The 72089-nt window shown below is 40.3% G+C and overlaps 1 protein-coding gene across 3 annotated transcripts; it reads right to left on the reverse strand.

Moving 5' to 3' along the window:
- Positions 1-4640: 4640 nt before the first annotated feature.
- Positions 4641-43386, reverse strand: MLYCD (malonyl-CoA decarboxylase). Of its 3 annotated transcripts, none has more exons than XM_073308068.2 (6): positions 42907-43386; positions 25085-25197; positions 22619-22775; positions 21752-21901; positions 12658-12765; positions 4641-5439 (listed from the first exon to the last, which is right to left on the reverse strand). In XM_073308068.2, exons 1-6 carry the CDS (start codon positions 43279-43281, stop codon positions 4906-4908), a joined length of 1437 nt encoding a protein of 478 aa, XP_073164169.1. In that variant the 5' UTR covers positions 43282-43386; the 3' UTR covers positions 4641-4905. The 3 variants fall into 3 exon arrangements, with proteins under 3 accessions (XP_073164169.1, XP_073164167.1, XP_073164168.1); XM_073308066.2 differs by having other exon boundaries at positions 42703-43386; XM_073308067.1 differs by lacking the exon at positions 12658-12765 and having other exon boundaries at positions 42703-43385.
- Between the last annotated feature and the right edge of the window lie 28703 nt (positions 43387-72089).

Consider the following 72089-nt stretch of genomic DNA (forward strand, 5'->3'; position numbering starts at 1 on the left):
TCCATTTTCAGCATTGTTCATTTTAAAGCAACCTTTAAGGGCATGCTGGACAGTCTAAGAAATGATGGTCATTTCAAGGCCAACAACCAATGAAAGAAAACAAGTGGGAATAAAAAGCTAGTGGTAGTAATGAGCAAAGACTTCACCCTCAACAATCCTTTCACAAAAGTTCTTTTAAAATTGAACTAAATTTCTGATGCACAATTAAATGATAGAATATTTAGCCTAATTTGTTAGGTTACTGGTGTAACAGATGAAGTGAACCAAAAAGCGAGCATGAAGTGAAATACTTTTGCAGGTGCGTGAGGGCTCATGGAGAACAGATGTCATATAGAAAATACATCCATACAATGCATCTCCAATGTGATGCTAAAAATCTTTTCTTATAATCTCCCAACAAACACACCATGGAGGCATTTCAACTCTGTCTAGGTGTGAGAATCCACAGTTTATGAGCCTGGTTTAGATTAGCCTGTTGCATCACTCAAAATCTCTGTTGTCTTTAATAGAAGTCTCTTATTTGAATTCCTCAAACCGGAGGCATTTTAGAGAACAAATATAGGGTTTTTCCTTCACAAACAGCTGTATTTATTCATATATAAAACTGAATTTCATCTTAAAACCAGGAGTATACAGATTAAATTGTACTTTCTAAACCTTGGAGAAGGGAAAAATAAATACACCTGGCTTCTGATCTCTGTTGAAAACAAAAGTGTCATGTCCTGCAGTAATGTGTTCGCTAAAAATGAGATTTTCCTAAGTGACTGACTGTCTGGCTGTCAGGGTATCAGACTAAGCACTCTTTTGACAGCAGCCATTGAAAGTTCAGCACCCACACAACAGTTATCTACACATGTTCCCCCTCAGGGCTCCATGTAAAGATAATATTTAATGATGTTACAGACAAAACAGGCTGCAGAGTTCTAGAAATAATAGGGAAAGCACAGAAATGGGAAGGTACTCTTTGCTCATCTTTTCCTTGCTCTGGTCACAATTTTATGCTACAACTTTAGGCCTGATATTTAGATCCTGGCGGGCAACCGTGAGCTTGCAAGTACTTTCAAGGGCACTTTCCTACCACTATTGGCCATGTGGGCAGGTATTATAGATATTAATGCCTGTACCTGCAACGGTATTTTATCATATCAGTTGCAACTGCAGGTGCATGGGTTAGGAAAGCACAGGGTGGGTTAAAACCCCATTTAAAATCAGATCCTTATTTTAAAACGGGTCTTTTTCTTCATGTTGTTATAGAGAAACAGAAAATGACAGGTTTTTGTTTGTTTTGTCTTTAATTTTAAAAGGCACCAGTCTACACATAGCATTGGAGCAGGGGGTCATACCAGGTCAGATCATTCATCCATCTAGTCTGGTATCAAACTATTGTCGAATCAAGGGGACCTTTCATAAAACTTCTACAGCACACCTACTCAGAAAGGGAGATTTTTTCCTCATCCCAGTAAGTGATCATCTTTTTCCCTAACACTATCCTTTATAACCACTCATAATTCTTATCTTAGCCAGTGTAACTTCAGATGAGTAAGTGCCTCTTGGGAATACATGCTTGAAAAATTTCAGGTTCTTAAATTTAAGCTGTTTTTCCTTAGAGAAAATATTTAAACCCCCATTTTTTGCTCTAAGTCCAAAAATTAGGTTTTTTTGAAATAAAAAAAAAGAAGAACTTGCACACCAAGTTTCAGAAGGATGAAAGTTCAAAACGGTCCTGCTAGAACCCCTAGAAAACTGGGGTATTTACACAGAAGGAGCAACTGACTATTCACTATGGCAACACTAATGGGTACCACTCCAGTGCAAGGTCTGGCTGACTTCATTTAGCAGGTTTTTAAACTCTTAAGTCCTTGAGAGTCTTTAAACATGGATAATATCCTCCCTTTAGGCAAAACTGACATTTTATATATAGCAAATGCTGAAATTTACTCCAAGAGCCATCGACAGGCAATTTTGAACAAGCTGAAGCGATGACTGACTGGAAAGGACGGGGTACACTCTGCACTGGGAAAATGCATCAAGAAGTACACGTGTTGTCATTCATACCTGATATTAATGGTCTCCATAGGGACGACGTTTATCCTGTGAAGTCCCAACCCTACACCTTTGGCATCCATGAAAGGTTTGTCATGGCCTTCAATAGCAACAGGATTAAGCCACTGTTTATAATGCCTATCGGTGTGTGGTGCGGAAGCCTCTCAACTCCCACTGATTTCAGTGGGGGGAGGGGAGGATCAAATTTTCAAAAGAGCTCAGTCCCCAACTGCTTTTTTTTAGCCATATAAATAACTAGGTTTTTCAGACATGCTGAGCACCCAGCAGCTCCCACTGATCTTAATGGGTGCTGAGCAGGTCTGAAAACCCTAGGGAACAGCAGGTTACTCCTAACAGTAACTCTGGTTTCAGATGCTTTTTCCATATGGATCCCTCTCATGGTATGTACATGCCTCATTTATGCGTGTTTGGAACCTTTTAGCTGGCAGTGTCCATTGGGGCCACGACATGTTCCCTGCATGCCTGTGATCCCTCGCCTGAGGGCATAAAGGCAAGTACAGTCCCAAACACCACAAATGGCTTGTCCACATGGGGAGTTATTCCAGAATAGCTCTTCCTGATCAACTGTGTGTGTGGACCCTCTTAATCCAGAAGAAGAGCATCTTATTCCAAATTAGTTTAAAGTAGATTAAGCTAATTTGGAATAAGGCACTGTTATTATGGAATAAAAGTTTCCATATATGGAGTAAAGCAGGGATAGGTAATCCACTTTAAATTCACACCCAACCTTATTCCACATTAAACCTTCATGTGTACACAAGCCCACCATTTACTCTCACTAGTTGAGTTGGTACACAGTGGGGTCAGTCTACTCTCAGGTATTATCAGGAAAAAAACACAGCACCCCAGTCCTCACCCCATCAGTGAAACGCTAGTTTTAAAATTAAAATAACTGTTTCCTTGTCCTGTTAGCAGTTACCTTTACTCTAGGCCACTGACTGATTGATTAGACTGAGCTGCTTTCCCACCACTGACTAAACACCGGACAGTGTCCAGTGGACACTACTCACACCAGAAGATTCCAGAAGTTTGAGTACTTAATTCCATAAGTGGGAAATGCAGAGGCAAACTGAAGAATTTCCTGATTCTTCTCAAAAACTTTACAGTGTTTTTCTGGCTCATGTGCAACGAATCAGGTTAGTCAGAGCCAGTGAAAAAGCTATATTTTGGCAAGTACTGTATTGCTCTCTGGCATTTTCACAAAAACTACAATTCAAATTGAGCAAAGAGTTGCTTAATTTTCCTTAAAAATTTTGGCAATACAATATTGCTCCCCCGCAAGAAACTGGTAGTCATTTTTTTTAACTGGTATCTGATCAAAATCCATGGGTTTGCCTTAATTTGTTGACATAAGAGATACCTGCTGACTAGATGTGATGGCTTTTGGAACCATTCTTAAAAACATAATGAAAGCAGCATGGCATAGGCTAGTTGCCATTGCTAATGTGAAGACCAGCTGCTATGTAAAAATGACTTTGTTCTGAAGGGAACAGTGTGTAGTGAATCCAGCCTCTCTGCATCATCACACTCAGAAATCTGCCATCAGCTGAAGCCAGGGAACTATTGAAGCCATTTAATCTCTTTAGCAGATATTTAAAACAGGCCACTCAGTAGGTGGGAAGTTTTTTGTTTAGTGAATACAAATAATTCATTTGATTGCCCTTTCTCCTGGAATGAAATGGTACATCTGGACACTTAGGGATCCCTTCACCTTTACTTGCATAGGGAAATAGAAATGTTTGTGTAATTCTCTCAGGAATCTGGTCAGGATTTCACCATACATTGAAGAAGTCAAGAATTCTGCACTCCAAATCTGCTGATATCTGATCCATAGAAGGCAGTTATCTTATTTCACTGGAGACACTAACATCAAGTGTGACTGTAACCTGAATATGGTACATTTTAAGAGAGATATCATGTAACGTTTATAGGGCAAGATTTATTTTATTTTAATTTATTGCTTTACAGACCAAACCTGGCTGTTTACTATTAAAAAAGCTTCTTACCAATTTCTAAAATGCCCAATATAATTTATGGAGATTTAATATATATCCAAAAGCTTCATAATTAAGTCCTATAAGCAACAGACTCTCTTCTCTTATTCAGAACCACTGATTTTACTTATTAAACTGTAAATTTGAGCTATAGCAATCTGCAGATACACTGTTACACATACCTACAGCCTTGAGAAAAAGCCACGGAAATACAAGGTATCTTGTTGCTCGATCAGAGCAATGATTCAGTGTTGGCACTTTGTACTGTACTTTGAAAGAGCAAAAGAATGGCCAAATCAAGAGGTTTTACCAAAAAATGTCAGGAATAAAGATGAAGACGACCTTAGTGAAGAAATGCTGCAGATTGCTCTTCTGCTTATACAAATTTGAACAAAAAGTTGTCTTCGCCCATTGCTTTTATCTAGTTATTTGGATATTAATCTATTTAATATATTAGCATACTGAGGAGTTCCTCTGTGCTTTTAAAGATGTACCTTAAAACAACTATACTGATCCTGAGAACGACAACAGGGGCAGAGAACAGTCCACACAAGTTACCACTGGCTTGTAACCTTACTGAGATGAGTTTACACAGCCTTTAATACACACTTCCAGCTCATCTGAACATAAAGTATGGCAATAATTCAACCAGGCTTTGAGTATCTGGCAATGCAAGTAAAGAAAGTTATAGTGATTTTGGCAGACTATGTAATTTTTCATCCTGCTGTGACTAACAACAGAGCTCACTTTTTTATTACAAACATTCCCTTTTCAATAAGGACACCCCAAAATATCATACCCCTTCATTCAAATGAGAAATGTTTGCTCTTAAAATCTTGCTGTATATTTAAAGTTTGCTATTTTGTTGAAATTGAGACACCAAGGAAAGAACCTGTTCTGAAGCTTTGATGTGCTTTGTCCCAAGGTATCCTGCACTGATACTGGCTGTGTCCTCTAAGAAATACCGATAGTTTACCATCATGCCACATGAAGCAGTGATCCCACGGGGGCTTGTGTCTGCCATCCAGTTTATCCGCCACAGCACAGCACCATTCTGAAGATGAAAGTTTGCTACTGGATTAAGGGCATATCCACGGTGTTTCTCTCCATACAGGTACCAAGCACAGAGCCTCATAAATGGTGAATGCAATGCTTTGACCAATTTTTCTGATCTCACCCATTCGTTGTTAGTTAAGAGCCTCTTTAGCTTTTCAGCAGCAGGGTCACCTGTGATCTCAGAGATTTCTTTGCATTCTGCATCTGTAAATAGTTCATTTCTCCCCTGTTCCTTTGTTTGTGAGGACAGAAGTCCAATGAGCCACTTGGTGAATCCTGGGATAGGTGACAGACTAGAAAACACTTTGATCTGAGGAAATTCCCCCTGTAGACCAAAAGAAAAAAAAATAAAAAAATCAAGCACAATAATTGCTTTTTTAAATAAATGAGAACTCTGACTCAATAAGAACTCTCACCAACAACTGTTCAGGACAATTTACTGTCAGTAGGGACAAATGGTTTTGAGAAAAGATTATTTTCTTTAGCCAAAAGTATGATTTACTACACTAGCTACTGGTGTGTGCAAATACCATATAAAATCACCTCTGTCAATAACAGATTAGTTTCAGGTAAGTGTTTGCCATTCTGTTAATATTTTTCCTTTACAACTGATAATTATAATCTACACAGTAAACCTCATCTAGGTCTATAGGTATGTGTGTTGTGCCCATCAACATAGTACTGTGCCCATTAACAATCCTACCCAGAGGAGTAAGGTGAAAGGATTTGGCCATTTTATGACTTTCCTGCATTTTTATTATAATTTTCCCCTCTTTTGATGTGAAGAAATGTATGGGTAATTAGGGAGGGAGGGAGGGAATGAGGCTTAGGCTAAATTTCTATAATAAACTCAGGAGGCTTCTTCCGATTAGATACAAAAGGCAGTGTGTCTTGTTTAGGTTTTTAGTCTTGACGTCAGTAGCCCTTTTAGATGAACTAGTGCCACTTACGCAAGGATTTTTCTGAATCCAGCGTTTACTGAAGTCTGAGAAGAGATTATGTACCATTGGAAGCTACTTTTCGTACTATCCATGTGAACTGCAAACTCTAAGATAAAATTTTATGTTGAGAATAACACAGTTGATCCCATCAATCAACATTTATAGAATCAGCTGAAGTATCTCTTAGGTACTAACAGACACATGAACAGAAACCATTCCCTTTGGTAATTATGTCAAAAATGAATGCTGGTATTGAGGTGCACTGATATCAGCACTAGCTGGAACCACCAAATTCACAGTCATTTGGATTTAACACATCAGGAATTAACTTGGATATCAAACCTGATGGGTGAAGGAGGGAGGAAGAAGCCAAAGTACAACAACGCAGAGTGCTTTTTAAAATTACTTTTCACACTGAGGGGGAGGAGGTTTCAGACATTTATAGACTTTACAATAACATCTTAACGTCAACATAAAATTGCCTTCACAATACATTTTTCTATTTTGAGTATTTTCTAGATCATCATTAAAAAATCATCTTCATTCAGATGCTATCTTAAACTGACAAATGCTAACGGCAATCATGCTGCTAAGACACTGCACAGCAAATTTATCCTGTAAATTCTAAAATACAACAGTGCCCTATCAAGTGTCAGACACAAACATTGGAAGAAGAACCCTTTTAAACTCCTGGATTTCCAAATGTAGGACTCAATCCTCTGTGGATGCCCAAAGAAGTGAAAAAGGCTCTGATGGGATCCAGCCATATAAAACAGCTTTCAGGACTAGAGTCTAAGAAACCTGAAATATGAAACACACACACAAACCCCCAAAATGTATGTCTACACAATTTAATATTCTTAAAAACAATACAAATTCTGCAAGAATAAAGGAATCTAGTGTTTGGTTAAAATATTATGCTGGTCAGCAAGAGATCAAGATCAAAATACAGTTCTATATCCACTAGTCCTGTTAAAAAACCATACTTGATACCCAATATAATATGGAGTCTGATTTTCAAAAATTACCCACACCTAATCCGTTTGTCAATTACTTTAAATACATACAATAGTCAGCATTTGTGCAAAGAGCTTTCAAGTCAAATGTGTAAGTGGCTATTTGTGCAAGCCAATACCAAATATGCATGCAAAATGACATGACAGCACCCCCTCAGGGAGCTTGGTCTGGCAGGGCAGTCAGTCAGCTGCTCCTGCCCGAGTCCTTATCGTAGCCCCATTCTTGGGCTATAAAGTATGTTAGTCTCAGTCCTATTGGGGTGTTCGGATTTCCCATTACACCTGCAGGGGTTAGCTAGTCCTGGTTGTCAGGGTGTCTAGAAACCCCTTGGGGTCTTAAGACTCTGAGGGATGGAGAGGGAAACCCAGGTGTACCCATGCCACTGGGTTGCAGCTCAGGGCCCTTAAACTAGAGAGGCGATATCAAGACTCAACAACTCATTTTGCTGTGCCTTGAGTTCTTTCCTACCTCCCTTGGTTCCATAGACTTCCCCAGCCTGTAGATCTGGTTATCCCTTTGCTGGGGTTGTCTCTAGGTGGCTTCCCACCAGCTTGCTGGCAGTACCTTCCTTCTCCAGTTTTCTTTCTCCGGGGAAACTGTCCTGCCCCCTCTGCTTCTCAGCTCTTATTCTCCCAGCTGCTGTGAAGTTGCTAATTGGCACTGACAGGTGGTTACTGCATTAACTCCTTTGTCACCAGGCCACCATGGGGTCCACAAACCTCATCACATATACGCATCTGTACATACTACAAACTGAATTTGAATGTAACTCAAAATAGATTCCCCCGCACCAAACATTTAGAAGCTTGTCTCCTGCTAAAAAAAAGTCTTAAACAAAACAAAACTCACACTTCGGCCTAATGCGACAGATATCCTCTGCCAAACATTGCAATCCAGCAACTGAGGTAGTATATTTATTAGTCAGCGGGAAACATAAAGCATGCTATTCATAATGTTAGAATGTCCTGACCAGTCATTATTTAATACTATCTGTTAGAGAAAGAGCCTATTAGTGAGAAACACAAATGTTCACTCTGCAAAAGTTTGAGAAAAACGCCAAATATTTGTTAGCCAACAGAAGTAATTATTTGCCTCCTACTTTTTTAATGGTATTGCAGCAGTGCCACCAAACCAATGCCTCAAAAAAGTCACCGTACTGGCAGCTCTACAATGAAAAATAAATCAGGGATACCAATACCATCCCTGTAATTCTAATTCAGCTTTCCACTAAAAGCACTGCAGGACTGCTTAATGCTGCAGATAAAGAGTTAGTGTATTCTAGAAATTTAGCCAAGTTACAGAAATATAGAAAACAATTGAAAACCTGTATACATCTGAACACTGAACAACACTTCTTCTTGTAGCTATAGCAACAAGTTTAAAAACATTGGTGAAAAATATAATTCTACGGTACAATTTACTAAAATACATGACTTACATTGTTTACTAATTATATTGTTTACTAATTGCTACAGTAAAGATTCATACCATAAACTGATCTCCCATGACTGACACTCCTAGAATCATCTCTCTCTTCCTATCAAATCCCACACAATTCAATTTAAAGCAAGAATGAGATTGCCAAAGAACTCAAGTCACATAGACAATACAATACAGCACTGGTAGAATGAAGGCTGTGGAGCACTGAGCAGCATCACTATGTACACACAATTTTAATTTAGATATGGTATAAATTTTAGCTTGGACTGTCAAAGGAGCCCAAAAGGAATGGAAAATCAATGGAAAATGGGAGCCTAAATTCCTTTCAAAATCTTTGCTATATTCTCCAGGTGCCTGGGAGCTAGCAAACTGTTTCACAGATTCTAAGAACTTGAAAACATGGGGGCTGTGAAGAATCTCAACAAAAGCAGAATGGACAGTGAGCAGTGATCAAGTTATAGAAACCAGTGACCCTTCAGGATAAAGTCTAGGGACACATCTCTGGTTAAGGGTACACAAAGAACATCATATACAAAAAGATTAAAAAAAAAAATCACAGAAGTGTGTAGGCGGTGAGCCTCAACTTTGATGCAAAAATTAAGTTATTTTAATATATTCTGAAATGTTAGGTTGTTACAAACTTGCTTGTGCCTTTATTAAATTTGAAGAATTTCTTACAAATACTTTTATACATATGATATTGGAGAATAATAGTGTATGTATTTAGTTTTTCCTTCTTGTTTTATTAAATTTCTTTAAATGCTTACAAATAGCATAAGCTTCTTTGGAATACTACCTGCTTAATACTACTGCCATATAAATAGTAAGATGTCTTATGGACACATATAGCATCAAATAACCTTGCTATTACTGTTTACTGATGAAACCAGTGACCCTTCAGGATACCTCTCTGGTTAAGGGTACACAAAGAACATCAGATAAAAAAAAAAAGATTAACAAGATCAGGGAAGTTTGTAGGCAGTAAGCCTCAACTTATATATGTATGTTTTTAATTGGGCAATTAATTATCTGGCAATTTCCCTATCAAACTCAGAAATACAAGTACCCTCTCCAAAGATTTTCAAGAAGGAACAGAATCTTCTGTGTAGACTATTTAAGCTAAAAAGGCTCTTTAAGAATCATGTAAGTTTTAAAAAGGCAATTTTGAGAACTTGACTTTTTGTACAAATACATTTGTACTTATTTGAAATAGAATTTCAAGTCCTACTAAACCCTAATAAAACTACAAGAATAGCTCAGAAAATGGGCTAAATACAAGAGTTAAAACTCTAACCTAAGATGTTCTGACAGCTCCCTCCACAAGAACAAAGACAGTTATTACAGATTGCATATTCATGTTCTAAAGATGATACCAGGACCACCTCACTAATGTCTTCAATCACAGAATGGGTGACAGCAGTGAATATTCAATTTGAAGAACGCCCTAAAAGAGGTGTGTCTTGAACCTCTAGTCAAACTATGAAAGAATACATTTTTTCTGAATTAAGCAAGTAACATGAATTTTGCTCCCATCTGTTGACTTCAATGGCAAATCACACTCATCTCCTCTCATCCTGTTAATATCATCTCTTTAGAGCACACAAACAGCAGAATGACAACAAAGAACAAAGACAACCCCATACAGCATTAGGAAGGAACAACCTTCCAGTACAGCACTGCTTCTGGAACACAATGAGATCACTAAGATTTCAACATCAAGGGTGAAAGATTGCCAATGCACTAGATTTAATGTTTTCTTGTAATGATTTTAAATGGGATATTGAAATGCTATTCTACTTTATGATAGTAATGGATTCTCCTGTTAAAACACCAAATTGGTTTAGATTATATATTTCCAGAGGGGAGACATATGCTAACCTGGATAAACAGAAAGAAGCATTGGATTTAATATGAATATTAGAATTCTTAATATGCCTGTCTCAAGAGAGCTCCTTGAATGACTTCTCTCAAGTAATCTAATTTAAACACCTTCTTTGCTTTCACAAGACTTAGTTAAGATCACTCAGTTTTGCCCATTTATAAACTCTTTACGTCATCTTTAATAAACTAAAAAAGCACTCACCTACCCATAAACAAAAATTTATTTCCCCATCTATAAAACACAACTCACTACTAGTGTTGAACGTGTACTTTGGTCTTAACTTATCTCGATAAAAGTGCCCCACCGGGGGCAGGCCCACTCTCAAAGGTATAATCTTGGTTAAAAAATTGCCACAGAGAAACATATACAAGAGATTGTAACTGCAGTAACCACTGTATATATATTTTTTGTTCTGTTTTTAAATTTTTCTTTCTTTAATACAGTCATAAATAATAATAGTGATTATTTTTTTATTTTTAATCGTGGTGTTCCGTAAGCCATGGCAAACAACCCCAGGTGACTCAGATAATGGGAGTCACATCCCTGAATGGATATTAAGAGAAGCAATTTGATTTGGCCTACCATTTCTTGTTTATTGAGACTACAGATTTTAGTAATTTGGGGGATAAAATTAGTTGATGCTCAATATCTTAACACCACTTCTTATCCTACAAGTTAATAAGCATGAAAAATTCAATTGCAAGTTGGGTAAAGGAATTAAAAAGAAGCTATACATGTAGCCTAAAGACAAGTGTCTACCACATTAGCATTAATGAAAAAGTAGCATTAATGAAAGTAACATTCAGCTCATAAGAACAGCCATACTGGGTCAGACCAATGGTCCACCTAGCTCAGGATCCTGTCTTCCGACAGTGGCCAATGCCAGGTGCTTCAGAGGGAATGAACAGAACAAGGAATCATCAAGTGATCCATTCCCTGTTGCCCATTCCCAGCTTCTGGCAAACAGAGGCTAGAGACACCATCCCTGCCCATTCTGGCTAATAGCCATTTCATTCCTGGGTAAGCTGTTTCAATGGTTAATTACCCTCACTGTTAAGAATTTGCACCTTCTGTCTAGTATGAATGTATTTAGCTTCAGATGCCAGCTGTTGAACCTTGTTATATCCTTGTCTGGTAAAAGAGCATTAATAGAAGTTTCTCTTTATGTAGGTACTTAAACTGATCAAGTCACCTTTTTACCTTCTTTTGACTAAAAGTAAGTAGACAGTGTCTTGCTATAAGGCATGTTTTCAGGACCTCAAATAATTTTTGTAGCTCTTTTCAAAACCCTTTCCACTTTGTCAGCACCCTTTTTGAAATATGGAAACTAGGAATGGATGCTGCATTTCAGTAACAGTCTCACTAACGTCAACTAGAGGAAACAGCATGTCTCCACTTCTCATTGACATTTCTCCCACTAATACCTACAAGTATACACCAGCTGTCTTAGCCACACCCTCACATTGGGTGGTCATTTTCAATGGGTTAGACAAAGACCCACCCCAAATTCTTTTCAGAGTCACTGTTATGTAGGATGTTGCCCACCCTTCATGTAAGTATGACCTATGATCTTGGTGACCAGACGTATGACCTTGCATTTGGCAGGATTCAAATGTGTGTTACTCAAAGGAGCTCAATTATTCAAAACATTTACACAAGTAATATCCACTAACAATAACCAGTTAGTGATTTATGAAAAGATAACATTTTACAGAAAATTCTTCAGGTAATATTTACCTTGCAAATAAGCACTGAACTTTAGAGAGAGAGAAAACTCATGGAAGAATCTAGGCAATCTAAATGTGTAATATTTAGTGTAGATATTGATAGAGGTTTACACAAGAGCTACTGACTTATGTGTTTTAGGCTTTGGGCATCTACATACAAGTAAACAGGATGCATTTCCGAGGAAGCTATTGAAAATGATCACCCACAGCTGATCTGTGCTTAGCACCGGAGCTCAGGGAGAACCTCAATGAGTCTCTGATTCTGGGGCTGACAGGCCTACCTCTTGTGTAAGTTAGAGCAGCCCTATACCCAGCTGCCCATAGCTAGAGCCCCTGCGGAGATACAAAATGTGTATCTGCAAACACAGTCTGCCAATATCTGCATCTGCTCCAACAAGTCATTCCAATGTCCTGAGCTCCAGCATTAAGACAACGCATATAAGAAAAATATGTTTACATATAGTAGTATGGGGCTGCTAGTTTCTTGGGCTACTGATGACTCTGTTCATGTTTATTTTCTTGTCAGAAATACTCACACCATCAAGAAGCTGCTGGTGGTGTTGTTTTTGTTTGTTTTTTTCAGAATACTGCAGATCCCATCCTATTATTCGTGACTCATCTGAAACCGCTGCATTCCACACTAGCTGAACAATGAAAGCAACAGTCCAAGGTCACATTTTTCGCCAATGAAAGCAAAGCTTGTGTAGGAAAATAAGTTCTTACCAGGTCACCTTGAACAAATTAAAGTAGTAATTATCAACAACCCAACCAGAAAGTCAAAATCTGCTCCCAACTGTTATGTATTTTAGAAACTGTTAACCTGGGCATCCTGTCTAGTCTCAGTTTGCAGGTATAAATATGTCACTGTATCAGCTTTTTACCAGTTCTCTCAAATGCACACCTTGTCGTGGTTATCCATGTCTTTGTCACCTGCAGACGGAATTACCACAATGCATATTCTGTGAAGAATATTTGAAAACTTCAGCTAGCGAGAAATGCATCTGTCCATATGCTTACCTATCTCAAGACATTTTTCACCAGTGCTCTGTAAATTACATTGGTTTTCATTTCTAGGTGCAACACAAGTTTTAACTTAAGCCCTACATGGATTTGTATCACTTGTTCCCAGAGACTACTCACCCTTGGTTATACCTGGAAGCTGAAACTAGACAAAATGCTCGAGTTAACAGTTCCTAGATTTGTGCATCAGGAAACTGGTGCTAGAGTACTGTCAATGGAGAGGCTGTTGGAAAACTGTGTACTGAATTGTGCTAGTCATACATATAACCCAACCCATTAATATACTAAACAATGTTAGAGAAATTATTGTCTACATTATAGGAAGACACAAAGGATTTTTTTTTTGTTGTACATGTCTGATGCAGAATTTCAGAATTTAGCTGAAAAATGGTTGTGTAAGCCATGACAACTGGTTTGTGTGCCTTCCTCCGTAAAACCTTGGTCTAGGTAAACAGCAGGTGAAACCATCTCACAAGAGAATTGTTAACTTCAAGTCTCCCTGCAAAACAAGTTAACATGCAAAAACCCAAGGCCACAAAAGCAGACCATTAAGATCAAAAAGAATTTGAAGGTACCAGTGGGGTTGACAGCAAAGAATAGATCACAAAAGTTAGTTTTAGTAAGGTGAGCAAAAATGTATTCATTTAGATGTATTAGGTTAATTATTGTGATTTATGCATACAAATGTTTACTTGGGGTTTAGAATGGATAGGTATGAGGCAAAGTTATGGAACAGGGTATAAAAGACAATGATTGACAACAGGCATGGAAAAGACACAGGGGAAGAACACAGCAGATACCACAGATTTGAAAATAGCTGCCGTGTCCCCAGGAGAGGTAACTTCTCTTGCCTTAGCTGTTTTTGCTTGTATATGTAATTTATAGGTGCTAACAGCACTGTCTTAAAATGTACAAAATAAAGGCTACCAGGAACTGTTAAAGCTAAAGGGGAGTGGATCTCATCTGCCTTCCAACAAGCCCCGATTCTGAAATAGTTTGCCTCCTTGGCTCAGGGTCCAAATCTGTGGATCTTCAGGACACACCCTTGCAGGATCCCAGAGCTTGGGCTCCAGCCTGAACCCAAACATATCTACACACAATTTTTCAACCATAGCCCTGTGAGCCAAACTCAGCAGACGTGGACCAGTGTTTTTAATCCCTGCATAGACATATCTTGAAAGCTTATTTGTCTAGAGTGAGTTTGACTGGGTAGGGAGTATTTTAGCAGACACTGCCTTAATTTATCTTTAATGACTCTATTCTAATTTACATGTGAATCTAATACATTGAGTAAGGTTCATTCTATGAACTGAGATAAATATTGAGACTGGAATGTTTAGTGCAGCATACTTTCTCCCATGACTCCCTTTGTGCGTGGAACAAACCAATCTCTAAAGCCACTGTTCTGATCTCCTATAAATACCTCAGAAACCATCTCTATCTTGATGCCTATGGTAAAATGCCAGCTGATAATGGTTAGGTAGGTTGCTAGTAAGGACAACTAATATTTAAAGATCATTCGAACTGTTAATTGCTCAGTTAGGAACATGTATTCACACATGCTATCACTGTTTGCCTTGCCATCAACTTCATAATCTCCTCTATTTGTTCTAAATTAGACTAACTCTTTTGGGCAGGGGATGTGTCTTGCTATGTGATTACACAGTGCTTGGTGAAGGTGGGGAGGGTGGGTGGGTGGCTCACAGACCTAACTGGGGCTTCTTGGGCTGCAATAATACAAATAGTAGTGAAAATCCATATTTAGAAAAACATCCTTATGGGGGCATATACTTTAAAAAGTGTGTGTGCAGTTGTTTGCACCGGCAAACTGGATAGAGACCTGGTCCTATATGTCCTCACACTTTAGTAAAAAAGCCATGTCTATATTAGGAATGTTTTGCTGGTATAGCTATATCAATATACTGTACTGCCTAAGTGTTCCTATTGTGGAAACAACTTATACGAGCAAAACTGTGCTTTTGCTGATATAGCTTAATCCAGCCAGCTTCCATCCCTGACTGAAATAAGCCATACTAGTAAAAGTGCAGTTTTGAGGTCATAAATGTGTCTATACTAGGGGCTTTTGTTGACACAGTGGTCAGACAGATATCACACCTCTTCATACCCCTGACTGCAATAGCTATGCCAACAGAAGTCTGTAATGTAGACATGGTCTTTGTCAACCTCTAATCAAGAAAATTAGGAGGAAGTTTACCATATGGGCAGGTTATTACCTAATTGCTCACTTTGAGGGTTACTTTGCAACTTCCTCTGAATTGTCTGGTACAAGCCACTGTTGGAGACAGGATACTGGACTACACAAATCAATTCCCATATTCCTATAAATTCAAAAGTCCTTCTAAATAAAGAACTAAATGCAAAGAGTGGTTATAAACATATTTCTAACTCAGTGGCTGTGTCTTTTCTGATTTAATGATATAACTTCATGACAGAATGTTTTGCAGCTTCCCTTATGAAAAATGGCAACAGGGGTTCCATTTTTGAAGTTATACTGGCATTTACAAGCAGATGTGTCACAGTGGGTTAAGTTAAGGCAAAGTCAGAAAAAAAAAAAGAGTTTTACTGGAGGATGAAAACAAGTTTTAAAAAATTGCAATGCCTTGGGAAATCATGAATTGAATAACCTTCTGCTGCTCAAGCAGATGTCCACAAAGGTTAACTCAAAACATGTGAAGGGTTACAGAAATGTATTAAACATTAAGTGTTTAAACTGTAAGGGAAAAAATAGATAAAATATTGCTAAAAAGTTTACTCAGTTCTTTCATAATATTCCCTCTTCCCCCTAATATATTACTGGCAGCAAAATTAAAAGACTTTTTCACCATTCCTAAACTGCATCTTTTAGCACATAGTGGTTGAAAAGATCTGTGTGTTTATTATATAACAAAGTTTGTACACAAGTTTTCCTTCTCTGTACATTACTCCCAAATCTACCTATTTTTCACATAAATAACTTACTGCATGCCATCAGCGTAAGCTATCTTAACATCAACAAAATTCTTGCTGTGCTACACGTCTTAAGATGCTGCCACCAATTCACAGCTGACTCAGCACTGTAATTATATTGTTGGCCCCTTTAAAGTCACTGTGGATAGAACGGTGCTCCAAACAAATGTCTGCACTGAACTCAGGCAGCCTTGGAAAGTCCTTCACTTTTAGCTGACCCAAAATACAGAGCAAACAAATGCAATGAAGGAGTATTATCAGAAAGCTGAGCCCTTCTGCCAAAATTAGGCTGCCAATAATATTGATGATTATATGTTCCTCTTTTGCCCTCGCTGCCACAGCTCTGCAGAAGAGGTTCCATAAGACAAGTGCTTTCAGGCTGTAATGCATTAGATTCCTCTCAACTGGTGCATGTAGCTCAGTTTGGGGGGAGGAGGGGAATAAAACCTACTGTTGTGGGAGTCATACTGAGGTCATGAGCAAGGTAAACCTTAAACACGTATTCAAGTTCACCAAAGAATCACGGAGTAGTATCACTTAGACAACATAATGATAAACACAGTATAAGAACTTAAGACGGAAAGAGGAAGAAAGGGCTCTTCCCCTTCAAATTGTCTAAGTCAATTTGGCTGAAGTCACCTGCCCCTGGTTCAGTCAGAGACTGAAATTACTGAGAGGGTAATCATGTAATCACATTAACTGTTTTTCATTTACAGGATTGTGTATAGTATTTAAAGGATGTAAAATATCTAATGGTGGTTCAAAACAGAGCCTGTCTGGTGTTGCAGAATTTGAGACAGGAAGTTCTCCACGTGGAAAAAAAAAAAAAAATCAGTTCTCCCCTCACATAAAATAAATAAATAATCCCATTTAACAATCTAAGAATCTTTGTCCAAAATCTAACCCATTTCCAGGTGGCTGTACAAAGACTGTAAACAGTGCTATATTTGATATTTCAGAGTTTCAAGAAATAACATTCTCTCATTAAAAAACTAAGTCTCTCATGTTAAACTAAGTATACTTTGCTACTTATTTGGTGTCAACACAACCGCCTGTAATCAGCACTGAAAAGGGTAATTTCCATACCTGCTTTAACTGAGAGCCAAGTGGCTAATTATCACAATTTACACAAAAATCACTTCCAAAGATATAACATAAGACTTATCCTGACATTAAATTATGCCAGCATCAAGCCAGCATTTCAAAACCTTGCAGGCAAGCCATCAATTTTCCACACCTACAGGAGAAGTCTGTTTCCCCCTTCATATATAAACCTCAACCACTTCCCAACAAAACTACAGATTCATAAAGGTTAGATATCACACTGGAGTACCTAAAACAAATACTAAATACTAAAACATGTCAATTTCTCCCCTAAGAATGCAGAAGCAATGTTAACGTTATGCTAAATTATTACAGCAATAAGAGTGGCTCACACAGTCTCAACGTACTAAATTTTGACACAGCTCTCAATCCTGGCCCACGTACATTTAATTAGGCAGGATTGTGCCCGATCATATAATCCCAATCCAATTGGACACAAATTGCATCCTCCCAGGCAGCATGGGGCCATAAATTCTTGTAGTTTATAGGCACCACAATCACTAATAATGGAGAAGAGCGCTGCTGGGGAGCACGTGTGGGAAGTATGGCAAGGTGGAGTTTAACAAGGACAACAGGTAGAAAGGTATGAGAAAAAACTGTGAGCAATGGAAGGAAGGAACAAGTGGCAAGAGGCAGAAGGAAGAAGAAACAGCCAGAAAGAGGGAGAAGGAAGAGAGTAAGAGACATTACAAGACAAAGGAAGGACAGCAGAGAACCTAAGAGAGATACCTCTTCTCAGAGACAAACAACACTGGCTCTAATAACCTTCTATGCCCCATCTCCTTCTTGCCACCAACCTACCCAAATCACATAACAGAAAGGGGAGAAATGATGTGAGTGGAGAAGAGGGGCCACAGAACTCATCATACAAAAAGTAAAATAAAATGAGAGCGTAGCCCTTCATTTTAAATGCTGTCAAGTTCCACAAATTCCAGCGCTGCGCCCTTCTCCACCTATTAGTTATGCAGACATGTTAGCAACAGTTTGTCTCTTATTAACGCTGCTTAAAGGGCCTTTGATTAAACATCATCCTTCCCCTCAATATCTTGCAGAGTTAAATTAGGAAAATCAGGGTCTTTGTTAGGTATCTACATGCAAGGGGTCTTCAGCAGTCCTAGCTGACATGCGGTTGACATAAAAAAATCCTACCGCACACAAAGGAGTTTTTCTTACCAAAAATGTTCTGAAGCTGAAACAACGATGTTCAATTAAATAATGTCTATATGCTTACAGAAAGATTTTCTGAAATGTTATATTTTTTCTTATCCTTTCAGTAGACATACTGATCCTTTGTGCACCTGGGTGTTTATGTTGTCAGCATATCTTTATCCACTAAAGTAAACGAAGCTATGCTTTGATCTTAAACAAGAAATGTTGCTGAAAATTCAGTAATCAAAAGCTTTTTCTTGTCCTGAGTCCCCTCCATTATTTTCATTGAATATAGCCAATGTAACAGGCTGAGCCTCTGATTTTGTAAGACTGGAGACGCAATACATCTGTTTAAAAACAAGTGATCTTAATTTACAAGAACTGGTTGGAATTAGCCTGTTTGAAGTTGGTTAGAAATCACAGACTGATTAGTGGGGTGCCATTCATTCAGACCGAGTTTCAGAACAAAAACCGGATTTATGATACCACCTTATTTTGATTGCTATGATTCAAAAAAAATTATTTTTTTAATATAAATGCTACTGGTATCCTGCTGAGTAAGCCCCTTTCTCTCCCTTCCCCCCATCCCTGTGGCAAATTACCATATTTCATACTGAAAATTAAATCTTTTCAGGATATAGTGTGCTATATGAGAGAAACATTCATAAAATATAATCGCTAGTAAACTGTGATCATTAAGTTGCTAGTTTATTGATTTAAAGCGTGTATTCATCCCAGCAAAGACAATATGCACCTAGAAATGTCATTACTATGACATTTTAAATATTTATTATTCCTTCACCTGCAGCTTTAATTTCCTTTAGGAAGCTAGTATATTTTGTTTCTGCAGCTGAGAGAAGAAGGAAACCATGACTGGTATGAATGCACTTTTGGCACCACAGAAAAGAGAACGGACAAGTGGATTGATCATTTTTGTTTTTCCAACATTATTGGATAAGGACCTATATATTCTTTACTTTAATGAGTCAAAAGGCTTGAAATTAAGTGATTTGGAATTAATCAAATATAGTGGAGTGTAAACAAACAAATAATAGTACATATTTTCTCATATTGTCATTATACTCTCTTTGTTTATTCTCCCCAAGGATTATTTTTTAAAATCAAGGCATGAGAATAATATTACTGCCTAACTATCTATGGGAATGACACCCAGCAAGTAGAGCAAAACACAGTAATTTAGTTTGGCACTTAACATGAGCAAGCTAAACTTTTAATGAGACAACTTCCTAAATGCCTGTCTAAAGCCAAAATTAAAATGTTTAATGCCCAGAATGCTTGGATTTTGAATTTCACTATGTAACAACACTATGAATCCCAATTTAGGACACTAAAGGATTTCTAACTTTGTAGGGTCTAATTCTCAAAGTTGCTGAGAATCTTCAGCTGTCATTAAAATCAAGCGAGAACACCACTTTGCATGACTCGGTTATAACACTGTATGTAAATTTCACTCCCCATCTTTTCCAGATACTCTTGTGATTAAGTTCTTTAGTCTCTACATCTACAAAAAGATCATTACAGTGAAAAAGAGGCCTATTTGCCTCTCTCAGGCATTAAACAGCCTACTTCTGTTTTCAACAAGTGCGAGTAAGATAGGGCCCTACATTTAAATTGATAGATTTGCACTGACTTTTCAGTACCATCTTGGAAAAAGCAAACGTGACTGCATTTTTAATATTTTATTTTGTTGACTAAAATGTTACTTTTTAAGAAGTTGACAACCTAAGTGTCTGACCTAACACCAAGCTCATACAGAAGTTAATCCTGTAACAGAAAACCAAATTTTTCCAGAACTCACAACAACAGATTCTGGGCAATCCCTGGGAACATAAGTGCCTGAGCCCATGTCAAGATTGCTTAAATATTAACTTAATAAAATGAGAAGTCAGGATTTTCTAATGCCTCTCTCAGTAAGAGTATTGTTTCATACTAAACATTTCTTATACTATTAATGCTTTCACTATATTTTATCTACCTTGCTTATAGTTCAAAGCAATTGTTTAGTGCAATACTAAGGATTAATGCATTATTCTTTTCTTTAAATTCTTTACAAAACTAACTGACACATTGAAGTTCAACTACTTCATGATGTATATGTTTCTGATTAAAACAGGACAGTCAGAATATATGCATTTCTGATAGCCCCAATTTATGTCAGGACTTATGTATCTGTGTGTATATGCTCCAATACCCTATCTCACTAAACTGAAAATGTTAATTCAGCTTAATTGGAAGAACAGATCCTCCAACAGTTATTCCTAACAGCTACAAGAAAAATAAACTCTTCTCCAAGAGTCTAGAATGGTGGATGTGTTTGTTACAATAGGTAAAATAGCAGACACACACAGACATTTTATTTACAATTACAACGCAACTGATAGCCCAAATGCAGTAGTGTTTTCACATACTATTTCTAAATTCTTATACAATCCATACTCCACATCAATTATTTGGGTGCACAACAGAGTGCTATTCTCTTATTATAATTAGAGGTGGTTGGGAAATTTTAAAAAGGGAAGATTTCTGCGCACACACACACACACACTCACATACTCACACTCACTCCATTTTTTGATCAGCTCTAATTAGAATAGGAGACATGTTGATCAGTTAGTTGTTCACCTTGCAGTGAAATGTTAGTAACAATGCAAAGAAATTGCCAATGATAGATAAATAGTTGCAATTACTTTAATATGGACCTAGACTTATCTGCAATATTCCATTCCACAGTTCTCTGTACTATACCAAAATACTACATTCTGCACCAATGTAGAAGTTAAATTATCTGTACTAAGAGTTCAACTTCAACAGTTTAAAACAATCAGTAAATAAAAGACATTTTTAGGAAGAAGAGGAGGAAAAGGAGTTGTACCCTGAACTTGGACCACAAGAGGTCTTATATTACACCTTCTATATCAGCTCCTAAGCCTTTCTAACCTCATTATTTTTAAAATCTGAGCCTCAAACATCTAACTTATTAGTTTCCAAAAACAAAGAAGAGGTGTGTGTGTGTCTCTCTCTCTATATATATAATATCAATGACAAAACATACTATAATGCACTGAGAAAAAAATCTGCATTCAGATAAGAAAAATCCCTTCTAACTAGGTCAGCTAAGAGGTATTTTGCTAAAGAAAGCTACCAAACAAGTCCCATATTTTTTAAAAAACAGAAAATCAAAAAGTCAATATTAAGGTTTAGTGCCGATTTACTAAATACAGATGGGAAAAAGATTTTTCAGCCCTCGGAAGGTCAAAGGCTTAATGGGAATCCATGGCAGCTCTACATCTTGAGCAATGAGGCACAGTGACTACCGAAAAAAAGGACTCTGGCAGAATAATACCCCGAAGTGTAATTTACCACACCTACCTGTAATTCTTTAACAACTCGTTTGATGAGGTGAGTCCCCAGTTCTACACCCTGAAGTCCCTGCTGCGTCAAACTGATTGAATAGAAAATGGCTGTAGTAATTTTGTTCATATCTTCTGTTTCTAGAGGGGGAACCTCTTTCACTATGGCCTGTGAAAAAAAATTAGTAAGAGTCACCATCACCACAAGACTTATTTCATTTTACTACTTTTTAATTTATTAAAAACGTTGACAGTTTTTTCCATTCTCTTACTGTATTCAATCTATTGAGACAAAGTCAAACTCTAGCACAGTATAAAAGATATTCCAATCACTACATCCCGCACTCCAAATCCCCCATGGCCATTCCTGTGCCTAGAGCAGCAGGGACATGTTGCCACTTCCAGGGAGCCACCCGGAGCCAGGTAGAGAGCCTGCGCCAACCAGACTTTCAACGAAGACCAGACATTTATAGCCGGTTTATAGAGCTTGCCGGTTGGTGAAGTGCCAGACAACACAGCTTTCACTGTACTTTGAAAGCTAGCTCTCTAACCATTACTATGGAGGGGGGGGGGGGGGAGACCAACCACCCATTACTGGCAGGTATCATTAACACAACCACCAAAATAGACCTTTCTTCAGTGAACAAAGATTCCTGCCACTTATTCTAAAGACTGTATTACAATTCACATACATCACCTAAATCATTAACTCACTGAGTTATTCTTGAAAAAATAAGAAGTGCCATTAGTAGCACCAAGAACTTAACTTGGATTTTCAAAATGAGAGTTTAACACAGACTTCTGATCCATTCTGAACCAACCTTTTTTAAACAAGCCTATTTAGCAATTTAAACATTGGAGTAGGTATAGAATATGCTGACTGTACCTGGATGCTGCTGGAGATTTCATTGGTTAGTGCTACATGCAAGACTATCAATGGTTCCCCAGGGATTGCACAGTGGGCAAAAAAGTAGCACCTTCTATATGACCCAACTCGACGCTTCATATCAATCCAGTTTCTGACAGGATGCACTGCTTCAGAACTGAATAGGAGGTTAAAAAAATTAAGATTTTCATCTAAAAAGACAGACTTCACTCAACCCACTGTATCAACCCAATGCTGCTCCCATTAATGTCAATAGCAAAGCTCTTATTGACATCAATAGGGCAGGATCAGGCTATAAATGAAATTCACCCTCTAACTGTAACATAATAGATTTTGTAAAATATATCTCACTTACCACACACTCTCTGTCTGTCTACAGCCTTCTCTGGAACATAAATTCCAGCTTGCAGTTTGTATTTTACATAGGAGATCAGATTAGATCACTATGCCACTGATTCACTGAATGACCTTGGGTATATCACATCCCCTCAGACATCAGTTTCCCCAACAGTACAATAGAGAAAATATTTGATTGCCCTTGTAAAGAACTTTGAAAGCTTTGGATGAAAAGCACTACACATTAAGCGCAAAATGGTTCCTCACAGTATTACCGTCTATCCTGATGGAATGCTATTTTCAAATACAATTTAAAAATCCAACCTCCTCATCCCATCCTATTGCTAATACTTTTGTTGCATGCACACAGAATAGTGTCATTTTTTATAAAAAGGAATCTAGATATTAGTGAAAGGTTTTATAAATTAATATTTCAAAAGGGTTCATGTAAAACACTGAAACAAGAACGTGAAGTCTCTCCTCAACCAGTTTTAGTACTCTATTCAAATCCTTTAATTTATCAATATCCACAGATTAATCACATATAGAATTAAACTAAATAACTTTTATTAAGAAGTTTCTGTAGAACACAAATTCCCTCAGTCATCTTTTTAAATACTCATTGAACAAACTTTAGTCTTAAAATTCTTATGCTCCAGTCTCTAGTTTGGAAGACTTGGATTTCTATCACTTATTTTTGTTTTGCAGACCTAGCTTGTATCACCATTTTACTTTCTTTGTGTTACAAAGAACAGATGAAGTTGCCTGCCCTCACAACTCTTTCTTTAGAGATGTTGTTTTCCTAAAGCTTTTCTTAGAGTTCAAAGTATGGCAAAAAAAATTCAGCACAATAAAACTTTGATTCATACATTTCCAATGGAATCAATGCAATTCTGAATACAAGACAGGAAGATACAAATAAATATTGTTGATTGTCAAGGCACTTGTATAAACTTGACCTCAATTTACAAGAAAAGCTGTGTTATCCGGCACTTTACAAACCAGAAAGCTCTATAAACCAGCATTTCAGGAGGGGGTACAGGGTCTGGGAAGGAGTTTGGATGGGGGAAGGGGCTCAGGGCAGGGGGTTGGGATCTGGGAGGAGTTTTGGGGTGCCGGATCCGGGGCAGGGGACTGTAGTGCGGGCTGCCGGATCCGAGCGGCACTCACCTTGGGCAACTCCCCACAAGCAGCGACGTGTCCGGAGGGGCGCAGCCAGTCAGCTTCGCGTGCTGCCTCTGCCCACAGGCACCGCCCCCGCAGCTCCCATTGACCACAGTCAATGCTCCTAGACAGAGGTACAGGCAGGGGGCTCCGTGCACTGCCCCCACTTCACCCCGAGCACTGGCTCCGCAGCTCCCAGTGGCCGGGGACCGCGCCAATGGGAGCTGCAGGGGCAGTGCCTGCAGGCGAAGGCTGCGTGCAGAGCTGCCTGGCTGCGCCCCTCTGGACAGGTCACCGCTTGCGAGGAGCTGCCTGAGGGGAGCACTGCCCGGATCCGGCAGCTCAAACCACAACCCTCTGCCCCGAGCCTCCTCCCACCTCCACCCACTCCTGCCTCTCAACCTCCAGCTTCCTCCTGCATCCAAACTTCCTCCCTGTGAGTTAACTGGAATTTTTGACTTACCCATTCCCTGAACATGCTGGATAACAAAGCTTTAACTGTAAATTTTACACTGAGTTCTGCATACTGTACATGACTGCTGAAGAATTACAATAATATTTGATTAGATGTATCGTCTTGGTACACTATACTGACTTCTTACTATGTAGAGTTCACCAGCAGCAAAATAGACTTGTGTGTCTTTTATGGCCATCACAAGAAAGATTCTTCTTGGCTCTAAGCATACTCTCCCAGAGCCTGCAGCTCTAATTTATGTTGAATAAGACCATAAGAATGAATCATCTCACGCCCCAAGGATATTGTTTATGATCTACATAATTCTGTTAAAATCAAAGTATGTGCTAAACAGTATGTGTAAGGTTGCAATTCTTTAATCGTACTTTGCAGTAGAGCATAGGAATGCAATTTCTTGAGTTGGGACCTGCACAAGTGTCTGCAGAAGAGCCAATGCGTTGTTCAAACTACTTCAACAAACACTGAAAACATTGGAAATTCTTGGCACTTACTCACTAATCTTTTGAAGCACTTCACAAGGTGACTGCCAGGTGACTCGTTCCAGGTTTAGGAATCCGGTAGAAAACCATTCTGAAAGCATGCTCTTTAGCATGCCATTCATTTCCTGGAAACAGGAAGAGAAAAACTGACTCATTACTTTGAATAAACTGGGTGCAAGATAACAATCTGGGACAAGGCCATCTATTTCATTAATGATTTTTTGTTTATTTTTTACCATTACCACACTGAAAATTTTAAGCAAGTTCTTGGGTCCATTTGAGAAAGCTGATTGCAAATCATCTGAAGCTTGAATAAATAGAAATCCTTTTCATCTAGGTCTAAAATGATGAAAATGTTTACAAGATACTATGCAGACATTCTCCACAGTGCACTGAAGATTAGAACCCAAAACAGTTAAGTTGAAAAGGACACACCAGAACAGCATCTGAGTGGTCTCTAACACTGACAAGAACTGAATCTCAAATCATGTGTTTGCTCAGATGCATCAATTTGGATGCCAAAAACAAATCAAGGAGAAGGCTTTCAGATTGAATGTCTCATGTAATATTCTGTCTTGATCTCTGCTGAATACTAAGCAGCTCACATATTAGGAAGTTAACATCATTACATCAGTATTACGGTCAGCATTCATACATACTCTTTTTAAACCTGGTGGACAAGTGGTAAGATATTCTAAGAAGCAAGAAAATCACTGAAGAATTTTTAAGTCACTTCTAAAAAAAAAAAAAAAAAAAAAAAAAAAAAGGAGTACTTGTGGCACCTAAGAGACTAACAAAATTATTTGAGCGTAAGCTATAGCTCACTTCATCGGATGCATGCAGTGGAAAATACAGTGGGGAGATTTTATATACACAAAGAACATAAAACAATGGGTGTTACCATACACACTGTAACAAGACTGATCAGGTAAGGTGAGCTATTACCAACAGGAGAGCGGGGGGGAAATGGGGGGGACTTTTTGTAGCGATAATCAAGTTAGGCCATTTCCAGCAGTTGACAAGAACGTGAGAGGAACCGGGGGGGGGGGGGGGGGGGAGGGCGCGCTAGGAGGGGAGGGGGAATAAACATGGGGAAATAGTTTTACTTTGCGTAATGTCACTTCTATATTACTCTTTGTTCACTACTGTTTTTGGAACTGTTTTAACCACCTCTTCACTGCTGGATGCACAAAGAATAAAGTGGGTAAGTATTATCTATTCCAGGGCTACCTATAGCACTGACAACGCAGGAAGGACCTTTTCTGTATTGTTACCTCCAGAACCAAGATTACTAGGTCAGGTGAAAAAAGCTTAGCTGAGTCTGCTTGTAAACCTTGGCAACCCACTTCTCTACACTGGCAGTTAGCACAACTCACATATGCATGCTTCTGCTTTAGACAGATGCCCCTCAAAGAAATGTAAATTTTACACTGAGTTCTACATACTGTACAGAAGAAATGGTAGGGAAATGGTGTTCACAGATAAACTAGTTGGGATAGCAATCCTTGAAATGTTGTAGTATATCAGCACACTGACCTCTAGGAAAACAAAGTAAAACTCTCTGATGTTGCAACACTTGAGTTTGTTCCAATTTATTGCCATACTCTGTCTGACCTTCAGAGTATTCTGTATTGTAGTCAGTAACCAGGTTTCCATAGAATCCCCCCAATTTTTCATTCATTCTCCAGTGCTGCTCTATCGTGCCTAAAGTAACACTTTTTTTTAAAATGAATATAAAATGAACCATCACGCACCATTTTCTAGATCACTAGCAAACAGATACTTAATCATCAGAAATCACTTAAATACAAGAGGTGCTCACCAGCTTCATGTCACGATGACACGCATTAAAGAACACAAATAACTTGGCATGCCAAGTTTCAAGATCTTTAGTTGTAATGTGCTACGGATTACCGTCCCTCTGTATTCCCCCTGTTAGAAGCTGAACATGATAAAAATAAATTATCAAAAGAGAAGATTCTGCCGCATAAAGAATAAATCTCATTAAGAAAAAAAATAAATGGGTAGGTTTGATTTATTCAAACAACAAAGGTACTCATTCCCTGGCTGCGTAAGGTCTGCAAAGACTTCCAATGAACAATCAGGATTCAAGTGACCTGTATCTCAAGAAGGATAAATTTAAGACAGCTATATATTGCACCACATACGAGCACATTGTTGAGGGGCAGATATAATTATGTACATTGACTATTCCATGCAAAGTTTCATTGCCACAATTATGGAAGCAAATTCATTTCTGGTATAGCTCCAGTTACTTCAAGGGACTTACACCATGGATGAATTTGCCCCACAGTCTCCTTCAAAAAGATCCCAAAACTACTTAAAACTCAAAAAATAATTTTAGAAATACCAGTTAATAAAGCTGGCATGTGTAGGATATTTGCATCTCATTTTTTATATTTTGATTATATATTTATACTCACCCAGTGTATGTTACCAATGTCTAATTATTTAGTTATTAAATATGCATATTATGGTTGTGTCAAGAGATTTTAATCGGGACTTTACTGTGCAAAACATTTTCTAAACACAGTAATTGGCATGGTTCCTGACCCAAATTACTTGCATTTTAAAATGGGAATCATCTTATGAAGGGTGTGGGTTGAGGAGACAAATCTCATTTTATATAAATATTAATTTATTTTTATTACATAATTTATTCCATAATATTAGCTTTCCCTAACTACCCATCAGTCACCTGCAAGATGGCCTCTGAGTCTAGCAATAAATTGTTGGCAAGTTTCATATGGGCACCAGGGCAAAACAGATCTTGGAAAGTGATATGAAAGAGAGGCTAGCAATTTTATAGATCAGTTCAGGGAGGGGATTACAAACTGAACATAAAGTACATCTCTTGAACTCCTGTCTCTTAGCTTTAGTATCTCCCATCACAGATCTGAGAACAACTGCCAGCATGTCTGCGCCTAATAGCCCCCAAATTTTCTACTACTATCTACCAACTATGACCTAATAATTAATTTATCTAAAGGCAGGCACTCGGAAACTGTTTCCAGAGAGCTAGATCCGACACTCAGCCAGTGTTCCTGGCCTGCGCAATACCACACAGTCTGATGAAACCGAGGCTCTTGGGGCTCTCTTTTTATATCCTTGCCTGCAGAACATTTGGGGCCCTAAGGGAGGGTGCATGGGTCCTCCAACAGGTGGAGATTTTAGAGGTTTCCATAAAGCCTGCTACACCACCAGCACATCTCCCATTATCGGGAACGCACAGGGGTCTACTTGAAGAATTTCAAAACTATTTGTAGTTCACATGCAATTCAACTGTTCAACTGCCCCTGATCATTCTCTTTCACCTCAGATGATCCAATTTGAAAGATCCAAGTCACTAACTCATGTAATGCTTTTCTTCCCTGGTATCTTTGTTTTTATTGTTTGCAATTTAGATATATATGCATTTGGGCAGCAATAGAAAAGTTACCAATAGTAGGAACAGACATGGCTCAAAAACCTTACTCCACACTATTAAATGTTTTACAGGGTACAGAACTACAGCATTAGACATGTGGATTCAATAAATATTTACTTGTCTTTACTCTGGTAGACCCCAAAGTGGCTGTACTGGAACCACCAGGAAAAATAAGCAGCAACACTCTGCGTTGCTGTAAATCAGAGCATGTGCAATTCAGAACATAAAGACATTACTTTAGCACAATGTTTAAAACTCTGGTTTTAATAATATTTGAGCATGACCTTTGTCCCCCCTATGAACATAGAAGATGGGTCCTTGGGGTTTTGTTTGCTTGAATATGCCTCATATTTTTCCCTTTTGCTTTGAGCTGTAGCTCACAAAAGCTCATGCTCAAATAAATTGGTTAGTCTTTAAGGTGCCACAAGTCCTCCTGTTCTTTTGAGTTTTAGGTGGATTCAATTGTGACCAATCACAGGAAGCACAACTATCTAGCTAGTAGTACAATAACAATTTGTAAAGTGTTCTACTTTCAGTTCTTATCATTACACCAGATACTCAGGCAGAAGAAAAGTTTTTTCTGGAGCATCAGATTTTAATTCCTTATCTTCCATTTAACAAAGCACTTTAATACAAGACATGCCTGACATGACTGAACATCTTGCTTCAGAGAAAAAGCTGAAATGCTCAAGAGTAAAATAAAATTGGGAACAACAGGTTAAGGGGAAGGAAGAAAAAGGAAACAAAAAAACTGGAGGAACAGCCAGAGAAAAGGAGATGGACAGCAACTGTTGAAGATGAGGCGGGGGAAAAAATCTAATGAGGGTCACATTTTAAAAACTCTACCTTTGGGAGCCATGAATGCTATTTTTTTTTAAGATTTTGCAGAGGAAACATTTTGGCCTGTTATCTTTCTCCGCTGATTTCAATGTGGGTCTAAGCAATTATACTGTTTGCAACATTAGGGCCAATACCAGTAAAATAACTAAAAAATGAAATGTATCCCCATATACAAATGAACATAGCTAGTTATCTTTAGTTTTGTTAGTTAATAGTGAGCTAGCAAATAATGTAAAGCTATTGACAAATTTATAGCATGCTAAGAGCACCATTTTATTAATTCTAGCCTTGTAACTTCAATCATTCATTATATAATGTAACAGCATTTATTATGACTGGTAAAATGTATGTGATCCTTAAAAGAGAATCTGCTCAACATCAACAAGGAGAATAAAGACTTTTCAAAGAAATGTGAGCACTTTTTTTCTGAGATCTTTTTCCTGCTAAAAAATTCACTTAGTGTAAGTTATGGACTTCATATTTCACTTCTATAACTTAGCCCTTCCAAAAAAACAGTTCTAAGAGAACACTGAGCTAAATACAATAGATCCTTCATTGCGTTTAGTCTTAAACCTGGTTTTCAGCAATAGTTTTTACCAGCAAACAAAATATAGTTAACTTAAAAACGTAACCTGAAAGTTTATCACTTTTCTCTAATGACAGGTTTCAGAGTAACAGCTGTGTTAGTCTGTATTCGCAAAAAGAAAAGGAGTACTTGTGGCACCTTAGAGACTAACCAATTTATTTGAGCATGAGCTTTCGTGAGCTACAGCTCACTTCATCGGATGCATACCGTGGAAACTGCAGCAGACTTTATATACACACAGAGTTTATATACAGAGTTATGTATATATACATATATATATATACATATATACACATATATATATACTTTATATACAGAGTTGTGTATATAAAGTCTGCTGCAGTTTCCACGGTATGCATCCGATGAAGTGAGCTGTAGCTCACGAAAGCTCATGCTCAAATAAATTGGTTAGTCTCTAAGGTGCCATAAGTACTCCTTTTCTTTTCACTTTTCTGTAGACTAAACCAAAAGAAATACAATTTTAAGGCTGCTGTAGCTCAAAATCCCCATAGCAAACTTTTCCACAATATGCATCATATCCCATTACTAGATCTCCAGACCTCAGGATAGAAGATTTAAACCTTTAAATAGGATGTGACCACATGCAGAGGTTAATAGAAGTCATCTGCCTAAATCCCATGTAAATGTGAAATTTTTTTTGAGAACGAAAGAGTGAAGCAGCAGCATATGAATATAAAATTCAGCAAAGGGGTTAATACACACAGAATACGCACACAGTAAACAATACACACAGAAGTGCACTGTTGAATAATTTCAAAAAGCAATGAATTTTATCTTCTTCATTTGCTTTCATCTATCTATGTTACAGAAGATTGCTGCAGATGCAGAATTACTTTCCAGACTGAAATGGTAATTCTTAACCTTAACCAAAGTATGGATCTCCTGCAGTGATGTTCTGTGGCTAATTTTTTTTTTTTTACAGTAGTTTATATTACACTGTACTCATATTTAAAAAGCATCAAACTACTAGCTGCCTGAACAGAGACTATCATAAACAGGGCATTTTTTACAATTAAGAACAGTTGAGCCACAGACTTTTAGGATAATTAACTGGTCTATTTAACTTACGTACAACACTCAGATAAAAAAAATTCTCCGTTGCACCCTAGTTCTCTAGAAGATTTTTATAAACAACTATTTCATAGAATCATAGAAGGTTAGGGTTGGAAGGGACCTCAGGTCGTCAACTAGTCCAACCCCCTAAGCAGGACCAATCCCCAATTTTTGCCCCAGATCCCTAAATGGCCCCCTCAAAGATTGAACTCACAACCCTGGGTTTAGCAGGCCAATGCTCAAACCACTGAGCTATTCCTCCCCCCAGCATTTCTTGAAACAGTTTCTGAAAGTGTGTGAACATTTCCTATAATGTCCTAACAAAGATAAAAGTAGAAATGTTTTTAAAAGGCATACATCAAAGGAAAACGCTGTTGGCCAAGGTAATTGCTATAAACAATCCAAAATGAAGATAGCTTTTATCACAAAAACCATGTTTTATCCCTTAAAACACCATGCTAGTAAAACTCTGCTTTTGCAATTCCAGACTCTTCTTGCAACCAATCTACACTAATCCACCTAAAGTTATAATTAAATTAGTTCTTCCTAGAAAAACTCCTAAAGCAAAGTTGTTGATAATGATCACAGTAATGGAGTTTGCAAGGTAAATTCCCAAATCTTCGCTTTTTTCCCAGACCTCATTTGCAGACTCAATCAAGTTAGCCACATTTTCCTTCACATAAAAAAAATCTGCATATTCAAAAATCTCCCTCTCATTTTCTTCCCACCCACAAGTTTAGCCTTTACTATGTTAGACAATGCATAAACTTCTCAGGCTGCCATGATCCAGTGATAAAGCAGACACAGTAGAGACTGTTCAAGGACCCTAGAACAAAGCAGTCTTTCACCCTGTAATGGGGCAGCTGCCCCACTCCCATGCCAGATCGGGGTACAGCAGGCCAGAGCAGCCGCACAAGGCGGCAGCCAATCACGGAAGGCCTGTTAGAGAGCCATCAGGGCTGAGCAAGAGGCAGCCAATCAGGGCCAGGCTAGGCCCTATATAAAGGCTGCCCAGGTGAGAAGCAGGCAGTCTCTCCTAGATCTTCAAGGGGAAGGTCTGCCTCCTGAGTGAGGAGACCAGCACCTGGGACAGTTCAGCACTAGGCAGGCTCAGGGGAGCAGAAGGGAATCATAGAATATCATAGTTGGAAGGGTCCTCTGGAGGTCATCTAGTCCAACCCTCTGCCCAGAGCAGGGCCAATCCCCAACTAAATCATCCCAGCCAGGGCTTTGTCAAGCCTGACCTTAAAAACTTCTAAGGAAAGGGATTCCACCACCTCCCTAGGTAACGCATTCCAGTGTTTCACCACCCTCCTAATGAAAAAGTTTTTCCTAATATCCAACCTAAATCTTCCCCACTGCAACTTGAGACCATTACTCCTTGTCCTGTCATCTGCTATCACGGAGAATAGTCTAGATCCATCCTCTTTAGATCCACCTTTCAGGTAGTTAAAAGCAGCTATCAAATCCCCCCTCATTCTTCTCTTCCGTAGACTAAACAATCCCAGTTCCCTCAGCCTCTCCTCATAACTCATGTGTTCCAGTCCCCTAATCATTTTTGTTGCCCTCCGCTGGACTCTTTCCAATTTTTCCACATCCTTCTTGTAGTGTGGGGCCCAAAACTGGACACAGTACTCCAGATGAGGCCTCACCAATGTCGAATAGAGGGGAACGATCACGTCCCTCGATCTGCTGGCAATGCCCCTAATTATACATCCCAAAATGCCATTGGCCTTCTTGGCAACAACGGCATACTGTTGACTCATATCCAGCTTCTCGTCCACTGTCACCCCTAGGTCCTTCTCTGCAGAACTGCTGCCTAGCCATTCGGTCCCTAGTCTATAGCGGTGCATGGGATTCTTCCATCCTAAGTGTAGGACTCTGCACTTGTCCTTGTTGAACCTCATCAGATTTCTTTTGGCCCAATCCTCCAATTTGTCTAGGTCCCTCTGTATCTTATCCCTACCCTCCAGCGTATCTACCACTCCTCCCAGTTTACTGTCATCCGCAAACTTGCTGAGGGTGCAATCCACACCATCCTCCAGATCATTAATGAAGATATTGAACAAAACCGGCCCCAAGACCAACCCTTGGGGCACTCCGCTAGATACCGGCTGCCAACTAGACATGGAGCCATTGATCACTACCCGTTGAGCCCAACAATCTAGCCAACTTTCTACCCACCTTGTAGTGCATCCATCCAGCCCATACTTTTTTAATTTGCTGACAAGAATACTGTGGGAGACCGTGTCAAAAGCTTTGCTAAAGTCAAGGAATAACACGTCCACTGCTTTCCCTTCATCCACAGAACCAGTTATCTCATCATAGAAGGCAATTCGGAACTTTAGCCTGGTACCTGTCAAGCTGCAGGCCCTGATACAAGGGCCCACAAGGTGCAAAGGGGCCAAAGGGGAAGTGACCCAGGATGGAGAGGCGGACAAGGGGAGCGAAGGAGGGCAGGGAGGCTGCTGCCAGAGGGTCCCTGGGCCTGGGTCTCCCTCCCCTCCCTTCCCCATTGTATTACACCCAGCTATTAGAAGTGGCCATAGCAGACTGCACACGACCCCTGACAGAAGGGGTTAGACTTTAGTAGGGGTGGTTGGCCACTGTGGCTGGACTGAAGCGGAAAGACTGCTATTAAATGCCCCCCCCAGAAGGGGGTGAGCATGGACTAGGGGGCACTGCTGTTGGGCAGTGTTCTGAAGAGGACTCTGTGAGAAAGGAACAACACGGGTCCAGATGCCAACAGAGGGTGAGAGACTGACGGGACACCATTGGCAAAGGGCGCTCCACATGGACTGAGCTAATTCCCGGAGGTACCAACAGAAGGTGCTGCGGTGGTGAGTCTCAACCCCCATCACACACCCCAAAGTATTAGGGCTTTAGTGGCATATATGTGCCGAAATGGAAAGTTGTTTGGGATTTTTTGAGGCACATATTTTACAATACTACCTAAGCCCTACTGTAGATCTAAAAAGGTCACATATCCTTCGCCACATAGAGAAGAAAGAAGTCAAATGTGAATCTTCATCTAGGAGTCAAAAATTTGAAGCCAGCCAGACTTTGTTGGCCTTCCTTCCTAGATGAAATTCTCTCAGATTTAATATCAGGTGTCATTTTCCAGCAATGTATGACAGCAGGTAGTTTTCTTTTGGCTGCATTTCCATCTGATCTATGCCCTAATTAGCAGGACTGTACAAAATTATGTTCATAAGCATTATGTTAATAAAAACCTAATATGACTGAGAAACAAATGCACAACACAACAGAAATTATGTACATGAAGTTTATCTCAAAGCACATATTTATGTTCTTAAGCACATTCCTTAGAGAAGCACACTCTCCCACTAGTCACTACAGCTGAACTACTGAATTCCTGCCATTTGGTGGGAAGCAGGGACACAGACTTCCAGAGAACCACGAATGCTATTGTCTACAGAGTGTGGGATTCTAGAGCAGAGGCTATTAAGGGTTCTATTAAATATCGGCCACAGATGAGACTTCAAATAAATATCATTTCCATACAACCAGCAAGTAATGTAATAAGTGACAAAAAATTAATAGGCAATTCTGTTCCTTTATCAGTCATTAGGCAGATAGGCATAGTGTGTGTGTGTATCTAAGTGAAAAAATGAGAGAGAGGCCATAAAGGGGAAATAGAATTAACTCTCATAGGGTCCCAAACTGCAAGAGAATTCAGCTATTCAAGCAAGTTGCATAAATGGAATAAGAAAACATACAGAAAATTAAATTTGGCACCCAGACTTTCATAACTGAACAAGTTACTTTGTCATGAAAAGAAAAATGTTTTTTTCTATTTTTGTTGCAGAGGAATAAGGGGCGGGGGGAAATCAATGATAAAGGATCTGTTAAGTTGTAAGCGCATCATAGTTTGTGGTGTTTTTGTTTATACTCTTCAGCCTGCCTTTAAAAGATAAGCACTGCAACAACAGAACCTTACGTAATGTTTTCTGATGTTTAGCCATTTCATTAATTTAAATGTAGTTTAAATACAAACAAAGGACTTTACTATTCACTGGTATTTATGAATACCAGGTTTTACTGAGGAGGCTGAGGAGTAGGGGTGTGTACTGCCCCACTACATCTGTCTCATCTTCAATAGAAAAGGGATAGAGTGACATGGGAGGGAAGGTGAACAAAAGGACACTTCACATATTGGAAGCTCTGAATATAATCAGAGCCCTCCAAAGTTCCTCAGTAAAAAATGAAACAAAAGACACGTGCGCGTGCACACAAAAAGAAAAATAAGAGTTTAATCTCATAAAAGTTATGTCTATACTGCAAAGTCAAACCCACCGTACCAAGTCTCAGAGCACCTGCAGGGCTCAGCAGAACTAAAAATAGCAGTGAATATGCTCAGGCTGGCGCTTGGGCTCCCAGACCCTCCCTGCTCACTGGGTTTCACAGCCCTTGTTCCAGCCTGAGATCCTAAAGTCTACACTGCTATTTTTAGCCCCGCAGCCCGAATCAACTGTCCCAGGCTGTGAACCCCAGATGCGACACTGCAAGAAAAAACAAAAAACAAAAAAAAAAAAACACACACCTTAGGGACCAAGAGTACTAGTTTAACTCAAGCACAATATGGTATTTTGCAAGCCTCCCCACACAGCTCTTATACTCTACATATTTCAAACAAAACCCCCAAACCTCAACTACTCCCAATGAAACCATTCCATAGATAACACTGATACTTATAGATTTAGAAAAAGATCATTAAAAAACTGTCAGAGTAACTTCTGGCTATCAAAATCTGAACTTCAGCTCTCAGTTTAACAAGATGGAGCTTGTTTAAAAATTCAGGACACAGCAAAATATTAAAGTTTCCTGTATACGGGCACAACTCCAAACTGTTCTTCTCTCTCTTTGGTGAAATTTTTATATAATTTCCTCTACTGAAAACTGTTCTAAGTAATTAATATATTTTCCATTAACTTTCTGTTTACACATTACTGGTACAGAAATATTTATGAAACACACTATTTAATTGTATCTACTGAAAATCAGTGTACTTGAAGGAAGATCGTATTTGTTCCAAATTACACCACAGTTGCCCAGATTCTCTGTTTTTCCATTTGTGCTAACCACAGGAATGGGGCTAGGAAATAGAAGGGGGCATAGGTGGCTTTAAGTCACATTTGTGCGCTATATATCTGGGGCATATTCTACACAGCCCACAGCGTAAATTAGTCAGGGAGGCTCTAATAAATATGGTAGTTTCCTAGATCCCTCTATTGGCTATGGGGACTCTGGCCTCACCCATGACAGAGGACAAGTTGTAGGAACATGCTATAAAGCTCTTACCAGCTTCAATGCCAGGGGTAAGACCCCTGTACTGAGAGTAGGCTCCCAGGCCCATCTCCAGCAGTTTTCTGCCTCATGTATGCTACTGTAGTGTCATGCAAAGAAAAGACTGCAGCAGATTAAGCAAGTAACTTGGTACTGTTTTCCATTGTAAGCAAGAGGTTTTTCCACCTTGTTTTGAACAGTCTATGCACACTGTAAGGAGTCCACATTTACTCCTTTCCTGAGGTTTGCTTTACTGGCAAATCAAAGGATACCAAAACGTGTCAGCCAAAGCTCTTTCTATCAAGGCTACCTGCTCCTAAGGCTTCCTTGCTGGACGACTTAACCAAATCCTCACTCCCTCTAAGGGTTTGTCTACACAGGAAAGATTTTCTTGGTGTATTCATATGCCCCTTCATCTTCAACCACCATTCCAGAGGACGTGTCCGTGCTGACAGGTTCTGCTCAATAACAATCCAAAGCAGTGCAGACAGACCCATGTTCACTTTCATCATCTGAGTCAGATGACACCAACAGAAGGTTGATTTTTTTCTGTTTTGATGGTTTGGGTTCTGTAGTTTCTGCATTGGAGAGTTGCTCTTTTAAGACTTCTGAAAGCATTCTCCACACCTCGTCCCTTTCAGGATGGCACTTCAGATTCTTAAACCTTGAGTTGAGTGCTGTAGCGATCTTTAGAAATCCCACATTGGTACCTTTGTGTTTTGTCAAATCTTCAGTGAAAGTGTTCTTAAAACAAACAACATGTACTGGGTCATCATTTGAGACTGCTATAATATGAAATACATGGCATAATGCATGTAAAACAGAGCAGGAGACTATTCTATACTATTCTCCCCCAAGAAGTTCAGTCAAAATTTAATTAATGCTTTTTTTTTTTTCCCTAATGAGCATCATCAGCATGGAAGCAAGTCCTCTGGAATGGTAGCCAAAACATGAAGGGGTATATGCATGTTCAGCATATCTGGCATGTAAACACCTTGCAATGCTGGCTACAAAAGTGCCATGCAAATGCCTGTTCACTTTCAGGTGACACTGTAAATAAGAAGCCGGCAGCATTATCTCCCGTAAATGTAAACAAACGTGTTTGTCTTAGCGATCGGCTGAATAAGAAGTCGGACTGAGTGGACTTGTAGGCTCTAAATTTATATTGTTTTGGTTTTGAGTGCAGCTATGTAAAAAGAATTCCACATTTGTAAGTTGCACTTTCACAATAAAGAGATTGCATTATTGTATGAGGTGAACTGAAAAATACTGTTTTGATTACAAATATTTCCACTGTAAAAATTATAAATCAAAAAATGTAAAGTTAGTAGCGTGCACTTTGTAGTCTGTGTTCAAACTGAAATAATATATTTAAAAATGTAGAGAAAACATCCAAAAATATTCAATATTTTTCAATCGGTAGTTTATTGTTAAACAATGTGATTAAAACTGCAGTTTTTTAATGGCAATTAACTCATGCAATAAACTCAAAATTAACTATGATTAATCAACAGCCCTACTAAAGACATTTCAAAGTGCACAAAGGTTATAGGCATTCATGGCTATTTTTAATCAGACCCTCAATACTAGTAGTCACTTGGGTCTAAATCAGTAACAGCAAACTGTTTATTTTGCAGTGCACTTTGCGCTGATCTGCAGGTCTTATATAAGAGTTTAAGGCAAAGATAGCAGTCCATTTTAGGCACACAATACTTCCTTGGGGCCACCTATATAGGTGGGGTTGCCCTTCCATGGCTGCATTAGCTGAAGGAAAAGGGAGTACGCATCCTGTCAGACAGCAGACTCAGAACACCAAAAAGCATTTTTGCATACCCACAGGGGAAGAACTATATAGTTACCACCAACATAGTCCACATCTGAACTTTTGTTGCTAGGTATGTCTAAACAGTTCTGCAGCTGGGTCAGAAGTATCTATCATCTTCTATGAGTCTACCAGGAAGTCATTTACTGTTTCTTAGCAACTAGTCTATGAAGAGTCTAGTCATTTTCTCTGGGCCGTTAGTCATGATTCTGCTGTTTTACCTTAGAATACTAACCCTGAATACAAATTCCTCCGTATTTGCAGGGTGTTCTTTTCTTTATACTACCCTCTATTCAGTGTTCAGAGTAGCAGCCGTGTTGGTCTGTATTCGCAAAAAGAAAGGAATACTTGTGGCACCTTAGAGACTAACAAATTTATTTGAGCACATGCATCCGATGAAGTGAACTGTAGCTCACAAAAGCTTATGCTCAAATAAATCTGCTAGTCTCTAAGGTGCAACAAGTACTCCTTTTTCTATTCAGTGTGTATACAATGCCTTGTTCAATGTTTATGTTCAGATTCTTTGGTCTTCCTGAACTGAAAATTGGGACTATTCTACTCAGTTTCTTAGATTTTGTTTGCTACAAATAAAATAGTCTTTTGAACTAAACCTACCTTGATAAGGCTCATGACAGCTATGCCACTTACAAAAAAAAAAAAAATCAAGATCACCACTGAATTATGCATAAAAAGAAGGAGTTCAGTCACATCAGCGCATGGCGCCTATCATCATCCATTTACCAACCACATTTAAGAGTGGGATACAGCCAGGCACACAATACCTGGGCACTGTGTCATTATGGAACTGAATCAAATGAGGTGAACACAGAAGGAGACTTACCTCTCTGCATCCTAACGATTTTTATCTCAACATTGGAAAAAGCAGTATAATTCATGCAAACACTTATTTAAGTTTTTACCATCAATAGGCTGGTTTAAAAACTGGACCAACTAAGTCTATTTATCCATTACACTGAAGATATAAATACTCAGGTATAACTACAGAATGATAAATGTTGCATCCATTTCACCATCTACTACAGTAATGATTCAATAGCAATGCACCTGTGGTAGAGAAATAATCACTAAATGGTCTGCCATCCTTCCATTTAAACAATACCTGTAAAGATTTTGATGGAGAAATGGTCACATATTTAGTTCTAGTATTGCAGAATCCAGCTACCAGCCTTACCATAAGTTCTGAGAAGACTGTTCTGTGCCCTTTTCTATAGTCTAGCACTCCTCCTTCAGCTCAGAGGAAGACAATAGGGGGCAGTACAGTTGTTTTTTAATCATCTGCCGGACTAGGATCAGTGGTTACTGAACCATCCCAGTGTCATAACCAATACTGAGAATAAACATTTCCAAGAGAACTCTGTTTTTTTCAACAAGATTTGTGATCAAAATCAAGTCAAGATAATTTCAGCTTTAAACGGAGATATCATGGGCTGAGTTACGAAACCCCATTGTATGAATCCTCTCTACTGAACTGAAGGAACCAATGCATAATACAATGGCGCCAAAATAATTTTCCTGAAGAAAGGCTGCCAATAATAACCTAGAAAAAATAGGAGGGATGTGCCCCACCCATTTAAAACAAACAAACAAATCACATCGAGACATCCACTGTTCTCCTGTTAACTTAATGAGTTCAGCTATATCAGATCACTAATCAGAGACATCATCAACCAAGGTGTGGGGGGGGGTTGGGGGGGAGCAATTGAAAAAATAAGAATTACAATGCTGGCACATGAAATAAGATTTCATTAATCAATGGGCCAGCTGTTTGGACATAAGGCCCCAACTGGAAAAAGCAGAGCCATGAACGGCAGGAAAAAAATGCTTTTATAAAGACTGCATAAAATTCACTAGAGGATGGAGTTTACCCATCCTGCAGGGAATGAAGGAAATATGCATCAGAAGGTTTCATTAAAAAGAAAAGGAGTACTTGTGGCACCTTAGAGACTAACCAATTTATTCATTAATCCGATGAAGTGAGTTGTAGCTCACAAAAGCTCATCCTCAAATAAATTGGTTAGTCTCTAAGGTGCCACAAGTACTCCTTTTCTTTTTGCGAAGACAGACTAACACGGCTGTTACTCTGAAAAAAGGTTTCATTAGTTTCATATTGAGCAAACAGGAGTTGCAGAACTGTAAACAAAAACCAGCAGTTACCACACTATCTTTAAAATTTCAATCATTAAAACAATCTTTAAAAGAATGAACTAAGGGAGCAGTCTGATTGGTTGATGAGGATACACTGACATGTATTCACAAGAAGAGCCCTACACAGATACAAAATTTATATCTGCAGATGCGGATATCCATGGATATAAAGTGGATATCTGGTGAGCTGCAGGGCTCTACCAGGAAATGTAGTAGCGAAAGCAGCAGCATGTCAGGCAGTCGCTCGCAAGAGCCAGCGCCCATCCTGGGCAGTTCCTATGAAGTGACTGTACGACCCCCCACCAGGTTCACCAGCAGCTGTCCCTGGTCACGCTAGTGTGTGCAAGCAGCTCATATGCTCCCGGACAGGAGTCCCTTCCATCCAGTGGTCTGTATCTCCTGCGGTTTTGCCATTGCAGTTCCTGGTAGAGCCCTGCAACTCCCCGGATAACCACTTTATATCTATGGATTATCTGCATCCGTGGATATAAATTTTGCACCCGTGCAAGGCTCTATCCACAAGTCTCAGAAACAAATGAGCAAAAACATTAAAGTGGTTGTTTTAAAATTGCAACACTATCCAAACATGCTAAAATATGTATATATTTTAGAGTATTTCAAACAAATTCCTCACAAACATCCCAGGCAAGCGTACACATGTCCCAGAATTGGATATATTTCCCTCATTTATTGCTCAAATTCACAAGCCTTGCCCAGCTCATGACTTCACTAGTTGAGAGCAGTCAAAAAACAATAAGATAATTTTTTAAAAAATACTGCGCTATAGTTAGAACTAACAACTCTAGACACTAAAACTCAGCTATTGCCCTCCCTCTATTCTTTTTCTTTTCTATTAAGAAGTTTATAGAGAGGCAACTCTGGAGATATATGCAATCCTTGGATTTCCTTGACATTTAACAGGTGCATCTTATGTAAAAGAAAAAAAAACAGAATTCAGATCTAGTTTCCTGTAGTAAACAAGTGAGAATAGACTAAACTAAAGCCTCAGATGAGAGACAGAGCTAACACTTATATAGTAGAACTTCAGTTACGAACACGTTGGGAATGGAGGTTGTTCATAACTCTGAATAAAACATTATGGTTGTTCTTTCAAAAGTTTACAACTGAACATTGACTTAATGCAGCTCTGAAACCTTACTATGCAAATGAAAAATGCTGCTTTCCCTTTTTCCCTTTATTGTTTTAGTAGTTTATGTTTAACAAAGTACTGTACTTGGGGTTTTTTTGTGGGGGGGAGAGGGGAAGAAGAGGTGTCTGCTGCTGCCTGGTTGTGTACTTCCAGTTCTAAATGAGGTGTGTGGTTAATTGGTCAGTTTGTAATTCTGAGGTTCTCCTGTAGTAGCTTCTTAGGGTGTGTTTACACTGGGAGCATGCCTCCCACCCTTGGTAACAGACACATTCTAGCACCACTTGAGAGAGCACGCTAAAAATAGCACTGTCCATGTTGCTGCCAAGCAGTGAGACCCAGACATTTGGGCTGGCTTGCCACCGCCAAGACACCTCAGGATGACACCTCCTAACATTTTGCTTCATTAACATTATACTACACCTCTACACAGCATTTTGAAGTGAGCCTTCGAGACATACTCAGGCTAATGGTATTCATCCTAGTACTCTACAAATTGCTCTCTAGACAGCACTCTTTGAAGTTGCGGCTCCAGATCTGAAGCCCACACCACCCTCTAGGCTTCAGAGCCCAAGCAACAGCTACAAGACTCCGTCTGTACAGCTATTTTTAAAGCACCCGTTTGAGCTCCAACTACCCTGAGTGTGTCAACCCGAGCTGGCAGGCTTTCTACAAAATGCTGTGTAGACACACCCTGTGTGTTGTACCAATGTAGCTAAAGCACATCCTTGGAATCAGAGTACATTCACCTCACCAGTTATCTCATACCAAGCCAATTATTCCACTTGCCAAAATGGAAATTCTCACACAAGTTGCAGGACGCCCTGCTACGTCCTGTTATTATTTTCCACAAGCGTGTTGCCTCGTGCCAATGGCTCCCTTCCTCCTGGCTCATCTAACCGCTGGCAGAGACACAACAGCTCCCACCTGCAGCCTACACCACGGGCAGCTGGTCTTCCTGGTGCCATGCCATATCATGTCCATCAGTGCACCATTTCCTCCACAGCGTGCTGGATTTCCCACCCTTCACACCATCATTATCTGTATTGCCGTGACGGGCTCCTCGGGAGAAATCTGGGGCCCAAGGTACATCCTGTTCGCTGGGTCCCACCTCCTCTCATTTCACTTCATTGACACAAACGTTGGGGGGAAGGGCTGACGAACTCTGGGCCCCCCTCTCATCAGCCCGGCACCTAGGAGCCCCACTGCCCCCCGCGACCCGCGACCGCCCTCCCCTCACCCTGACGTGCGGCCCCTCCGCATGCCGCGCCGCCAGCGCCTCCACCAGGTCGCCCCTGAGCTCCATCAGGAAGCGGAGCCCGCCCTCCAGCCGGCCCAGGTGCTGGAAGAGGCCCCGGTAGCGGGGGCTGAGGTAGTAACGGAGCCGGTCCTCGGCCTGGAGCAGGGCGCCCGGCTCCCTCTGCTGCTCCCGAGCCTGCAGCACCTTGGCGCTGAACTCGGCCACCCGTCCGTGGTCCACGCCGAAGTCCCGGGCCAGGCGGGCCAGCAGCTCCGCCCGCGGGGGGCCGGCCTCCAGGGCCCTGTAGGAGCGCATGAACTCCGCGCTGCGGAGCTCGGCCGGCGGCGGCGCCTTCTCCCTCGTCTCGTAGGGGGGCAGCGGGGGCACGGAGCGGCTCAGCAGCTCCTCCATGGCCAGGCTCGGAGCCGCTGGGCCCGAGCACAGGGAGGCGGCGGCGCCTGACCCCGCTAGGCCCGCGCAGGGTCCCGTCACTATGGAGACGCCGCTAGGCCGCCTCGGCAGGACCCAGGGCCGGCGGAGCAGGCGCGGCGCAACCAGGAAAGGGCCCAGCCGGCTCATGCTGGCCAACCCGCACCCGGCCGGGACCCCCCGGGCCAGCGGCGCCGGGCTCCTCTCTACGCCGTAGCACTGCTAGGCCGCACGTTTTCGGCGACCAGCCAAACAAAAAGGCTGATTGGGTGGTGTTGCAGATTGCTGGCGGCGACAGCCAATCAGAGAGGGAGTGGGCGGGGCGTTAGCGTGCGTCCTAACTGTGTCTGGCCGCCATCTTGAGTGTGGCCTGGAAAGCTAAAGGAGCGGTAGGACGTGACTCTTCCTCCAGGGTGGGGAAGCAACGGCCGCGCTCCGCCTCTCCTCTCCTCTCCCCTAGACCTGGCCTTCCGCCCCCATTTACGAGTCTCTCCCCTCAGGGCTCTGCCCTGTTGCCTCCTTCCCCTGTAGCCACCCGCTTTCCTCTTCTCCCGCTGTGTGCTTTCCCTCAGGTAGCATGGGCCGCCATTTTGTCCTCCTGCTTCCCCCTCCGTCACGCACGTTCCACTCATGCCTGCTACTCCCTCCTCGCCTTCCTTCGAGGGGGACCCCGTTTTCAAAATGAAAAACCAGGACATATGCCAGAGCCCCACCCCTCTCTGGGGCCCCGCCCCTGGCTCCTCCTCTTCCCCCAAGGCCCCGCCCCCTGGCCAAGCTGGGTGCCAGAGGCAGGCGGTGACCAGCGCTGCAGAGCATCGGGGGCGCTCAAGAGTAGCCCCGGGCTGGTGTTCCCACTCCCTGGGACGTGCCACCCAGGGCAGATGGAGAGTCTAGGACTCCGAGGTTGCCCACAGCGGCCTGGGTTCCCTGGGCAGCTCTTACTACTTCCCAGCTCTGGCTTCTGGCCTAGCCAGGGGCAGGGCCTCGGGTGGAAGTGACTGGCGCCACCCCTGAACCTCAGCCAGGTGCAGCGCTGCAGGGAATCCAGGCAGCAGGGCAAGTCGGGCGGCACCCTCCAGTACGCAGTACCAGCAAGAGATTTTTAGCAGGTCTGGGGTAGCGGAAAGAGTTGGGGCTAGCCCCCTTCTCTTAAAGGAGCAGAACGTGGCTAGTGAGGGCATTCATTCTTTATATGGCTTTAACAGCATAATACATATGCTAACAAAAGCTTTGTTTAAATTTGTTAGCATATGCATTGTGCTGTTAAGTTGGTCAGGAGTCTTCAAGAGGGGCGGGGTGAGGAGGATGGAAGGTGTTTAAACATTGTTTTTGATTCTGTTTTTCCCCATTGGTCTGAATTATCCATGACGTTCATACTGCATCACATCAAGTCCAAATCATTAGAGGAATGCCTCTGCTTGCACTGACTAGAGGATGTTTGGATTCTGATGTCAGCCCAGGCTGACAGGAATCAAGTGTTGTCCCCAGTGTACATAGAATTCTTCTTTTCAGCCAAAATAGTCTAACTTGCATTTTGTTAACTGGAACTGGAGCAGCAAAACAAAGAAAACAAATGCCTCATTTTCCAGCTTTGTGGGTGAGAAAACTATAAGTGAAGATTATAATGCCGGACACTGACGGCCTTAAACTAGCTGCCTCGGGAATCTGCCAAGAACTTTGCTGAAAGTTACTCATCTTAATTCCTAGCTTGGTAGTTATCACACATCTGCCCACCTTTATTCGAATGAAGCTCCTTCTGATCTGTCAGCTCAGGCATTTTTCAGAGGAGCAGCCGTGTTAGTCTGTATTCGCAAAAAGAAAAGGGGTACTTGTGGCACCTTAGAGACTAACCAGTTTATTTGAGCATAAGCTTTCGTGAGCTACAGCTCAATTCATCGGATGCATACTGTGGAAAGTGTAGAAGATCTTTTTATACACACAAAGCATGAAAAAATATCTCGCCCCACCCCACTGTCCTGCTGGTAATAGCTTATCTAAAGTGATCACTCTCCTTACAATAAGAAAAGGAGTACTTGTGGCACCTTAGAGACTAACCAATTTATTTGAGCATGAGCTTTCGTGAGCTACAACTCACTTCATCTCACGAAAGCTCATGCTCAAATACATTGGTTAGTCTCTAAGGTGCCACAAGTACTCCTTTTTGTGAATACAGACTAACAGGGCTGTTACTCTGAAACCTCTCCTTACAATGAGTATGATAATCACGTTGGGCCATTTCCAGCACAAATCCAGGTTTTCTCTCCCCCTGCCCCAACCCCACTCTCCTGTTGGTAATAGCTTATCTAAAGTGACCACTCTCCTTAAATGTGTATGATAATCAAGGTGGGCCATTTCCAGCACAAATCCAGGGTTTAACAAGAACGTCTGCGGTGGGGGGGCAGGGGTAGGAAAAAACAAGTTTCATCCAGAACAATTTCAGTTTACAACCTTGGAACCTAATTCTGTAAACCCTTAATCGTTTGATCAATTCCATTGAAGACAATAGGACTATTTGCATGACTATGAACCACTTTTGTGGTAAGAGTTTCTGGAGTCTGTTCTGTTCCTATAAAGGAAGTTGAATCTCCCATTGAAATGCAATATTTGGATGTAATACCATAATGCGTTTAGGATACAGTTCTACTTAACATTTGACTTTTAGTAAGTCAAACATATGCTGAAATGGCTCCTCACACAACTCCAATATTCCATATAAACAGACTGAAATACTACATATTTGGGGGGAAAGTGAGTAGTTAAGCATGTTGATGTTTGTATATACAAACACCCATTTCATCACTGTACTGGAAAATATAGCTGAATTTAATTTTCTGTTGAATTTGAAGAAAGTTTAACAGCCCTAGTTGTTTTCTGTGTTAATCAATCAGTGCGTACCTGAAAAAAATGCATGCCTTCTAAGAGAAAAGAATCAGTCCATGCTTACTGAAAAAAAAATTCCTTCCAACTGGTGTTCAGACGAGTGCTACAAGACACATACATAACCTCATGAGCAAAGGGCAGAGAGGATACCCTCCCACATTATGACCAGCAAAATAATAATAATTAATAATAAAATCTCAAAGAGGCAGAGATTCACAGATTTGCAAACCTAAAAACATGTGTTATGCTAAACCACCTCAGCACATACAAGGCCGATGAACATTAAAAAGTTAACAGTGTGATGGGGCAAGGCCAGATGGCTATAGAAAAGTAGCAGGAGATAGATATATTAGCTCCAGGCTAAACAAATCCCTGGCACCAGGATAAGTGAAATAGCAGCTGCTCCAGGTCAGTTAAGACACCTGGGGCCAACTAAGAACTTTCCAGAAGGCAGGGAGAATGCTAGGTTGATTGGGACACCTGAAGCCAATCAAGGGCCAGCTGAAACTAGTTAAAAGCCTCCCAGTTAGTCAGGTTGGGGTGCATGTCAGGAGCTGTGGGAGGAAGTTGTGCTGTTGGAGAGACTGAGTAGTACACACCATATCAGGTACAAGGAAGGAGGCCCTGAGGTAAGGGTGAAGTGGAGCTTGAGGAAGTAAGGGCTGCTGTGGGGGAAGTAGCCCAGGGAATTGTACATGTCATGTTTCTAAAAGGTCAGCTACCATAGCTGATACTATTAGGGTCCCTGGGCTGGAGCCTGGAGTAGAGGGTGGACCTGGGCTCCCTGCCCTTTGCCCCCAATTAATCACTGAGACTGGGAGACAACAGAGACTGTGCAAGGAAGGATAGCTTCTCCTCACTTCCCTAGCTGGCTTATGATGAAATGGCTCTGTAGACTGTGACCCTTCTCCCTAGAGAGAGAGAAGGGTTCCGTGGAGAGTCACAGCGAGCCTTAGAGGCTTGCTAAATCTGCCAGGAAATGTGGGACCCATGGAGGCAAGGACAGAGCTTTGTCACAACACCTAAAAATTAACCTTGCCCTTGTAGACTAAACAGTGTCATGTCACTGGCTCCATCTCTGTTACATAACCAATAACAAAAGTACAGTGGGGCATGTTGCTGGCACAGAGGGTCGCAGGTACATGCTGTGATTTTTCAGACTCTCTTTTGGCAATTGTAATGTACATTAAATAGCTGGTACTTATGATTATTCTCTTTCTATGCATGTATATTCATCTTGGTATCTGAAGTTATGAATATTAGATATGTTTGCTTGCTGCTGTGGTAATGCCCACAAAGTATTTAGCCAGCACATGAAGAGACAAGTCAAGTTGAATGGCCCATTGAGGAACAGTTAGCTCACAGTGGACCCTAGAAAACGCCTGTCTACATTTAATGGACTCTTTGTGAATGTTCTAACTAGAATATGGGCTGGGCTGATAAACATGTAACTTGCTCATGTGACTCCAAACACCATCTTTCACAGTGAGAACAGATTTCCCTTTACTTGGCTCTTGGCAGAAGCTAAAAGGCCCTGGCCTTGAAACATCTCCATTTTGCCTCTTTCCTGCTCCAGCCTCTGGACTATGAACATATACTAATGGGAGCATTCTAACCAAGAGACTGAGGACTTTAATGTAATCTGGAGCCTTCATATTTCCTTGATCCTTTGCAGATAGATTTCTGAGTTGGATATGGTACAGAGACTGTTCTAACCTCATTGATTGCTGATTTCTCCCTTGCAATAGACAAGATCAGATATCTGACTTTCTCACATGAGTCAGCAACCTTCGGTATTTGCAGCATAAGCACACCTTGCTTGAGTGGTTTTTTCTTTCCTCTCCAAATGTCAAAACCTGTTCCCATTGAACTCAATAGCAAAACTCCTTTTGATTTTAATGGGAACAGGATTTGGCCCCAAGAGATCAGAGAATGTGATTTTGATCAATTGCTTATCTCTCCAGAGACAGTTCTCATGCACATTCTGCCAAGCTGATTTTGATTGCCCTTCCTGTTTGTCATGCTGAAGAAAATAATAAAACAAACTGGGCTGTAGATCTATCAAGATGTACATGACACACACAGTTCTATGTCTCTCTTTTCCCTCAAACCCAGATAGCGCAGTATGTTTGCTTTCCTAGTGCCTGGCACTTATATTGGGCCTATAGACACTGCTTATTGTTTGCAGTGTCTATGGGCCCAATTTTAATTCAGTGTAAATTGGCTATTAACATAACTGGGAGCAGTATTGGGCCCCATAGATCTGATCCTGAGAGGCACTGAGTGTCCTTGACTCCCTTGTACTTCACTGGAAGCTGAGGATACTTGTCCCCATGCAAGATCAAGCCATCTATGCTAGTGAAAAGCAATACACAAGAGCAAACTATTGTTAGTTATATTATGAAATGTAATTAAATGTTTCTAAAACAACACACTAGGGTCACAGAGGCAGAACAGAAAACAAGATTGTCACAGCAGTCTCACATTTGTGCAGTGTAGGTCATAGGTCATGTAGGTCATAGACTCAGATAATTGAAGGGGGGAAGGCAACAAGACTCAGGAGCATTAAAATATGGAAAATAAATATCTATTAAAGTGTGTGAGGACAGAATCTAAAGTTAACTGAATCAAATTACAGAAATTCCCACAGCAACCTCAGAACAGTATAGCACCCGCTAAAGTAAAAGCCCCTGGAGTTGCAACAAGCTTTTATCTGGGCTAAACAAATCTTTTCAGGCTGCTGAGTCCCTCTGTCAGACCCTCAGACTAAACTCAGGGCTCAACTACTCTTGAAATGCTACAGTTGCACTGCTGTTGTGCTTCAGTGTAGACGCTATCTACACTGATGGGAAGGGTTCTCCCATCAGCATAGGTAATCCACCTCCCCTTCAGTCAACGTAGCACTGTCTACACTGGAGGTTCAATCGGTTTAACTACACTGCTCGGGGTGGATTTTTTCACATCCCTGAGTGATGTAGTTAAGCCAACTTAATTTTCTAGTGTAGACTAGGCATCAGCCTTTCCAAACAAGAGCAAGCCTCCGTGAGTAAGGTTCACATGCTAAATTTAGTTGTAGGCTAGCTGTATTTCCCAAACCTGGAGCAGGTTTCTGTCTAACCCCAACCTTCCCAGGCCAGACTGACTCTTTCAAAGCTGGGGCAAGCTTTATAGCACATGAACCGTGTTCTCACTAAATTCCAGGCAATTAGCTAATATTATCACCTTAATAAAAACTTAAGGTGAACAGCAAAAATGGGATTACCCATTTGTACCCAGCCAAAGCTTGGTTTAGATCTCATGGTGTTACACTGGTGTGTGACTTCCATAAAGTTACTCCTGATTTACCCTGTCATGAGATGAAAATCAGAACCTGGCATCTGGCTCTATGATTATATAGAAATACATTTATTCCTCCATGACACAGTTTCCATTAGACCACATGAGTTTATTTTAAAAGCACATATAGTGGCATCGTTAAAGTATTTGGCTCAGATTTGAGTTTCAGAATAGATTTAAGTGAGCACATGATTGGGCCCTAAATGATTAGATTCTGATACTGCAATGACTTCCATGGGAACCTATGTGCCAGGCGCATCATTTGCTATGGGACCAGAGATCCATTTACCCACCCCCCAGCTTTTTATAGGTCACTATGCTCCATTATGGCTTCCACTTCCTGCCCCCAACTTTGATCTTAACTCTTGCTATGCCAGCAAGCATTCATTATTCATCTATTTTTGCCATCCCCAGAAGTTTTCTGAAGTGATGCCCTGCTCTATGCCCACAAGGTGTCTCATTAACTTCAGTGTGGCTCCACATGGGGATAGAGGCTCCATCTAGATGGAGCTCATTGCAAGGCCTTAGACTTAATATTAGAACAAATATCAAATTTTTGAAAGACTGCACTGTTGCATTATTATTCCTTTCCCCCCTTCTCTGTAATATGATTGTGGATTTTCAATTTAATGAATAAGGTAATATTGATCCATTCAGATAAATTATTTATTTAAAATTGCAGTAAAACGTGCACAGGAGGAATGTTTTATTCAATTTATTTTAGTGTCACTGTCACAGCTCTTAAATACTTGACAACTTTGTGTGATACTGTCACATCTAATTTTAATCAATTTTCCCCCCCAAATGCACAGTGTTAATCAAAATCAATGTCTGTCTTCAAATTTAATTTAATTGTAAATATGGGGGCAAAATCCCAAATTGCTAAGTACTTACCTTGTGAGGATGCAATACCAAAAAAACATAGGAAGAGCTGTTAAGATACTATTGACTTATTTAATTTCTTTTTTTAAAAAGTATTCTACTACAGAACCAAGTCTGAGGGTCCTTGCTGCAGTCATTTTCCATTGTCAATGGGTCAGATTTGGAGCTTGTTAATTTTTAACATCCTCCACAATTGGTATTTCTGTTGGAGCTATCCGCAGGCTCAGAAATGAATGATCATGGAGAAGGTGCTACCCTCTCACCCTTATATTTGGTTTTTCTGCTTCATCACTGGCACGTACAACATGCCTATATTTGTATCTGCTCAGTTGACAGAGGTACTGCAGCTTTAAATGGAGTCAAATAAACTGGCACCTTTCACAAGATCTTTTTTTTTTTAAAAATCACTTAAGTCTGAACGAAAGACAAGAGTATCAAACAGCAACATTCGTTAAAAAAAAGAGTGGACAAAATGAAACCAAAACGATGGAGCTTTTTTTAAACATTTTCCCCCCCAAATTATCTAGCTCAATTAGTTTAAAAAACAGTTGTCATGAGAGGTGTGACTATGCTAGGTAACGAGTGTGTCCAGCAAACCACTGAGGGCCTGATCCTGCAAACATTTAAGCATATGTTTAATTTAACTAGCATGAGTAATCCCACTGAAATCAATGGATTTACTCATGGTAGTAAAGTTAAGCAGATGCACAAGTGTCTTCGGGATTGACACCTTTGGTTCTGGTCCTGCATCCCTACTATTCAATGGGAAAATTCTCTCTGACTTCAAAAGTATAGGATCAACCCCTTAGTAAGCTCCACTTCCACTTCTTAGTGTTTGCCTCAGGTGGCACATGGCCAGGATTCATTACCATATTTGGTCCCCTGGTTGGATTATTAGTTTCCCCAATTTGGGTCAGGTACCGATGGATAGTGTGACGTGAACACTACTCCTTGCCCTCCCACTCCCACTGAAGGCAGCAGAGGGAATTGACAGCATGTAGGCTCAGATCCTCAGAGGTATGTAGGGACTTACCTCCCTCTAATTTCAATGGGAAATAAGCACCTGAATACCTTTGAGGATCTGGGTCTCAATACCTCATAGAATCAGGCCCAATATTTAAACCTTAATTACATAAGTATAAAGTGCTTTTCCTCCCCTCACTCTGATAACTTTCTAGATTGGCCCTTTTCCTTATTCTCACAATTTGTTTCTACATAAACTATAAGCCATTTAAAAATGTGCCTACATGCATTGCTCACCCACAAGTGCCATCATGAAGTAAGAGAGAACTTTTTATTAAAAGTTAGACTTATTATTAAGTAGATTCATTTTTTCAGGAAAAACAAGTACTTGCATCAGTGTTTTGTTGGTTTTAAAAATGGAAATGTTTCTTCAGAGGGAAACTTGAGTTTATATCCAAAAGGTAGGTAAGCAAGTAGTTCGGGTCCAAAAATGTATTTTCCTTGAAATCAGATTTTATAAAACCCAGCATGAACAAAAATGTTTTCATGACATTTAAACATGCAAAAAATTCCCTGGCTTCATTGAAAAACCTGAACACAGTACTATTGTGCTAGTTTCTGTAAACCAGAAAGTGAAATAGAATGTAATTACACTTTAGGAACTGTAATTTGAACCAGTAAAGTTTCACAATCCCAGCAAAAAGCAAGCTACCAGTATAACTGGTGAAAAGTCAGGCAGATCATTCAATTGCTCAGGTGATTTCTACCCACCTTCAGATTTTTATTTTTTAAATGAAGCCGCACAGTTTTCAAAATAGACAAAGGGAAAAATATTGTTTTGTACAAAATAACTGCCTGGGACTGAGCTCCTTGCTAAGTGCACATTTGCTAAATTTTATTACAATGTCTACTGAACGATACTATCATTTTAAGAGTAAATTCAATCATGAAACCGTTTATTTGACACAACAATCCATTTACATATGAAAATCATTTCTGACATTATGGAGTATCTAGTGTTGTAAATAAAAACATGCATCGCAGTTCAAGTTCACTCCGGACTGAAATGCTTAAAGGAAACGTATTGGAGGTTTTTATTTTTATCTTGTCTAAGCCTCTTCCATCTGCAAGTTGTCAATATACAGTTCTAATACTAGTGAAATCTATTTCACTATCTCACTCACTTAATTCCCATTTTCAATAGATACCTCTAAACTTAAATATAAAAAGTTTATCATTAAGATCCCTGATCCTGCAAACACTTATGCACATGCTTGCCTTTGCTACTGTGAGTAGTCCCATTGACTAGTGAGACTATTCATGGTAATAATGTAAAGCACATACATAAGCATTTTCAGGATTAGGTCCTAAATAGAGATAAAGGCCCCAATCCTGCCTAAATTATTCTCATTCTTAATTTTAATATGTCATTTTAGATGTAAAGTAACAGGAAAAAATTGTAGTCCAGATTCTCAACAACTAGAAATTTGCTTAGCTCTGTTGAAGTCAAGTAAATGAAGCTGATTTACACCAGCTGAGATTCTGGTTCTAAGTTTCATTTTATCAGCAGCCTTTTTAAAATTTTTAGTCAAAACTTGTGGCACCTTAGAAACTAACCAATTTATTTGAGCATAAGCTTTCGTGAGCTACAGCTCACTTCATCGGATGCATACCGTGGAAACTGCAGAAGACATTATATACACACAGAGACCATGAAACAATACCTCCTCCCACCCCACTGTCCTGCTGGTAATAGCTTATCTAAAGTGATCATCAAGTTGGGCCATTTCCAGCACAAATCCAGGTTTTCTCACCCCCCTCCAGAAACCACACACACAAACTCACTCTCCTGCTGGTAATAGCCCATCCAAAGTGACCACTCTCTTCACAATGTGTATGATAATCAAGGTGGGCCATTTCCAGCACAAATCCAGGTTTTCTCACCCCCCTCCAAAAACCACACACACAAACTCACTCTCCTGCTGGTAATAGCTTATCCAAAGTGACCACTGAGGAGAGTGGTCACTTTGGATAAGCTATTACCAGCAGGAGATTTTGGATAAATCACAAGATAAAAAAGAAACAAGTTTCACTTGAACTTTGCGCATGAGAGTTGCAGCACATATCCAAAGACATGATCCATTTGAATGGAATGGTAGTTACACATAAGTGTAACTACCAAGTATTTGCATAAGTTTTTGTAGGAAAGGGGCTTAAATGAGGCCTGGACCATGGTGCCATTGAAGACAATGGCAAAACTTCAATTAATTTCAATGGGAGCAAGACTAAACCCAAAGTACCCAACATAATGTCTTACTAGGAGAAAAGCCATTCAGCGCAGGTGTATAGTGCTGTCTCGGAGGTGCTCTGTGGGGAGATATTATTCCACACCTGCAAGAAGGGCACGATGATTTTAAAATATTGTTATACATCAAGAATTGAAGCATACAGGCGCTTTCCATTGCTTTCAGACTAAAAATGCTGAAATAAATGTTGAACTGATAGAATGTATTAAAAAGGCCTAATGGTGTATTTAATTTAGAACAGCCTTTTTCATTTTAGAATGAGTAGCAAGGATAAGAGGTGGTAAAAGGTTTCCCTTTTAGTGCTTAGTAAATTACAGGTGGAAGCAATAGTTTCAGGTTCACAGCACAGCAGTAAGTTGTTTTAAGCACATTTGTTGATGGATTTTTGGGAGAGCCTTTAGGATAATTTTAAAGAGGATTTGGTTTTGAAGATTTCATAAATCTCATACTGCATTATTGAAAACAAACTGACACTAGTTATTTTGTAGAAAGCAGAACTTTTTCAGATGTAGCAATGGGCCTTCAATTATTTAAACCCTTCAGTTAGGGTTGTTAAATCTGACAGGATTAAGGGCTGTTTAGTTACAAATCCAAAAGCTTTTTGTTGTTTACTAAAATTAAATGACAAAGTTGTACTCGTAACTGCAACTAATGCTTAATTTTAGACTTAATTTTAGATATGTACAGTAATGTCAGTAGAATGATTTAGCTGTAAATACAACTCTACTTCTTCATAACATTAGGCTAAACTCGAATCCCAAAGCTTCCATTACCTTCAAATAGAATTTTGTTTTTAAGGATTGCAGAATTCAGCTGTATGGCCCCAATCCTGCAAATGCTTATACATATGCTTAACTTTACTATCTTGAGTAGTCCCACAAGAAGGGGCTCAATAACATGCACATGCAGTTATTTTGTACAAAATAATTTTTTCCTCTATTTTGAAAACTGCAGCTTTATTTAAAAAATAAAAATCTGAAGGTCAGTAAAATCACCATTTTATTAATGACAAATCAAAGATAAAGCTATTATGTTTTGAGTGTGTTGGCAAGTGCTGCAAAGTTTAATATTGTGGGTGAGATTCACAAGGGAGACTTAGATGCTGCAACACCGCTTAATTTTAAAGTGCCCTGCTGCCTAATAGAATTCACAATCCTAAATTAAGGTGGCCAGGCTCCTTATACAATGCATGGGAGAGTTAAGTGCCTAAGAATGGCATTCACAAAAGTCAGCATACTAAGCAGGGAGCCACCTAAACTAGCCAAAAGGAAATGCTGGGAAGAAGGGTGGGGCATAAATCCTGCCCCTCCTAAGAAGTTAGCTACCTAAGTCTGGGCCAGAGGGAGATGCCTGTTTCCACTCGGCATTCACAACTGTGAACCCTCTTCTGGAGTTAGGTGCATAAGCCAAATCAGCATTCTTTCAAGAAAAGTGGTTGCAGTGTTACTGCTGCTCTACCCTTATAACCTGAAGCCCACCGGTTAGAACAGGCTGTGGGATCAAATCTTCCCTCTGCCTGATGTAGAGCAAGAATCTGAATTTAGGTCTGCCTCTCAGGAAACAGCTCTTAACGACTGAAGTATTCTGGGACAGGCCTTCCACAGTCAGATTTTAAGGCCAGAAGGAGCCATTATGATGATCTAGTCTGACCTCCTGTATAACATAGGCCATAGAAAACTTCCACAAAATATTTCCTATAACATATTTTTAGAAAAAAAGCATCCAACCTTGATCTAAAATTTCAGTGATGGAGAATCCACCATGACCCTTGGTAAATTGTTCCAATGGTTAGTTACTTTCACCATTAAAAATGTATGCGCTTTTTTTTTTTTCAGTCTCTTGTTAAAGCTATTCCACTGTGTAAAATACTTAATGTTCGTGTACATATGTTACAGGACAACAGCAATTTTCACCTTGCACTTGTTTGTTTTTGTATCCACTTGTTACATTTTTTACCTTGACTGAGCTAGCTCTTTTACAATTGCATGAGTTTTTGTTTCCAAGCAGCAATTCTTAATGTGATTGAATGCTAGCCTGCAGTAACCAGATTGACTATTGTAGTGGTAGACTACCTTCACTTTGTTCCAGACCATAACCTGGATTATAAAAATGGGGGGCAGAGGGAAGTGCAATAAAAGCTCTGCATAAAAACTGAATATGGAAGAGAATTTACATTCTAGCCTTTTCACGTAGTTCATCACTGACGCCATTTGGCTTCTTTAATGAAAGCTCTCCTCTTAATGACCTGTCCAATCAGATAACTGCCCTTTCACTCTCCTCCTCATCCCAGTGTCTATGACAGGGGTGGCCAACCTGAGCCTGAGAGGGAGCCAGAATTTACCAATGTACATTGCCAAAGAGCCACAGTAATACGTCAGCAGCCTCCGTTCCCAGCGCCTCCCGCCCACCAGCAGCTCTGCCGATCAGCACCTCCTGATCAGCTTTTTCATGGCGTGCAGGAGGCTCTGGGGGAAGGGGAGAGGAGCAAAGGCACGGCAGGCTCAGGGGAGGGGGCAGGAAGGGGTGGAGTGGGGGGCAGAGCCAGGGGTTGAGCAGTGAGCACCCCCCGGCACATTGGAAAGTTAGCACCTGTAGCTCCAGCCCCGGAGTGGGTGCCTATATAAGGAGCTGCACGTTAACTTCTGAAGAGCTGCATGTGGCTCCAGAGCCACAGGTTGGCCACCCCTGGTCTATGAACTGGTTATAGATATTGGACCAAATTCATCCCTGCTGAAACAAAGCACATTTTAGAATCTTGCATGAATTCCTTGCAGTCCTCTTCACTTTTCTCTCTCTCAACATAATAGAGGAGCAGTTAGATTAACAGTTCAATACAAACTAGACAAAATTCAGTTTGAGTATATTGTAGCACTTAGAGGATAAATGGCCTGCAGCCCTGGAAATCAAAGTCCTTTATTAAAGCAGAGGGCTGCTGGGTGTAATCGGTTTCAGTTCAAGCTGATACATTGTCCACCAATGACCTCAACATTGACCCTGGGAGGACCAATCTCTTTCTCTGCCTCCTTGAGATTAGGGTGATTTAGTTTCCATGATTCAGCCCTAGCCTTGGCTGAGCAGACATGTTCAAGAGCGTAGAGTTTAGCAAATTTTATGAGGAGCAGTTTTATGATGTACTGTAGGCTTCTGTTTACTCCATAAATATTATTTCTCTGACAATTACTGTTTGGACCTAAGAGGTGAATGTAAATTATTGGTTACAGTCCAGTACAACTTTATTTTGTATAGAGTTTTTCATGTATCCAAAAATACTCTGTAGAATTAAATGAAGCAGAATAAGAGAAATTAAAAAGTATCTTCTAATTTCATTAATTGTTCTTTGCAGCACACAGTGCAATGTTTTGGAAGTAATGTGGTTGGATGCTTTGGGGTTTTTTTACACCAGAATAATGGCTTTTGAGTATCTTCAGATGATGTGTTCTATATTAATGGGCGTATTGGAAGAAAAACAATTTTGAATAAGGCCTGACTATGGAATTTTTCGAGGAATTAGGGCAGAGGACTAAGAATTGGCATTCCTGGCTTCTAACCACTGACTTTGATCCTGATCCTGGCAACATGTAAGCATATGAGTAGTTTTACACATTGCTCATATGTGTAAAGATAAGCTTGTTCTTAAGTGTTTACATGTTTGGGGCCTTCACCTTGCTGGAACTCACTTTCCTCCTATGAAAAAATTAGGATAATATTCTACTCACAAGGATGTTGAGGCTTAATTACAGTGAAAGCTGTGCAACATTAATCTGTCACCCGCTCTAATGGCCAGTAAGATCTTTGTTCTCATGAAGGTTTCTCCACAGCAATCCCACCGTTGCATGACTACCCATCATTGACCAGAAAAACAGAAATCCCTCTAGTGGCCATAGTCATTAGGTTTCACTGTATTTGATGCTTATAAATTGCTTTGGTTTTCTCAGATGAAAGGTGCTGTATGAGTGGAAAGACATTATTTGCTTAATGTAACTGCTGTGAGGATGACTTGTTTAGGAACCACTGAGCATTTATGCCTCATTCATTAGTGGGTAGACATTCATTTTACTGTTGTACTGTAGTAGTGCCTAGAGACTCCAATCAAGATCAAGGCTGCATTGTGATAGGCAGGGCATGAGTGTAAAGTAAGGTACAGTCCCTGGCCCAAGATGGGGAGGGATATAACATATGCATTTATGAAATTAGCAAGATGCCTATTTGAAAGAATAGCTGCTAAATTTGTGGAATAAAATGTACTTTAGCTCTCTATTATAATAGCTCAGAAGAGGCAAGTATAAATGCCTCCTCTCTAGAATCCTCCTTTCTTTTTCACAACTCTTAGAAAACCACTTCCATCTGAAATGAGTTATGCTTTTGCTTTCCTGGGGGCAATGTCTGGTTGCAGACGTCACCTTTGCTTTAGGCAACCCAATGTAACTGAAGGATGCATGAGGCATGCGTGTGTCAAGGAAGGGGATTTGAAAATCTGTCTAAACCATCATGAGGGTGGTTAAGTCATTGGTTAACAAAGTACCGGCATTACCTGTGGGTCAATGCATGTACCTTACATTTACAGGCACACAGATTTCAATTTAAACTCGGTGTTGCACTGGCCTTGAAATAACTGTGCAAACCACAAGCTACTATGTCAATGGATTCAAGGCTCTAGGGATAAAATGTAATACATACTTATTTTAACAAGCTTTTCCAGAATGAAATTTCAGCTGTGGTGCTATGTTTATTCCAGGGTCTATTTTTTTTTTTCAACAGAACTATAAACAGTTGATGTGACTAGTGTATGCCCGTGAGGTCTGCAGGCAGAAATTGCAACGTAAATGTTTGAATCCAATTTAAGAAGGAAAAAACTTTTGAAGTTTTGCACGAAAGTGTGCAGGTGTTAGGTTATGTCATTACTTAAAAATGTAAATGCAACTCTAGCCCAGTACATAGTTCTCATTTAAATTTTCATTGATTACTGACAATGAAAAAATTACCAGCAGACTGGAGCATGAAAGACTAAATGTGGGTGGTGAAGAGATTTACTTCAGTTAATGTGGCAGTAAATCTAGTTATTCAGAAGGAGAAGAATCCTTTGAGGCCTTTCTTATAGCTACTGTTGGTTCTTGCAAATACTGCACTGGAGTTTGATAAAATTTAAAAATGTGTAGGCAAATTACAGAGACATGGATACAAGATCAATTTATAGCACAAAAGAGATTGTAAATTGTAGGGATTCATGGGGAATGCTCCCCATGGGAGGAAAATGCTGTTTTGGGTCTCTGGATACACCACTGTTCATCTCTGTACTTGAAGCTGAGTGTTGTAGAGAGGATGTGCTGAATTTCTGGATTGTCTGTTAGAAATGATAGAGAATAGAGCAATTATGGTTCAGCCACAAGTTTCACATTGCAGTTATGGAGCAGATTTTCAAGTTTTGTTGTGCACAGATGCATGCATATAACTGCACACATCTACATGGTGTGCACATGGCGTGTTAGGTTCCCAGTAGTCAGGTGAACATATCTAGTATAGGCATATGTAATTTAGGTATCTACAATTTTGTGTGTGCAATTGCATACACCTAAATTTGAAAATGTAGCTTTGTTTGTGCACATTTTAATGCAATAATTCATTATTACAAACACAGACTAATGATAGTGGCATGCGAAGCTGAAGCAATTAAATAATCTTCTTTTACACATTGTTTGCAGTACCACTTGATTTTAAAATCAAAGACTTTTTATTTCCAGATGTTCTTTCAATTGCATTTGTGTGGATTAACGAAGACTAGCCTGGGAGTTTAAAAATTGAGCAGTTTGAGATATAGTGCTTTGTATTGCACCTTACATCCTGAATCTTAAAGCACTTAATAGATAATTCAGTTGTAAAATACCAGTGTATTAGATAAGTATTTTATAATTAATACTAATGTGCCATTTTACATCTTTGAAGTGTTTTACACACAATTGTCTACCTTACAGAGAGGTAGCAAGAGAGACACAAATGGAATTTGTTCAGGACTGCACAGCTACTCATTAGCAAGCCTGAAAATGGAACTCAGGAGCTCTGGTTCCCAAGTAGTGTTCTCTAAACTCTGTGCAACACATTATTTGAGATTCCCAAAGAATATAGTATACAACTTGTCAGCTTTGGAAGCAGTTGAATTCAGGTGAGACTTTGTTGGTCCTCACTAATTTCAAGTGAAATAAACAAAAGCAAGAAGTTTTTCATGTCACTTTTTAAAGGATGTTTGTTGACCCCTTTGGCTGAAGATTCCTTTAAAAAATAAGACCTTCTGTTTTCCTTCCCTGGTTGCGTTTCTAAGTTTTTAGTACAATAGCCTCATCAGGGATCACAATTGTAATCAGCAGGGTAACCAATTATGAAAATCTGGCCTGCCACTCATGGGAAGAACCTGCATACCACATCTAAGTGGAATGTTCAATCAAGCCAAATGCTTTGGTGTGCCCTATAGCAAGCCAACATAAATTTAGGGTTTCAAATATTTTAATACTGTTTACGTTCATTGTAGCAGCTATGAATCCGATCATGGGAACAACTGAAGTATTTGTTTCACATGGAGAATGTAGGACTACGATACTTAATTTCCTCTGATGCTTATGATGGCTACTGCAGACAGCGCCCTCAAGGAAAGCTGTGCTTGAGATATAAAATGGTCGAAGCTGAAATGTGCAAAGAGTGTCTGGATACCCTACTAAAAAAGGAACAATCCATAAACACACTGAATTCTTTTTCTACTACTTGGTATCCTTAAATATATTAATATAAAAATGGGAGTATCGTAGTAACTGATACATACAGCATTATTTTTTTCAGAACCCAACTACACTTCAGAAGAATAATCGAAGGACAAAATCGTACTCTCCTTTATTTTCCAGTTATTTGAGCTTGCTTTATAGGAATTCTTTGTATAATACTTGCCAAGTCAGTCATATGAAAAGGATTCATGTTTGGAGTTTTTTTCTAACTCTTTTTAGCACTTGCTGAGTTTTTAGCAAGCTAACTTTGACTGCCATAGGTTTGTGTGTTGCACTCTGGGTCAATGCATGCGTCTGTGAGCTATAAATTATTTGTTATGTACTCAGTATTTTATGAGGCATGCAATGAAGGGCCACTATAACAGCCATTATATATGTACTATGTCAGAAATACGAGTTTTGGTCTTTTGAAATCTTCTGGGATGTTTAGGAGTTAGTTCATGACCGTGGACTGTGAAGTTAAAGGATAGCTCTCTGCTCTCTAAAATGTCTTTCACTTCTGAATTTAATGTGTGTTAAATATTTCCAGACACTAATGAAAACCACCATTCCCTTCAGCATTTTTACTACAGACATTTGAAACTTCCTTTAATAGAAAATTAATAGCTCTCAGTGAAATTAATACCTAGTTTATGCAGCCCATTAGGAGCCAAATTCACCGCTCTGGTATAAGCAGATTCTTCCACTAACTTTTTTAGCAGAATTGAGCCCATTTACACCAGCAATGAGTTTTGTACCAAAATCTTCAGTGTTTTGTAAACACTAGCTAATTCATTCAATGTACAATAAAGCTGTAAGCAGATGATGCTAGCGTAGACCAAGGTTTCAATTCTGTAATTGCATATTGGTTGTTCCCTGTGATTGCATGAGTGGAATGCAGGATCAGAACCTGAGATTGCCACCAGCCTAGTTTTGGGATCTTGAGACCTGGGATTAATAAGGAGAGAATGGCCCATTTGCTTTATGAAGAAGAAATATCATTATGGATCATAATATCATCCACCACACTTAAAATCCTGTACTGTACAGTGCATTGCTCTTTAGCATTCTGCAATAGTGAATTCTATGAGATGACTTCCTGGTGCATGTGAAGAACTTCCATGTTATTTGTTCTGAATGTACCTGCCATTCACTTGATCCCTTGTTCTTAGAACTACTTAATTGGACACAATAAAAGTAAATGTCTGGTCATTTGTTGCATATATAATAAAGGAGGTCTCCATTTTTACATTTAAACAGACTTAAACAAAAAGACGCAAATACAGGTTAAGCCTGGCCCACTCCTTGTCAGCTCTTCTCTGTCTTGATCTAGGTAAATGAGCATTGAGAAATGTGTTTTTCCAAGCAAAGTTTCTAACTCGGTGTCTGCAGCGCAATCATTTGCCAGAAGTGTCATTTCTTTATCCACTCTACAGTGTCTCATTGCGAAGATTCCCAATTATAAGTTGAGAGGTTCAAGTTGGCTATTATCAGTGTTTACTTAGGCATGCTATTTGTGTCTCATCCTGTAATTGATTTCCATATATTCTGTCTTGGGATCTGACACATTTCCACAGTATTATCCTTCCAAGTATATTGCCTGAGCAGCACTAAGAAAGGTGAAAACTGTCTGTGCTGGGTGTTGGCAAAATAGCAGGACTCAAAGGAAAATCTTTCTGTCTTGTGAAAAACATTGCAGAGTTTTGGTGATTTATCTAGTATCCAGGTCTCACAAGAGCACACGCTCCCCATCCCCTTTCTGCTGGAATTCTATTTGCCAAAAATGCACATGGAAGAACCGAAAGCAGAACAGGATGACAATTACTGATATGAAAACAGCGTTTGTTTGTGGTGGACCTTGATGATATGACTACAATTGGCACTCTAACATAGGATAAGAGGACATTAAGTATTGAGAACTGCCAACTAAAAGGTTAAATATGTATCAGAAGAACATAAGTAACCTAAGCAGAAACCCAGTCTGTATGAAGATCTTTTTATCAGAAAGACAACACTATCCACTGATATCTTATAATTGGAGGATAATTGTTGGGCATCAATTTTATTTGCATTTTGATAGCCTCTAGAGACCCCAACCAAAATCAGTGTCATTGAGCTAGGCACTGTACAAAAATATACTAAGACAGTCCTTGTCCTGCGGAGCTTATTCTAAATAGACAAAGGGTGGTAGGAGATGTAGCTTGTCCAATGTTGTGCAGTAACAGAATTTGGGTCTCCTCACTGTCCTTCCAAAGCCCTGTCCATTAGACCATGCTACCTTTCCATTATGTTTCCCAACTTCATCTCTGGGGTTAGCTTTGGTGCTTCTAAAAGTGTTTTTTTCAGATGTGTAGTCACTTGTTTTCACTTTTATTTCCTGAGGAATTTCCCCTGCCCTGGGGATTAATTTATCTCCTTTCTACCCATGGTACTTGTGTTGTTAAATAACTTTTATTTAAGCCAGGAATCGGCAACCTTTGGCACACAGCCCACCAGGGTAAGCCCCCTGGCAGGCTGGGCCGGTTTGTTTACCTGCCGCATCCGGAGGTTCAGCTGATCGCAGCTCCCACTGGCCGCGGTTTGCCACTCCAGGCCAATGGGGGCCGTGGGAAGCAGCGGCCAGCACATCCCTCGGCCTGCCCCACGTGCCAAAGGTTGCTGATCCCTGATTTAACCCATGCCCATATAACCTAGTTATTTTCTATTTAAATGTTCTTCATGTTTAGGGGCTGGAGTGTCACTTCAATTTAATTTAAAGCCTTTATTTTCTGAATTCTAGAAATTGTATTTTTCACCTGCTTTCATAGTTCATTATTTGTAATTGGAGCAACATGATGTTTTTTTCCAAAAATGTCTTGAAACCAGGTCATGGGATTTAATTACTTTACTGATCCAAAACTCAGGTCAGGTTTTCAGATGTTTGCAAACCTATGGGCAGAGTTTTGAGCAAAGCTGGGCAGACTTATGATTTTAAGTAAAAACTCAGCAAAACCCTGTCGTTGTTTTTCTTTAGCATCCTTTTTCTATTGTCCCCTGACTCTTGTTCTTCTATCATGTTGCCCTTGGGAACCAGTTAATCACTTTCTTTCTTTAATCAAATCTTTCCTTAAAACACACTTTTTAATTAATCTGATCAACAATACCCGCCACCCCCAGAATGGAAGTATGTAAACTTTAAAGAGAAATTGGCACCATTTAGGAGACTATTTTACCCAGTGCATTGTCCTAGCACTGTATTGCCTAACGTAGGCTTCAATACTGCAAACACTTCTACTTGCTTATCTTTAGATATATGAGTTGTCCCATGGACTTGGTATTTGCAGGATCTGGGCCATCCTAGGTGAGTGGCCCATAAGCCTCTGATTTGAACAGCACTGAGCACATGGGCAGCAAACAATAAGCAAAAGTAAACTTGCTGGCAGCCCCAGAGGCTCTAATGTAGCTTGTGGAGGCTTTCAGCAGCGACTAACCATTCACTTGTTTGCTGAATGCTAGCAATATGCACAGTGTGGTACACAATATGGGGGGCCTTGTTCAGGTTTTGAAAACCAGTCATGACTGAGGGGCAGGACACTATGGTGGAGTTGGTGATGCTGATACTCTAATTACGGTGGTTTCTAATGATCTATCACTAGAAGAACATACAAATATATTCATTGGTTATGCATTGGACAGTGTATTTCTGAGCACAATTCTGCACTTCACTAACTGCAGGCATCAGTGAGACCATGATCCAGTTTTCTTTGACACCCACACCTCTTCAGTTTATGCTTGAATGATTTTTAATGCTCTTTTTGGTGTGTACGTATGTCACATAACTCATCAGGCTGATGGAATACATTTTGATATGTTTCAGTGCAATGCCCTTCAGCCAGTGACGGATCATTTTGTTTTAGTAAGGAAGAAAAAGAAATTTACTTCTGAAACAACAAGCTTTTCCTAATCTCTATGGCTAACCAGCATTGGGCTGCAGGCAGACAGATCTCTGTACTGGGGGATAGCCAGGCTACTATAAACTTTGCTTGGAATGAAACATTCCTCTAGAACTGGAATGTATGTGGGTCATGTATCTGATAAGGCCACTGAGGCTGGGTGTGAAGGGTGAGGAAAAGATGTTTTCTTTTTATTGCCTATGCTCTGTAATTTGAATGTATCAAGAGCTTGTAGGAATGTATGGGATAAACAGTAAATATCATGTTTACTATTGGCATTATACTAAGTGCCTTGAAGCTCAACTAAAACAAGGACCCCATTGTGCTAGGCACTGTATATCCATGTAATGAGACAGTCCCAGCCTTGAAGATCTTACAATCTAAAAAAACAAGACCAATTCTACAGAAACCATACTAGTTTTCAGAGTAGCAGCCATGTTAGTCTGTATTCGCAAAAAGAAAAGGAGTACTTGTGGCACCTTAGACTAAAATTTATTTGAGCATAAGCTTTCATGAGCTACAGCTCACTTCATCGGATGCATGCAGTGGAAAATACAGTGGGGAGATTTATATACACAGAGAACATGAAACAATGGGTGTTACCATACACACTGTAACCAGAGTGATCACTTAAGGTGAGCTATTACCAGTGGGTGAGGGGAAGCCTTTTGTAGTGATGATCAAGGTGGGGCATTTCCAGCAGTTGACAAGAACGTCTGAGGAACAGTGGGTGGGTGCCGGGGGGGGGGGGGGGGGGAGGGAGTAAAACTATTTCCCCTTTTTATTCCCCCCCCCCCCCCCCGCACCCACCCACTGTTCCTCAGACGTTCTTGTCAACTGCTGGAAATGCCCCACCTTGATCAAGAACGTCTGAGGAACAGTGGGTGGGTGCGGGGGGGGGGGAATAAAAAGGGGAAATAGTTTTACTCCCTCCCCCCCCCCCCCCCCGGCACCCACCCACTGTTCCTCAGACGTTCTTGTCAACAGCTGGAAATGGCCCACCTTGATCATCACTACAAAAGGCTTCCCCCCCCTCTCCCCCCACTGGTAATAGCGCACCTTAAGTGATCACTCTGGTTACAGTGTGTATGGTAACACCCATTGTTTCATGTTCTCTGTGTATATAAATCTCCCCACTGTATTTTCCACTGAATGCATTTGATGAAGTGAGCTGTAGCTCGCGAAAGCTTATGCTCAAATTTCTTAGTCTCTAAGGTGCCACAAGTCCTCCATACTAGTTTTGTATCCTATTCATCAGCATGTTTTAGAATTCTATTTCGTATTATCTTTTCTTTCCATTTACCTGCTAATTAAAAAAAAAAAAAAAACCTCCATAGGTTTGCAATTCTCAAGTTCAACCCCAGCACCATCATTTTTTAGAGGTCTGTACACCTTTGCTGTCTTCTGGCCTTCTGGTATGGTTATTGGTTTTAATGTGTGTGTATTTTTGTTAGCAGTTCAATCACTTTAAAGTTTTTCAGAATTCTTTAATATATATCTGATTGATTTATTCCAGTAATATCTATTCTGACACCCCAATATCTGAAAGTGCTTCATCTTTATTACCTGCAGACAATAGGTCCAGGGTAGATGTCTCACCGGTAACTTAGCTTCTCAGCAATGTTGTCTCTGTTCCTTTCACTCCCTGATAGTTCAGCACACCCACCAGTTTTCTAAGGGACTTCCTGCTTCTGTTATGCTTAAAGAATTCATTTCAAGTCTTTGAATATCTACTTTTGAAGATCCATTTTAGTATTTCTAATTTCCTTTTTATATTTTAATTGCCATACTTTAAGAGCCCTTCTATTGGTTTCACTAGCATTGGATTTCAATCATCTGAAGTATCTCTTTGGAATGAATGACCTCTTGAGCTTTGCCATTCAACCATACAGGTCTTCCTTTTCTCTTGCCTTCCTTGGATATGGAGAATTAATGGTAGATTTTTGTATAGGAAACAGCAAACTTAATAAGGACTGTGAGGTGTGGTTTGTTTTTTCTTTTTTTTTAAACCTGGTAAATTAACTATGTATCTTTAACCAGTTCTCTAGCCTCAAGGAGTTTTTATTAAAGTTCTTTACTGCTCATTCAAAATATTCCATTTCCCCCTCTGATTCTGTGTTCAGCTGAGTCGTTCACTCAGACACTCTTGAAAGGTTTCAGAGTAGCAGCCGTGTTAGTCTGTATTTGCAAAAAGAATGGACACAAATCAGATGTCAAGAATTATAACATTCATAAACCAGTCAGAGAATACTTCAGTCTCTCTGGTCATTCGATTTCAGACCTAAAGGTCGCAATATTAGAACAAAAAAGACTTCAAAAACAGACTCCAACAAGAGACTGCTGAATTGGAATTAATTTGCAAACTGGATACAATTAACTTAGGCTTGAATAGAGACTGGGAGTGGATGTGTCATTACACAAAAACTATTTCCCCATGTTTATTCCCCACCCCACCCCCCACTGCTCCTCAGACATTCCTGTTAACTGCTGGAAATGGCCCACCTTGATTATCACTACAAAAGGTTCCCCCCTGCCCCCTCCCCCCCACTCTCCTGCTGGTAATAGCTCATCTTAAGTGAAAAGAAAAGGAGTACTTGTGCCACAAGTACTCCTTTTCTTTTTGCGAATACAGACTAACACGGCTGTTACTCTGAAACCTGTCATCTTAAGTGATCACTCTCCTTACAGTGTGTATGATAACACCCATTTTTTCATGTTCTGTGAATATATAAATCTCCTCACTGTATTTTCCACTGAACGCATCCGATGAAGTGAGCTGTAGCTCACAAAAGCTTATGCTCAAATAAATTGGTTAGTCTCTAAGGTGCCACTAGTCCTCCTTTTCTTTTTTTCTTGAGAGGCTGTCTTGTTCTTTGTTAGGATGTTGGGATGCAGGAGAATTTTTAACAGGAATGGGAGGCTACCTACATCTCGGTGTTGATTCAGTCCTCAAAAAAATAAGGATTTCATTAAGGTCATTGATGTTTAGAAATGACACTTCTCACTTTAAAATATGCAGCTTCTGCCTCCAAGTTGTCTCTGGAGGCTCTTGTATTCATGCCCAGAAGCATCACCGCTGCGGCAAATTTAAGATCCTTGGTGCAAAGTTCAATCGTTATTATTTTAGGCGACTGAACCCATAGACTGAGGTTCTTGTTAATTTGATTGTTTCTAGTAAATCTTTCGGCAAATTCTCCTGTATCCCCAGACTGCCTGTCTAGCAGGATCCTGTGACGGATGCACCATTGCTGTACTGTGTGTGGCATATATTAAAACAAAAGCAAAATAAAATGAATCCCATGTGTGCCTGTGAAGTGAAGGGAGGGTGGTGGTATTTGTTTGCGGGACGGGAGGAGGGGAGAGAGACAGTACCTTGGTTATTGGAAATGAAATCTCTGGTCAGCAGTCTCTGCAGTTGCAGGTGCCTCCTAACATTGATCTAAGCCATAGATAAGCCTTAAGCATATTACATTTACAGAAAATGTATCTTGATCCTAAAATAATAGACCTGAGCCAGCAAGTTCATTTAAACAAATAAAACCAAGCAAACCAGAAACTTCCTATGATGATTCGAGTTGGGAAAATGTTTAATCCTGCAAACACCTAATACTGGTAGCAAACACTACACCCATTAGTAAGCATTTGCAGGATAAAGCCCTTGGATTGAAAGTTCCTTGGGGCAGGGATTACCTTGCGCAGGGCTGAGCATGTTATTGACACTTAATAATTAGCCTGCTATTGGTCAAGCTAATACTGTATCTTAATTTCGGCAGAGGAAATAAGTTTTTTGATAAGCTGGCTGATATCTTTTATGAGCAGAGTGTGTCAGGAGTGTCATGGAAAAGTGTCATTTTCATCTGTGTCTTCACTGTGATGGGAGCAGAGAATAAAGCCAACACTATTAAGAAAGTAATGAAAACTAAATCCAGATCTAATGAGGAGCCAACAGAGGAGCTGTCTTTAGACAACTATGGCGTCAAAAAATGACAGTTTGTTTAAAATTGGAATCACCATGGAATATAACTTTGTGTCTACAATGTGTGCAAATATTCTTGAAAATGTACATGCATTTGGTTACTGGCTGCATAGAGAGCATTAATGCTGACAGCACGCATCTCCACTATTTGCAAAGCTGTTGTCTAGCCACACTGAAGAAGGAAAAAGTATGTTGCTTTGATTTTGTGTGACCAGCTTCTGAACTATTGTGAACAGCAGATATTAGTGGTTCACTAGCATTTCAGGTGCTATCAAAGTGGGGTTGTCTGATCAGTGTTTGTGTGTTATGGAGGTTGTAGAAAAGAGCTAAGTCAGGAGCAGGGTGTGTGGCACTTTCCTAATGAATTTCAAAATGGGGTGGAACTTGGGTTAGGGCTTCAATACTTGAGTTAGGACCAGCTAAAGGTTTGCTGCTGATCCTGAACTCTTCAGCAAAAATGAACTGAGTTTCAAGTGAGGTTGAGGTATTGTTTCATTTGAAATCATGTGGAATTGGTAGCTTCTGTCCCAAACCAGAGACACTCACACATTGGCTTGAGTTTAATTTTTGTTTCCTTCATGAAAATGAACTTCCCCAAGATAACTCCTTTTCATTTTGTATTACGCAGTGCTTCACAGCACTGTATGAACATCAGTTCACTCTACCACTGTGAAGGCATTAATCATCCTCATCTTGCAAATAGCAAAGCTGAAGGAAAAGAGAAAAGGAGTACTTGTGGCACCTTAGACTAACCAATTTATTTGAGCATAAGCTTTCATGAGCTATAGCTCACTTCATCAGATGCATGCAGTGGAAAATACAGTGGGGAGATTTTATATACACAGAACATGAAACAATCTCCCCACTGTATTTTCCACTGCATGCATCCGATGAAGTGAGCTATAGCTCACGAAAGCTTATGCTCAAATAAATTGGTTAGTCTCTAAGGTGCCGCAAGTACTCCTTTTCTTTTTGCTGATACAGACTAACATGGCTGCTACTCTGAAACCCGTCATTACTGAAGGAAGAGGCATTCAGGCATTTGCCCATGGTCATACAGCAAGCTTCTGACCGAGCCAGGGTTTGAACATACAAGTTGCTGTCTCTCTTCTCTGAGCTCAACTCACTAAACCATGCTTCCTTAGAGTTAAAAGTGGGGGAAAAAGTTTCATGTGAATCTCAGTAAATTAAAACCAGTGAGGGGTTTTTTATCACTCTAGTCTAGAGGAGTGTTTAATTCTAATATGCTCTGAGCCACTTGCTTCTTCGGGAATTTCAAGCACACTTTTTGACCTTCTTGCCCTCCTTTCAACCCAGTTGGAACAAATGGGGAAAACGTAATGCTGTTGGAAAGGAAGAGTCTATACATGAATGGAATGAAAATGGATGTGATTTAGGGTGAGCAGGTGTCTGGCTTTTGGACTGGACCACCCGGTCAAAAAGGGATCCTGGCGGCTCTGGTCAGCACTGCTGACCAGGCTGTTGACTGTCCGGTTGGTGCTGCCGCCACGCTGCAGTGCTCCTGGGTCGGGAAGCAGCTGTCATGTCCGGCTCCTAGCCTTAGGGGCGGCCAGGGGGACCCGCGTGCTGCCCCAGCCCACGGGCGCAGCTCCCATTGGCTGGGTCAGGGCAGGGGTGGAACTAGCGTGAGTGCTCAGCAGGCGGCTGTTGAGGGGTCGCATGGCACTCGCCACTTCCACTGCTGCACGGCCGCCCTCCTGTGGCCGGGCTCGAGCTGGAGCGCACGCCCTGCTGCGAACCACAGTCTGTCACCCCATTGCCAACATCCAGGAGTTCAAAGTATGTGTATCTCCGTCTCCAAATGCTGGGAATGTGGCTGCACCCCAATCCCCCCCCTCACTGCATCCCTCTCCCATCCCATCCTGTTCTGCCCCCCACTCCTACCCATCCCAGCTCTGTATCCCCTACAGCGCTCTCCCACCCATCCTCTCCATCTCCCAGAGCTGCCACCCCCATGTCCCTCACCTCCCACAGACCGGCACCCCATTCACCTCCATACACTGCTGCACTCCCATTATGTTCCCCACAACCTCATGCACCTGTAGCCTTCTGCCTCCCCCTGCATTACCATCCACCCCCCTTCCCCCCCCACACCTCCTCCTCTCTCCTTCATTGCCCCCTCTCACCCCCACCCTACTATCGTCCTTGGCCTCTTTCCCTCCCCATCCCCTCTCCTCCAGCCCACCCTCCTCCCTTCCTGGCTGGGTGATTTAGGCAACCCCTGGAAAAGTGTATGAAAGTGTCTCTATGTAGGCAAGTGTGTGCATGCATGCATTGTATGTGTGTAAGACTGTATCTTTGTGTAGGGAGGTGTGTGTATTGCAGCATGTGTGTATCTGTGTGAATAAAATTTGCTGCTTAACTTTGATTTTTTTTATTCCTTTTGTTGGCTTGCGCACCAAAAAATTGACATAAAATGTGTTCATTTCATAACAAGTTCTTAAAAGAGAAGAACTCTAAAAGAAATGTATTATTAAAAAGTGAATGTTGTTGGCTAGTAATTGTAGAAGAGCCAAATGTATTATACATTTCTCCCCACCTTTGTCTAGCAACATTATAAACTTTGTTGCAGACTCTCTCGTCATGTGTATGTCCAGCACTTACCAACCTGGAGCCCGATCTTAGTTGGGGACTCTAGGCACTAAACAACAATTGTAATATTAAATGTGGAAGTACATGTGTTAATGCATGCTGGATGTGTACACATGAATACACCTGTATATCTGCAAGTAGGGGTGGGAGTCGGTTTCTACAGATTTATTTATACAGGTATCTGGACAGGTGCATTTCTGTGGTTGTGCTCTATCGATTTGTATTTGGGCTTCAGGAGTGGGCCTTTAATGGATCTGTTGCTGCTATGATAATTGTGTGGTCCTAATTCTACACTAACATTACAATAACTTTAGAGAACAAAAAAACATGGAGCTGGTTACAAAAAAGGGGAAGAGGGGAGGGAAAGAATCATGAAAACCTTTGTGAAATTTCTTTTTATTTAATTATCCTTTTTGACTGTTTTGTTGCCAGCTCTAGCATCGTGTAACAAATAAAACCTGAACTTTGCATAATACATCTGTCAAAACAATAAATATGCCTGTTTGGGCCTTGCAGTGAAAATGAGCACGTGCGAGAGGATGGGGGGGAAAGCAAGTGACGGCGGTAGGGGGGGACATAGTGAGCGAGTCGGGGCCTTGGGAAGTGGTGGGACAGGGTGGGCAGTGGGCAGGGCAAGGGTGTCCATTTTTCCGGAATTAGAAAATTGGCAATCCTAATAGTCTGCTCCACAATTTGATATTTCAAACACAGCTCTTTTTCTGACCCAAATGTGTACAAATGGGTCTAAATTTTGCATAGTTATGTCACTGGATTCTGTGTATTACTGTCTTCCTACAGTTTTTCATCCTTGTTTCCTGCATTTTCTTGGCTTCTGTTTTAGCTCTTTTTATCACGCCAGTGCTTAAAATGAACCTTTTAGGGCCAGAATTTCAAAGCTTACTTGTATGGTTATAAATTGAATTGTACAGATATAAGTAGGGTGTGCAGAAAAGTGGACTATAAGATATTTTCATACTCTTAATATATATGCTTTGCTTTTTATACTTTATAGGCTTCTGCTACTGATTTGTATGGTCAGTCACTGTAAATTTCTTAGGATTTTTTTTAAACAGAATTTTCTTTCCATACCTCCTCCTCCCATTTTAGCCCTTTAGCAATCCCAGTTTCTTACAAGTTTAGTTGGGTCTTTGTGTCCAATTTAATTTATGCTTCTGCCAGTGAATGTTTTAAATAAAATTTGACTAACTCTACAAGAAACCCCTGGAGGAATACATTTTTTCCAAGAATGAGATTCTTTCCCCCAGGAGTAAAAAATGCTTATGATGATTTCCTTCTGAGGCTCCTGTGGTCTGTTGGGTTTTTT

Source organism: Lepidochelys kempii, chromosome 12 (genome assembly GCF_965140285.1).
Source record: "Lepidochelys kempii isolate rLepKem1 chromosome 12, rLepKem1.hap1, whole genome shotgun sequence".
In the NCBI taxonomy this organism is placed as follows: domain Eukaryota; kingdom Metazoa; phylum Chordata; order Testudines; family Cheloniidae; genus Lepidochelys; species Lepidochelys kempii.

What these genes read in the sequence shown, in the direction of transcription:
- MLYCD (XM_073308066.2), bottom strand. Translation starts at nt 43,281, where the DNA reads ATGAGCCGGCTGGGCCCTTTCCTGGTTGCGCCGCGCCTGCTCCGCCGG. An exon ending in CGGAGGGGCCGCACGTCAGG is followed by an intron (nt 25,198 to 42,702) that starts GTGAGGGGAGGG and finishes TCCTGTTTCCAG; the next exon opens with GAAATGAATGGCATGCTAAA. An exon ending in GTGCTTCAAAAGATTAGTGA is followed by an intron (nt 22,776 to 25,084) that starts GTAAGTGCCAAG and finishes CCTCCTATTCAG; the next exon opens with TTCTGAAGCAGTGCATCCTG.